The sequence below is a fragment of the Xenia sp. Carnegie-2017 genome, unplaced genomic scaffold, assembly GCF_021976095.1.
Source record: "Xenia sp. Carnegie-2017 unplaced genomic scaffold, XeniaSp_v1 HiC_scaffold_24, whole genome shotgun sequence".
In the NCBI taxonomy this organism is placed as follows: domain Eukaryota; kingdom Metazoa; phylum Cnidaria; class Anthozoa; order Malacalcyonacea; family Xeniidae; genus Xenia; species Xenia sp. Carnegie-2017.
The window spans coordinates 9,210,347-9,282,435 of record NW_025813487.1 but is presented as its reverse complement, the minus strand read 5'-3'; the positions used below and the strand labels follow the sequence as shown (position 1 = coordinate 9,282,435).

The window sequence follows — 72,089 nt, the reverse complement described above, 5'->3', positions numbered from 1 at the left end:
GCGCAATCGCCACCCAAGTGTGAGCTCCTAAGCCACTGCATACTATATCGCCTATCTCCTAAACTACTGGTGCTACGGCGATGATCTTTAGCTCATATGAAAGCTCTCGACAAGCTTTTTGAATGAGCTATTTAAAATCGCCGTAACTCCAATATTTTGCAAGATAGGTTCTGCGAATGCGCGAGCGTATTTCTGCGCAGTGCCATCGCCTTAATTAGGGAGCTTTAGCAAAGCCTTACGAGTACGACTAGGAGTACGATTTACGTCATTTTAGTGCGAAAACATTGTTGTGACAAGAACAACATGTAGCCGTCATCAATCTGAGTACGATGTTTTTTAAAAAATTCGTAGTCGCGACTACGATGTCTTTTTAAGCAAAGAAAGTAGGTATATTTCTTCATTCTGTAAGAAATTAGTTTACAGTACTATTTTCGAGCATCCAGGCTTTAATTTAGAATCTTCTCTGAGCGCAGATATACATTAAAAAGGAAAATATGACCTGCAAAACTTTCATGTATTTCTAACGCAAAGTGAAAGGTAAACAAACAATAAAAAAGTGCAAATATATCGTACATAAGTCTTAAAATAGTGAAAATTTTTCAGTCTAAAGAGTCTACATTCTCGCAAAACCAGTATTACCGATTTATTGATATCACTATTGACAAATAGAGCCGTAGCTGCTTCGGCGATTTCCACAATGAAAAGGCTCGTTCTGTTGTTTACAACTAAAGCAAAATTTTGACGAAGTGAAAACGACAACAAACTTCCTCGTGCCATTCTCTTACACGGTCGAACTTCGTACTCGTTGTCGTAGTCGTACTCTTGCTAAAGCTCCGTACTACTGGTGCAACGGCGATGATCTTTAGCTCATCTAAAAGCTCTCGATGAGCTCTTTCGAATAAGCTATTAAAAATCGCCGTAAGTGCAATATTTTTGCGAGACAGGTTCTGCGCACGTGCAGTGCTAACTCCTACATTACTGGTGCTACGGTGATGAACTTTAGCTCATCTGATAGCTCTCAACGAGCTTTTTCGAATGAGCTATTCAAAATCACCGTAACTGCAATATTTTGCAAAATATGTTCTGCGCATGCTTGAGCTAGTTTCTGTGCATGCGAAGTGCTATCTCATAAACTAATGGTGCTATGGCGATGATCTTTAGCTCAACTAAATTCTCTCGACGAGCTCTTTCGAGTGAGCTATTCAAAATCACCGTATCTCCAATATTTTGCGAAATAGATTCTGCGAATGCACGAGCCTGTTTCTGCGCATGCGCAGTGCTATCTCCTAAATTACTGGTGCTGTGGCGATAATCTTTAGCTTATCTGAAAGCTCTCGACGAGCTCTTTGGAACGAGCTATCAAAAATGCCGTAACTTCAATATTTTGCAAGAAAGGTTCTGCGCATGCATGAGCGTATTTCTGCGCATTCGCAGTGCAATCTCTTAAACTACTGCTTAGGTCAAAATACGCTGGAGCATGCGCAGAATCTATCTCACAAAATATTGGAGTTATGGCGATTTTGAATAACTCATTCGAAACAGCTGGTCGACAGCTTTCAGTTGAGCTAAAGATTATCAACATAGAGCCAGTAATTTATGAAATAGCACTGCGCATGCACAGAAATAAGCTCAAGCATGCGCACAATCTATCTTGAAAAAAATATTGGAAGTACGGCAATATTAAATAGCTCATTCTAAAGAGCTCGTTGAGAGCTTTCAGATGAGCGAAAGATCATCGTTGTAGCATCAGTAATTTAAGAGAGTGCACTGCGCATGCGCAGAAATACGCTCGAGCATGTTCAGAATCTATTTCGTATAATATTGGAGTTACGGCGATTTTGAATAGATCCTTCGAAACAGCTCGTCAAGAGCATTTAGATGACCTAAAGATCCTAGCTGTAGCACCAGTAGTTTAAAAGATAGCACTGTGCATGCGCAGAAATAGGCTCGCGCATGAGCAGAATATATCTCGCAAAATATTGGCGTTACCGCGATTTTAAATAGCTCATTCAAAACAGCTCGTCAAGAGGTTTGAGATGAGCTAAAGATCATCGCTGTAGCACCAGCAAATTAAGAGATTGCACTGCGCATGCGCAGAGATAGAATTGCTCATGCGCTGAATCTATTTAGCAAAATATTGGAGTTAGGGCGATTTTGAATAACTCATTCGAAACAGCTCGTTGAGAGAGTTCAATTTAACTAAAGATCATCGTCGTAGCACAAGTAGTTTAGGTGATAGCACTGCGCATGTGCAGAGATTCGCTCGCGTATGCGCAGAAATTTGCTCGCACAAGCGCAGAATTTATCTACTAAAAGATTGGAATTATGGTGATTTTGATTAGCTCATTTGAAACAGCTCGTCGAGGGCCTTAATTTGAGCTAAAGATCATCGCCGTGGCACCAGTAATTTAGGAGATAAGACTGCGCATGCGCAAATATTCTCTCGAGCATGCACAGAATTTATTCTGCAACATATTGAGTTATGGTGATTTTGAATAACTTGTTCGAAACAGCATGTCTAGAACTTTTAGTTGAGCTAAAGATCATCGCCGTAGCACCAGTAGTTTAGGAGATAACACTGCGCATGCACAGAAAGAGGCTCGCGCATGAGCAGAATCTATCTCCTAAAATATTGGAGTTACAGTGATTTTGAATAGCTCCTTCGAAACAAATTTTCGAGAGCTTTCAGATGAGCTAAAGATTATCGCAATTGAGCCAGTAGTTTATGAGATAGCACTGAAATATGCTCGTGCATGCGCTGAACCTATCTCGCATAATATTGGAGTTACAGTGATTTTGAATAGCTCATTCGAACAAGCTCGTTGAGATCTTTCAGATGAGCTATAGCTCATCGCCGTAGCACCAGTAGTTTAGGAGATAGCACTGCGCATGCGCAGAAATACGCTAGCGAATGAGCAGAATCTATCTCGCAAAATATTGGAATTACGGTGATTTCAAATAGCTACTTCGAAACAGCTCGTCGAGAGTATTAAATGAGGTAAAGATCATCGCCGTAGCACCAGTATTTTGTTTGATATCACTACGCTTGCGCATGCGTAGAACCTATCTTGCAAAATATAGGAATTAGTGCGATTTTGAAGAACTCTTTCAAAATAGCTTGTCGAGAGCTTTTAGGTGAGCTAAAGATCATTGCCGTAGCACCAGTGGTATAGGAGATACGACTGCGCATGCGCAGAATCTATCTCGCGAAATATTGGAATATGGCGATGAGCTTCATCTTAAAGATCTTGACAAGCTCTTTCGAATGAGCTAGTCAAAATCGCCATAACTGCAATATTTTGCGAGATAGATTAAGCGAATGCGCGAGCCTGTTTCTGCGCATGCGCAGTTTTATCTCTTAAACTACTGCTTAGGTCGAAATACGCTCGATCATGCGCAGAATCTATCTTGCAAAATATTGGGGTTATGGCGATTTTGAATAACTCATTCAAAACAGCTCGTCGAGAGCTTTCAGTTGAGCTAAAGAGTATCGCCATAGAAGCAATAACTTATAAAATAGCATTGCGCATGTGCAGAAATAGGCTGAAGTATGCGCAGAATCTATCTCGCAATTATTAGAGTTACAGAGATATGAAATAAGTCATTCCAAAGAGGTCGTCGAGAGCTTTCATATGAGTGAAAGATCATCGTTGTAGCACCAGTAATTTAAGAGATTGCTTTGCGCATATGCAGAAATACACTCGAGCATGCCCAGAATCTATCTCGCAAAATATTGGAGTTACGGCGATTTTGAATAACTCATTGGAAACAGCTCGTCGAGAGCTTTCAGATGTGCTAAAGATCATCGCCGTAGCACCAGTAGTTTAGGAGACATTACTGCGCATGCGCAGAAATACCCTCAGGAATGCGCATAACCTATCTCGAAAATATTGGATTTAAGGTGATTTTGATTAGCTCATTCGAAACAGCTCGTCGAGAGCTTTCAGATGAGCTAAAGATCATCGCCGTAGCACCAGTAGCTGATGAGAAAGAATTGCGCATATGCAGAAATACGCTCGCGCATGCGCAGATCTATCTCGCAAAATATTGGAGTTACGGTGATTTTGAATATCTCATTCAAAAGAGCTTGTTGAGAGCTTTCAGATGAGCTATAGATCATCGCCGTAGCACCAGTAGTTTACGACATAGCCCTGCACATGCGCAGGAATACGCTCGCGCATGCGCAGAGTCAATCTCGCAAAATATTTGAGTTAGGGCGATTTTGAATATCTCATTCCAAAAAAGCTCTTCGAGAGCTTTCAGATGTGCTAAAGATCATTTTTTGAAATTAGTTTTGCGCATACGTGAGCTGGTTTCTGCGCATGCGCAATGCTATCTCATAGAATACTGGTGCTATGGCGATGATCTTTAGCTCAACTAAAAGCTCTCGACGAGCTCTTCCGAATGAGCTATTCAAAATCACCGTAACTCCAATATTTTGCGAGATAGATTCAGCGAATGCGCGAGCCTGTTTCTTCGCATGCGCAGTGCTATCTCCTAAGCTACTGGTGCTGTGGCGATAATCTTTAGCTTATCTGAATGCCCTTTGATGAGCTCTTTGGAATGAGCTTTAAAAAATCGCCATAATTTCAATATTTTGCGAGAAAGGTTCTGCCCATGCATGAGCGTATTTCTGCGCATTCGCAGTGCTATCTCTTCAACTACTGCTTAGGTGGAAATACGCTCAAGCATGCGCAGAATCTATCTCACAAAATATTGGAGTTATGGCGATTTTTAATAACTCATTTGAACATATGACGCGCCAAGCATTTCTTTATTGCGTTAAAAGGAATATTCGCTTGTATAAATTACGTCGTGCAAACTTTGATTACATATATTGGCAAATATTTAAAAAAGCTTGCTCTATTTACATTTATTCTCATCCTCGATTTACATTTATTCCATATAGCTGCATTTACATTTATTCCAATGCTGGAGACCATTATTCTGTTGTTGAATTTAAAATATTCTAATCTGATTTTAAAATGTCCTAATTAAATGATAAGGACTTGTAGTACGTATTCCATATATGGATATATATTGCACAATCCATAAGAGCAAATACACGACGCTAAAGCGCAAATACATGACGATAAAGAGCAAATACACGACGTTAGCAACAACAAAAAGTCAAAATGGCTGCTCGAAGGAGTCATTCGATTTCTGAGCGACATCCATCTGTGTACTGTGATAATGAAACTTGTAGTCCTCTTATTGTACGTTGTGGTCGAAATGACTGTGGCGCTGAAAAATGCAGTGGAGAGAAGTATCATTGTCCTTTGTGTCCTCCTGAAAAATTTTCAAAAGAAATTCCATCAAGAGTAAAAGAACACTTTAAAAGCGTCCACTGGGAAAACAGGATTCATGAATTTGAAGGTAAAATGTGCTTATTTCTGCGTAGGTTTAATACATAACCCACGTCAATGAGCGAAACGCACAAAGAACTTTGGATTAAATCACAAGTATTGATTAAATCATGAAGAATTTAGGTAATTTTAATAAATAATTTGAGAAATTGGGTTTAAACTTATAAAATATTTAGTTTTCTAAACTGCATCATCACAGCTGAAGATAGGTACTCTCAATTATAAATGAAAACCACATGCTTTTAACAGAAACTAACTTTGTGCTGTGCTATTTCCCTAAAATAGAAAAGCATTATTAACCTATCTTATATTTATTGAATATCATTTGATTGTATGCTCATCTAGTTAATATTGTATTTGTCTCACTATATATCCATAATATCCTATCATTTCCATATTCTTTCTTTACTATTTCTTGTTTTTTATGTAAGGTTTTGACATTCTGAGGTGTAAGCTGTCATGTACTTTTGCATCCAAACGACATGGCTCAGATGTCAAGCATTTCAAAGATGTTTCAGCACTATCACTGTTTTGGATGTAATTCTGGATTCAAGCGTCGCAATGAAGCAATTCGACATATAAGAAGTGCACATGATTTACAGCTTTCTGTTGTAGAGTTTGGTTCGGGGAAACAACAACAATGTTCTCAAAGTCAACTTTCTCCACATAAAGTAGCCCAACAGCAAGTACCTCAAAACCTACCATTTGAGCAGCAAATGCATCAAACTCAGTTCCTCAAGTTCAGCAGCATCAGCTGGAGCACCAAGTGACCACTCAGCATCTCACACAGCTGCAAACACAGCAACAACAAGAGCAATTTCTACATATGCGGCTATCTGAGGAAACACACCAACAAAGCAGCACAAACATAGAAATGTCTGAGGTTCAACAATATCAGGAGTTTTCTTACATGCCTGCTCAGTCTCGTTCAATGCGACAACAACCACCCAGAGTTAAATGTCCTTTCCGGACTGTAAACGAGAATTTCATCCAAATTCCCTTTCAAGCCACATAAAGACCAAACATGCTGCTGATAAAAGAAAGAAAATATCTTCAATGAGGTACTTGAATGGAATATGTGTTGACTCGACAAATGGGGTTTATCTTGTCAGGAAACAACTTAGTGGAACAGATCATCCCATTCATTGTCAATTTAAAACCACAAACTCTCCTTCTATTGCATGTAGTGTTGATACATGTCGTCAACTTAGCGAAACTGCTTCAAGAAGTGGTCAAGCAAATTTTCTTTGTGATCATGTGCAGTCTACATATTTTATTGGGACGTCAACTGTTGTTGATCATTTAAGAGAAGATTCTCTTGATTATATAGTGAACACTTTGAAATGGTTGAAATTTGAATGGAGGTCTGAATGTCTGCAGTGGCAGAAACAAGCTAATGACAAGAATACCCCAGTTGTTGTTCAGATGCCTGTCACACCTGATTCCTCCAATCGTTTCTTTCATTTTTCTGTGTTTGCAAATGTTAAACGGGATCATTACTGGTCATTTTGCAAACGAGTAATTGTATCATATGACAATGAAACTTCATCATTTCATTGCAAATGCTGCCCATCTCGTCGTTCCTGCATGCATAAATGCATTGTTAAGTGGGCAATTGGACAGTGGCATCCCTCTGTTGTTGGCACCACCCCACCAATTGATGATGAAATTGGTGAAGATTTAAGTTTACCAGAACCAGAAGATAATGCTGTTGAAGACTTTCTACTTGAAAATCAAAATCAAATTTCCCTATCTGGCAGCTTTTTTTATCCTCCTTCTGGAGATGTGGCTGCAAAGTTTGTTGAATACCTGTTTGCTGAAAAGAAAATCCCTTCACACCTTCCTTTGACATTAACTGTGGAAAAGGAACAATTTGCTAAAAGGTAACTGTTTATTTAAATCGAACAAAGCAACCTTTTATTATTGCATTGTCTTCACTCCAACGAAAATATTCTCCAACGGTTTAGTTCCTTATTGAAAATGACATTCTTTCCATTAACTAAAACAGCAAAAAGATTTATTGTTTGTATTGACATTGTCTTGTCTCCTAGTTACCTTCCTGTAGAAACCATCTGTTTTATTGTAAATCACCACTAACTGAGCCACACTGTGTAACAAGAAATGCAAAGTTGGTAACTATGAAAGGGATTATTGAAGGTTTGTCATTAATATGAAACAGCGTGTATATATCATCGATTTAAATCTCGAACTTTAGATAAGACATTGAGTTGAAGATAAACCCAAAATGTACAGTTACACATTTTATGGATTGTTTTGTATAGTTACCAGAGTGCTCAAACCTATAACGGTGAGCTTTGCATAGGGCGAAAGCGTTGACGTGTCATATGGACTCTCTACGTAGTCTGTGGAAAATGCTCAAACTATGCATGAGCAGAAAGCGTATTATACAATGTATACATATATGTGTGTGTATCTTTTCTTTGTTCTTCCAGGAATTTCGCTGTTTGCAAAGTTTTGTGTCGAGTGCAAGATACCGTACAGATACCAGGAGTATTCAGCTGGTGTTCACAATTTTAATGACAACTGGCTTTTAAGTTTGGGAATATGTGATATGATCAGAAAACATCTTCAGGTATGTTATTTTAAAGCATTTAAGAACCACTTGTCACTATTCCTTCCTCTCTTTTTCTCTTGATGTAAATTTTTTTAACTGGGTGATGGCCTTAACCAAACTGTGCATCATCCATATTGTACCATCCCACTCCCAATTTTTCATGTTGATAGTTAAGAAAAACAAGGAAGGGATATTAATAACCAGGTATGCATGCTTTAAATGAGCATGTATTGTATGAAAATATAGGTTCACAACGCTGTCAGTCGCACTGTTGAGGCAATTGAAAACTGGCTGCAGTTGCGACCATTTCAGTTACCACGTGGTCAAATGATGAACGCGTATCTTCACTTTGAAGCTCTCTCAGATCATGACTATGGGTTTTCTTGTGTTTTGTGTGGACACTTTCCTCCCTGTTAACTCTAGATGTAGACAAGAAAGGAATCTTTGAACTAGCGGGTAAATTTGACTGATAATTTGGCAAACTTTTTTTATGAGTGGTTTTTGTTACATACTTTTACATTGTCATTTTTTAGGTTTGTTGACTTGAATTTTGATTTTGTTAACTTGTATTCATTTGCATTGTAGTTAGTGAACTTCAGTTGCCAGACCCCGAATCCGATGCTCCTGAAGATGAAGTGGACGCTGAAAAGTACTGGCAACAAGTGAACTGTGGGATCTTATACAGAGGAGTATTGAGAGGTACGTACGTGCTACAATGTTGATGTACTCACTGCACGTGAAAGTTTAACGTTTTTTCTTACATAATTTATTTTTTGGTTTATTTTTGCTTACAAATCCGGTTTATTTTTGTTTACAAATCCTTATGATTGATTTGTTTGATGTGCACGTAGCGTATACACCATCTGGTGTGTTTGAATTATGATAATGCTTGTAGTTTTTCAATTGTTTGTAGGTACTGAAAAAAACCCTTTAGAAATCAAGCCTTCATATAAGTTTTGGGCCCCATATATTGGCCCAAAATGCAGAAGAGGAAGGAAACTTTTTAATACCGAATACATGAAAGCGTATCATAAACAAAACCTAACATCAGCTGGGGCTACATCTGATGAATGTTCAATTGAAAAGCTCATGGATTTGTTCTGTGAAGGAAAAGTGCGTATTGCTATTAATTATTAGGCTGTGTAGAAACTTTTGGGATGAGTTGGTTTACATAAAAGTCATTCTCTGTGTACTTTTTAGGTACCTGTTATAAGAGAAATGGCCAGAAGTTTAAATGTGAGCGACAAGGGTCGAAACTTGATATAATTAACCGTATAAAATCTGTTTTGAATATCGAAGAAACGTTTCTTAAACTTTTCTCAAAGATGTGGGGTGGTTCAGGTAAGGTTAACTTGAAATTGTTTCACAAAGACGACGATTTTCGTAAAGCATTATGTATTGTGCTTCTTACCTTTATTCCTACCTACATACGTTTTATACATTAATCTTTTGTGGATATTGGTGTGTTAGCTTACAAAAAATTCATCAAATGGTTTCCTTTTTCGGGCAAAAGGTTCAGGTTCAAGTCCTGTCTGATGACGTATGTGAGTTAGATATAACAAAAACATAGTTTTGTACTTTTATGTGTTAAATTTGTTGATATATTGAGTGCACATTGTGTGAGAAGACAGCAAACTTAGCAAATTCATTATTATAATTTCAAATGGATAAATAATTTTTATTTTTGGCACAGGCGGTTGGTTGGGAATGACGTGTCCACATGGAGTATGCTATGGTCTGAAATGGCTATTGCGACAAGAAGGACCACGAGATCATGTGGACATGCTTATGAATCTCGCTGCTGTTCCGAATGTTACCATATTGGATATGGCAAACATGATTGTAGCTCATGCAAGGAACAGAGGATACGACGTTTTCATCCATTCCAAGGTCGTGTTGCTGAATATAGCCTGGAAAATATCAGACGAGCTAATAGTGGTGAGCTAGAGATAGACTGGCCTTGGTTTCCAAACGGAGAAAGATGCGACTTGTCAACTGTCGTACAAAGGTCGGATGGTGAGCAGCTTCTGTGTAATCCCTCAACTAGATCTTCTGATCATTACTGCCTGTTTGATCAATTTCACGAGAAAAATTCCACGAACCCAGCCGATTGCTTGCGAAGAGTGTCTTGCGTTAACCAACTTGCCGGGAAGATCAATTCAGAAACTGCTGAACAACTCAACAACAGACGAAACCGTGATAATTACTTCACAACATCTTTGACAGCTCACAATTCCGTCTTCATGGAGCGATTGGCAACTCATTTTAGTAATGAGAAATTAAACCAACGTATCATAAATACTCATCGCAAGCAGGTAAGTGAGTGTTTTATTCTTTATTTTTAATGGAGTCTAAGTGATGTTGCCTTTCCAGTTGCCGGAATAATCTTTTAAAATGTATGAAATCTTCTGTCTCTTCACAGTTTGGAATGGCTATGAGTTTTAACTCCTTCGGTCAACTTATAAGTAGAAATGAAGATGATGGGACCGAGCAGGCATCACAACCAAAACGCGTCCGTTTGTCGACTGAAAGTCTTTCAACAGCTAACAGACCTGCCACAAGTAGCACTGGAACACTAAATGATGCTTGTGATGAGTTGACACACGTTGCTGAGAAAATGAATCCTCAGCTACAAGCAGCTACGACCTTGTTATAGACTAGTTGTGACCTCGTCAGTCGTCATCGAAGCTTAAGTGATATTTGACATAAAGGAAGCTCAATTTCTGTTTGGTTGTTCACAGCTTGGCAAAGAACATTGTAACAAGTCGAATTCCAAAGTCGAATTCCATTACAATCTGTAGATCTAATTCCAATATATATACTTATTCATATAGAACTGATGTCCAATGCCTGAACACTAAATTCAAATTTCTTTCAAGCATTTCATCAAATTTTCTCAAATTCTTATATAATTCATAAAACATCTAATTATACCTAATGTGAAAATTTTATGTAAAATAAAGACGTCCTTCGATGTGAACTGATATATCATTATCATTATCATAATATGCCTGGATTACCAATTTTCAAATATACTATATATAGTATACATACGTATAGATAGCCAATGCCTAAATAGAATCTTAAGTTCTTTGAAGCATTTCATCAAATTTTCTCAAATTCTTATATAATTCATAAAACTTCTAATCATACCTAATGTGAAAATTTCATGTAAAATAAAGACGTCCTTCGATGTGAACTGATATCCTTATACTATATTATATACTATATATAGTATATATACATACGTATAGATAGCCAATGCCTAAATAGAATCTTAAGTTCTTTGAAGCATTTCATCAAATATTCTCAAATTCTTATATAATTCATAAAACTTCTAATCATACCTAATGTGAAAATTTTATATAAAATAAAGACGTCCTTCGATGTGAACTGATATCCTTATACTATATTATATACTATATATAGTATACATACGTATAGATAGCCAATGCCTAAATAGAATCTTAAGTTCTTTGAAGCATTTCATCAAATATTCTCAAATTCTTATATAATTCATAAAACTTCTAATCATACCTAGTGTGAAAATTTTATGTAAAATAAAGACGTCCTTCGATGTGAACTGATATCCTTATACTATATTATATACTATATATAGTATACATACGTATAGATAGCCAATGCCTATATAGAATCTTAAGTTCTTTGAAGCATTTCATCAAATATTCTCAAATTCTTATATAATTCATAAAACTTCTAATCATACCTAGTGTGAAAATTTTATAAAATAAAGACGTCCTTCGATGTGAACTGATATCCTTATACTATATTATATACTATATATAGTATACATACGTATAGATAGCCAATGCCTAAATAGAATCTTAAGTTCTTTGAAGCATTTCATCAAATTTTCTCAAATTCTTATATAATTCATAAAACTTCTAATTATGCCTAATGTGAAAATTTTATGTAAAATAAAGACGTCCTTCGATGTGAACTGATATCCTTATACTATATTATATACTATATATAGTATACATATGTATAGATAGCCAATGCCTATATAGAATCTTAAGTTCTTTGAAGCATTTCATTAAATTTTCTCAAATTCTTATATATTTCATAAAACTTCTAATCATACCTAATGTGAAAATTTCATGTAAAATAAAGACGTCCTTCGATGTGAACTGATATCCTTATACTATATTATATACTATATATAGTATATATACATACGTATAGATAGCCAATGCCTAAATAGAATCTTAAGTTCTTTGAAGCATTTCATCAAATATTCTCAAATTCTTATATAATTCATAAAACTTCTAATCATACCTAGTGTGAAAATTTTATGTAAAATAAAGACGTCCTTCGATGTGAACTGATATCCTTATACTATATTATATACTATATATAGTATACATACCTATAGATAGCCAATGCCTAAATAGAATCTTAAGTTCTTTGAAGCATTTCATCAAATTTTCTCAAATTCTTATATAATCCATAAAACTTCTAATTATGCCTAATGTGAAAATTTTATGTAAAATAAAGACGTCCTTCGATGTGAACTGATATCCTTATACTATATTATATACTATATATAGTATACATATGTATAGATAGCCAATGCCTAAATAGAATCTTAAGTTCTTTGAAGCATTTCATCAAATTTTCTCAAATTCTTATATAATTCATAAAACTTCTAATTATACCTAATGTGAAAATTTTATGTAAAATAAAGACGTCCTTCGATGCGAAATGATATCTTTATACTATACGTTATACTATATATATAGTGTGTACATAAACAATTTTTTGCGCATTGCTGTAACCTTTTAAAATGAGCACTACAGGAATCGAACCCATATACTAGAAACAGCTAGCAAACCATTATGCTCGTTTAAAGGACAACAACAAACTTTTTCTGTTTTTCCATCAAATTTTATCACGTTATTGATTGTTCTTAGTCTCCTTGATTGATCACAAACGCAAACTACTGCTAAATACAAATGGCTGATATTAATGTTCGAGGCATATAAGAATATTATCACAATTTTAACGCAACCTGGGCACATTCACTTCTTCATTCAGGCCATGCAGTAAAACTTATTTTAAATGACAACTTTTCCCAGAACTGTTTCACCCCCCGAATGATAGGTCCCAAAGAAATTATGGATTTATCCACACTTGTTTTGAAAGGGATACGTTGCTCTAGTTTGGGTGAGATGTCAGTGAGCACTTGTTGCTGTAGAATCTCAAGTTTTTCTGTTGAATTCTGTTACCTTTTCATGGTGATTGGGAGAATACTGGAAGAGTGCTCCATCAAACACTCAACGATATTAGTAGAACATCTAAAACATTCAGATGCATTAGACGATAAACGTTCAACACAAAGAATAGCACAATTCGTTGCACGTTTGGCTCTGGTTCGTCCAGACCATTTGTTGTTTGTTACAAATCGTTGTAAAATAAGCAAATCAAACATATGATAATTAAATGGATTCAATAGACTCTTGAATGCTTTGCCGAACTACTTAAGAGGCAATATTATTATCCAATAATATAATTAGAAAATAGTTTATGACGTTAATGATAGAAGAACATGGAAATCTACATGTATGTCTTATGTCTAATAGGAAATCTCTATAGAACTGTCCATTGAAAATCTTGTTGTTTTTAATGTTTTTCATATTACGTTTAAAGGACTGCTGTAATTGGAGAAAGTTCCTAGCCAATTGGTAGTAATCTATGTTACTTTCTGGTGAATATGTTGGGAGATTGGTGTCATACTTTATGGACATAGTAACGTTTTTTTACAAAACATTGAAATTTCTGGTGCAATCTTATATCATGTTTGGATCAATTGTTTCCTTTGGACAATTAATGAGTCGTGACATTCTACAATTTTTAAAAACTGCTGAAAAAGTGCTAATTCAACTTACTTTTCAGTTTTCTGCGTTTTTTTGCGATGCTCATTTTCTAACGGCTTATTACGATTCCTGGACTAATCGCAATAAAACGTTAATGAACAAAAAATACAAAATTGAGTCAACTAAATGCAGTAAATTCTTTCTGAACCGTATTGAACATACTTGTAACTTATTTACGGCACTCTAAGGAAACAGTGTGTTTTGTGGTTGAGAAACGCTGATGTATATTGCTCAGGAAAAAAGCTAAGGCAACAACAGCCAATGGTTTTGAGGCGAAAACGTAAGAGCACACAGGATTTTACCGTTAAAAGAATCATTAAATTAGTTAGTGCTGCATTCAATGTAGTAATCAGAAATTTTTATCTACCACAAATGTCACTAAATCAACGTCAGTTTTGCAAGCAAATCTTCACACTTGGCTTGGACAAATAACTGGAAACAGTGGCGGATCCAGTGTACCTCAAAATAAATTATAGCTCCTCAATTTGATATTCAAATTACATTTAGAAAAAACTATTGGTTTTGAATTTATAAAGAATATAATTTTGCCAATGAATTTGCCTCTAAGATATATTGGATAAATGAACTTAACGTTGCGGTTTAACGATAAAATGGATCTATTAGCTGCTTTCGTTGAAAAGAACAGTTTCTCTCACTTCTTTCTACATATCACGTTGACACGTCATGGAAGTGCCAAATATTTTGTATTACTTTATCTCAAAATTTCTTTTAAATAAGATTCAATATGTACTAGTACGAAACCCTATGTAATGTACTTTTTAAAGTTATGGAACAATTATCTTTATAATATTGCCTTATGTTTTCTAAATTGCAGTACATCACATTGTATTTTTATCTCAATTTCAAAAAGTTGCCCGACTAGACGAACGACGGATGTCACTCCCCTGCCATACCCCCTCCCCCTTCCCAAGAAGTTTAAACCGTGTAGGACGATTAGATTACAAAATTGTATCTTTGAGTTGCTATATCATTGAAATTATAAGATAATATCTTCAGAAACAGGCATGCACATGCAGCCAACAACTTCAACAGTTTTAGAGGACACTAAAAGGTTATGCACCAGAGTTTATGAGTTTTAGAGGTTATGCACCCTCTCCGACAACACAGACATGAGACAATAATGCCTGTCTTATATCATTTTACATGAGTCAAATGCATTCAAAACAAAAGATAATGAGGAATTTCATCTCATTTTCTTTTATCTTTAATGCATTTAACGATGTAAAATACAACAAAGTCATTAAACAATACATTCAACAATAAAGTCATTAAACAATACATTCATTGAACAATATAGTCATTAAACAATACAGTCATTAAACAATACAGTAATTAAACAATACAGTCATTGAACAATACAGTCATGAAACAAGAAAGTCATTAAACAATACAGTCATTAAACAATACAGTCATGAAACAATACAGTCATTAAACAATACAGTCATTAAACAATACAGTCATTAAACAATACAGTCATTAAACAAAACAAACATTAAACAATACAGTCATTAAACAATACAGTCATTGAACAATATAGTCATGAAACAATACAGTCATTAAACAATACAGTCATCAAACAATACATTCATTGAACAATATAGTCATGAAACAATACAGTCATTAAACAATACAGTTATTGAACAATACAGTAATTAAACAATACAGTTATGAAACATTACAGTCATTAAACAATACAGTCATTGAACAATACAGTAATTAAACAATACAGTCATGAAACATTACAGTCATTAAACAATACAGTCATTGAACAATACAGTCATTAAACAATACAGTCATTGAACAATAAAGTTATTAAACAATAAAGTCGTTGAACAATACAGTCATTAAACAATACAGTCATTAAACAATACAGTTATTGAACAATACAGTAATTAAACAATACAGTCATGAAACAATACAGTCATTAAACAATACAGTCATTGAACAATACAGTCATTAAACAATACAGTCATTGAACAAAGTTATTAAACAATAAAGTCATTGAACAATACAGTCATTAAACAATACAATCATTAAACAATACAGTCATTGAACAATAAAGTTATTAAACAATAAAGTCATTGAACAATACAGTCATTAAACAATACAGTCATTAAACAATACAGTCATTAAACAATACAGTCATTAAACAATACAGTCATTAAACAATATAGTCATTAAACAATACAGTCATTAAACAATACAGTCATTAAACAACACAGTCATTAAACAATACAGTCATTAAACAATACAGTCATTGAACAATATAGTCATGAAACAATACAGTCATTAAACAATACAGTCATCAAACAATACATTCATTGAACAATATAGTCATGAAACAATACAGTCATTAAACAATACAGTCATTGAACAATATAGTCATTAAACAATACAATCATGAAACAATACAGTCATTAAACAATACAGTCATTGAACAATACAGTCATTAAACAATACAGTCATGAAACAATACAGTCATTAAACAATACAGTCATTGAACAATACAGTCATTAAACAATACAGTCATTGAACAATAAAGTTATTAAACAATAAAGTCGTTGAACAATACAGTCATGAAACATTACAGTCATTAAACAATACAGTCATTGAACAATACAGTCATTAAACAATACAGTCATTGAACAATAAAGTTATTAAACAATAAAGTCGTTGAACAATACAGTCATTAAACAATACAATCATTAAACAATACAGTCATTGAACAATAAAGTTATTAAACAATAAAGTCATTGAACAATACAGTCATTAAACAATACAGTCATTAAACAATACAGTCATTAAACAATACAGTCATTAAACAATACAGTCATTAAACAATATAGTCATTAAACAATACAGTCATTAAACAATACAGTCATTAAACAATACAGTCATTAAACAATACAGTCATTAAACAATACAGTCATTGAACAATATAGTCATGAAACAATACAGTCATTAAACAATACAGTCATCAAACAATACATTCATTGAACAATATAGTCATGAAACAATACAGTCATTAAACAATACAGTCATTGAACAATATAGTTATTAAACAATACAATCATGAAACAATACAGTCATTAAACAATACAGTTATTGAACAATACAGTAATTAAACAATACAGTCATGAAACATTACAGTCATTAAACAATACAGTCATTGAACAATACAGTCATTAAACAATACAGTCATTGAACAATAAAGTTATTAAACAATAAAGTCGTTGAACAATACAGTCATGAAACATTACAGTCATTAAACAATACAGTCATTGAACAATACAGTCATTAAACAATACAGTCATTGAACAATAAAGTTATTAAACAATAAAGTCATTGAACAATACAGTCATTAAACAATACAATCATTAAACAATACAGTCATTGAACAATAAAGTTATTAAACAATAAAGTCATTGAACAATACAGTCATTAAACAATACAGTCATTAAACAATACAGTCATTAAACAATACAGTCATGAAACAATACAGTCATTGAACAATACAGTCATTAAACAATACAGTCATTAAACAATACAGCCATTAAACAATACAGTCATTAAACAATACAGTCATTAAACAATACAGTCATGAAACAATACAGTCATTGAACAATACAGTCATTAAACAATACAGTCATTAAACAATACAGTCATTAAACAATACAGTCATGAAACAATACAGTCATTAGATAATAATGTCATCAAACAATATAATCATCAGCCAATAGGGTCATTAAATAATACAGTCATTAGACAATACAGTCATTTAAAAATGCAGTCATTAGACTATGTAATCATTAGACAATACGATCATCAAACAATAAAGTCATAAAAAAATCATCAGAAAATGTCATCAGACAATAAAATCATAAAACGATACAATCATCAGAAAATATAGTAATCATACAATAATGTAATGAAACATAATAATCATAAGACAATGAGGTCATCGAACATCACAGTTAACAAACAACATAATCAAGAGACAACCCATACTTCAGAGAACACAGACAGTTATTAGACCACAAATCTAATAGAGACACAAACATACAAACTAGAAAGTTATCTGATTAGAAATACCATAAAAACAAGGCGACTAGAAATGTAATTTAAGAAACAAAAGATTTAATCACTTTGGAGCCAAAACATAAACAAAGTTTGTCCATCTACTGCTGCAGCAACTAGTTTGAGTAAATTTCGTGAGTTGATAAGATAAAATACAAAGGATTAATAGTTATAGTACCTTCTTCATTACATCGAGATGGGACTGCTTTTATCAATAGAGTACAATCTTTTTTCCATTAAAGACCAAAGCCTGTCTCACTTGCCGCCTTTAGTGAGGCTGTATTCATAGAAAGTAAAACCCACTGTTGACAACCAACCACGTCGTGTATTTGCTCTTTATCGTCATGTATTTGCGCTTTAGCGTCGTGTATTTGCTCTTATGGATTGTGCAATATATATCCATATATGGAATACGTACTGTATGTACATATGAATTAAATTCATAATACTGCGCGCGCGCGTCGAACCAAAACATCATGGCCGACAAACGACAAAGTCTTGCAGCTGCTTGTGAACAGGCTGCTATTGCTCTCCGTTCAATTCAAAGTATAACCAGCGAAGATGTTCAACGGATTGCTGCAACTACGTCTAATACTTCAGATGCAGAAGCAGAGAATCTAACGTCTATCCGAGCTGAATTGGCGCAAAGGTTTCCAAGCTATCGCCCATCGCCATCGGCATCCGGATCTGGAATTTCTGTTCAAGGCAAACATAGCGATTCAAATAGACAAAACAAGAAAAGAACGTGGACTACTAGAACAACAACCAAAAGAGGAAGACCTAGTACATCTAATATTGTCTATAGAGATTTAGTGATCATTCCCAATCCTGAAACGACAAAGGTCCCCACACATAAGGCTCGTGTAGCACTTGAAAAATAGACTTATCGTGTCAGGTTTTCCTTTGACCGATCTTGGGATGCTGCCACCTTAAAATGCAACATTGAGCTACAACTACCAAAACGTCATGTGCTTTTGAGTATATGAAGGTAAGGTTGTTTGGAATCCAGCATATCTTGACTCAATAGCCAGGAGTTGTCCTGTATCCACTTAGTAACTAACTTATTTAAACTTGTTCAAATTTTAAACATCCCTCTTCTTGTTTGTACACAATGGTAGTTTTTTTCTTCAAGTTTGCTAATTTAATAGTCTTAAACCTCGGGTGAAAGTCAGCATTTATTTTTAAAACCAATGTTCATTTGATACTAAGCTCTCTGATTTCTGTAATCTTAGCTAGTATGTATAAATTATTGACCTGCATAACTTTTAAAATATGTGAAAATTGTGTTTTTATTTAGGAAACCAAAATTAGATTGCTCTTTGTACATAATAGCAGATTAACACCCCCTTCCTATTATATATGCAAATGTAAGCATTTATCATGCACCCCCCCACATGCTTTTATTACATACGTATGAAATGGGCAAACCCCTGCATGACCAGTCTGTATCTCCAATGTTGTGAAAGTTTTACACACCAAAATCTTAAAATTTTATTTATGGGATCATGGCTCATTTTGTCAACACCTTGTATGATCCTGCCAAGATCATGATTCATCTTGACAAGACTTAGGAAAGATGTTTCAAGGTCTTGGCAAGGTGCTTAAGCTGTGAATGCTAATTGGTGATTGATTCTTATGTTACACAATAATTGTTATCAAAACTTTTATTTCACCCATACTTTTTACAGGCATGTTATGGAGAACTTGTCAAACCCAAGTTTGCTAATGGATGTTCAATAAATGCAGATGCTTTGCTGAAAGTCTCTGGACAAGGTGCTGTGTATGTTCGTTTATTGGAAAAGCATGCTGTGTTTGAGTTAGATTGTAGTTCTTCTGACTCTGATGGTGAAAGCCTTATTCAAACTACAATGAATGTCTGTAAGTTAAAACTCACGCTATTATTTATTTCATTACTATGGTGCTAAAATTTGGGTGCACATATAAAAAATATATTTTCTTTAAAAATTAGATACAAGTCGTGCTAATGACAACAATTATCAGGAGGAATTGTCAACACCAGTCACAACACCAACTATTAAGAGCTCTTCCTCTGAGAATTATCAAACACCATTTGAAGGTAGCATACATATTTAGGTATGCCTAGGTACTACTATATTCTATTTTTGACTATATGTTTTCCCAATTTCAGAATTTTTGGTGAGTGATGGTGAGTTTGTTGCATCTGTTGATATTCAGTCTATACATCACCACAAGTACTTGCTACTCCTGAAGTCATTTCTACATCCAACCTTCCTGTGTCATATGCAGCACAAGAATCGACAGATGCTATACAAGAATCGACAACCATCACACTTCACAGATCCAATCTTAGAAAGGAGTTTATGTTGATATTTCTTGATGAGGGCATCTTGAATAAGTTTGTAGTTGTAAAGATGGTCAATGATCATGGTAATGAAGAGAAAGGTGATGGTGATGGAGTTTTTCGTGATGCTCTTTCCCTTTTCTGGCAGGACGCACACATTAGCTTGATGTTAGGAGAAGATGAAAGAGTTCCGTGCATACGACATGATATGAATAGAAGCCTTTGGGAAGCTGTTGCTCGCATTTTTCTCAAAGGATATCTTCAAGCGAATTATTTTCCTGTCTAAATATCTCAAGTATTTATTGTGTCTCTTTTTTTTGGCGAAAATGCTATTTGTAGAGAGATGTATTTGGAATCCTTTAAAAGGTACATCTCAAGGGAAGAGGCTGAAGTTATTGAGAAAGCACTTTCGCAAGGATTATCCTTGGATGATGATGATTTTAAAGATTTCCTTACAGCCTTTGACTGCTGAAAGGTTGTCAAAGAAGTGAATCTATCTGATATTTTGATTGAATTGGCACATAAAGAGCTTGTTCAGAAGCCAAAATATGTTGCAGATTGTTGGGAAACTATCCTTTCAAAGATTAAGATGTTTTTTCCAACAGTTGATACTTTGGAAATGCATTTCTCAAAGTTGAAACCTACATCAGCAAAGATTTTTAGAATGTTTATTGCAAATCCAGAAAGCTCAGCAGAATCAGAAAGTATGTCGCATTTGAAGAGATATGTTAAAGGATTAGATGATTCTTTGTTACGTAAATTTCTCAGACTTTGTACTGGTTCTGATGTTGTCATTGTTGAAGGTATTAAAGTCACATTTACATCACTCGCTGGAGCAGGGAGAAGGCCTTTTTTTCATGCATGTGGCTGTGTAATTGAACTACCTTCAACGTATGAAGACTTCTGCGATTTTAGGCAGGAATTTACTAACATCTTGAACCAGGTGGATATAGAAATGGACCTGGTATAGACGAGAATGTTTATTAATTCTTTAGACATATTATTTAATGTTAAGGACTAACTCGTATGTATACATACAATGATACAACTACATGCACATATGGAGTTATTGTTCAATTGTTTATTTTGAGCGTAATTTTGTTTTACAACTTAGTTTGCTATATTCATATATCAACCAATATTTGTTTGAAAATTGTTGCCAATGTACTGCCTGTTACCTAGTATTTCTTCAATAAGATTTACCGTTTGTAAATATGCCATAACACCGTCTCCTGATTCAGCATTAATGTTTTCTTTTACAAAGGAAGTGCCATCATTGTTCAAACCAGTATCAATCACAGGAACTGTCACTTGGTAATCTGCACAATCAACATCAAGTTGACCTTCATTGTCAACACCATAAGCTTGCATCTCTGCTTCATTTGAAAAGCTATCAACACCAGTGTAACCTGAATTTAAACTTTTCAGTACACCTTGAGTAAATAACTGAATTGGCGAACGATTGTGCTCTGATGAGAGTGGGTGGTGTTGCCATTGCTCAACAAACTCTTCAAGTGATTTGTTTATTCTTCTTTTAAATATGAAATGAAGTGCAAACATGTGCACTTCGTTTAATGGATCTAAGAGTCCTGAATTCTCCAAATCATTGAAAACAGATGCATAAAAGCACAACACTCCAGCATACACATCTCTGTGTATTCTTTCAACTCTGCAGTTATGAACAGAGCTACCAGTAATGATACTACCCCGATTTAAACCTCTTTGTTCCAGCATATAAGTAGCAACTCCGAAATTCTCCATGCCATGGTCACTACGAACTCTTGACGGCAGTCCATAAGTTCTCACTCCTTCCTTAATTTTTTTAGGACTGTGTTGCTTCTATTGTTATCTGCACAGTGCACATAAACAAGTAATCGCGAGTAACCATCAATGCAGCAGTGCACAACAAACCGATATCTTATTAACTTATGATTGCCGTCTATGTGCCATAAGGCGTTTGGGCAAGGAACTGAGTATGTTTGTCGATAGATAACTGGTCTCCATCTTAATGTAATACCAATTGGATCTACTCGCCTTAAACTGTCTCGTACTTTTCTTCGTTGGACACGTATGTGTCTACCTCGCAAGGCTCCCATCAGCCTACGCTCACCAATATTTGGAGTTAGTTTTTGTATATCTTTAACGACACTATCTAAATCTTCACTGGATATTTGAGACCATTGTAAGTCATAGTCTACATTTAGACCAAACTCTTCTCGCTTTCTTGTTATTGTAGTTATACTAACACCTAAAATCTTGGCAATGGTTCTCCAATTAAAGTGTAAAGATCTTAAAAATTCCAGTTGTTCTTTACTGACTTCAATTTTAGGACGACCAGGACCATTACCTAACTTTTTTTTTCGGCATGAAAACCCAAATACGTTGTACTTGGCCGTTGGCGACATAGAATTCCGCATATTTCATCAACATTTTGCATAAGTAAGATTAGACGAGTCTTTAGTGAGTTAAATTCCCCCTCGTGTGTTCTCGTTATTTCTGAGATGTGATCAGTCAACATGCGTAACGTTGCTGATGCCTCTACCAGTCGCCTAGTTAAAGCCTCCAAGATCTCCTCGTCTGCACTTTCTAAACTTTCGTCAAGATGGTAGACTTGACTAAATATAGATTTAAGTTCGTGAAAGAAAATATGCAATCCTCGCTCATTGCGCTCTCTCGGATGATTTACACTACCACTTGTCGCCATTTTGTTTTATCTTAATGAGCGCGCGCAGCATTATGAATTTAATTAGGACATTTTAAAATCATATAGAATATTTTAAATCCATATTAGGCCGTATTCTATGGTGGATTATTGTTCAGGTTGAGATGCAGAAATTCATGACTAAGTAAAAACAACATAGATGTACTGATATGTACTCACTTAATATAAATCTGCCTGTTTACATCCCGAAAACTTGCAATCAAGAGAGCTAGAGCCATCAAAATTCGACATTTATGTTCTATATCCGCCATATTGTTTTGTGTGAAATTCGCTAAATTTGCTGGCTCATATTCAAAAGAACGGTGCTAAATAATGATTAAGGATCAATCTTTCTAAGTTAATTTGAAATGATATGTTTAGCTATTAATCTTCCATAGCTGTTTGATGGACAAAAGACTAAAAATGAAAAACAATTCTTGAAATTTAATTGCAAAGGAGTCCTTCATCTTTTTGTGTAAATAATATAACGATAATAAATTGGCACATGACATTGCGTACTCAGAATCCTTTGGTCGCCATCTAGCTCCTGCTGTTCACACTGCTGAGCAGTGCATTCTTAATAGAACATTTCATTGAAATCGTTTATGAAGTTTTCATGTGTATCGTCGGTATCATCGTAATCGCTATCATCGCACTCATCCGGCTCTTTTATTGGGCCGTCATCTTCAGAGGCGTAGTTATTGCAGTCAGTACAACCGCAATTGTCAGTACATTGCAAACCAGACTTCACGCACGAGCATCGAAGATTCTTGCAACCAGCTTTACACTTGCATGTCACGCACTCAATAAGTGTATCTGGAGCAGATGGTCCAGTCATCCAAAGAATCTCTGACCATTTTCATGTGCCATCCATGGCTCACAGGAGGTTGAACATTAATGTGCGATTGCAAACTATTCTTCCAGATGGCTGCTTGGTAGTTGGCTCTCTTAATGTGCAAAAGCATGCTATCTGCATTCGGGGGAAGGCATTCGTCCGAACACTTGCCAGATGCAAAGAGAGTGTATCTAGGACCGAAAGAAATACAAAGCAAATGCAAAAAGACAATAGTAGCAAAATATATTTTATATTTACCTTGAAGCATTAACACGCGCTAAACTCTTATCGCCACAAAGAAGACATACAAATTTATTTAAAGAAAGCACAACTTCCTCAGGAAGATCAGATGTCGAACCAAGTAATTTAAATGTTTCGACAAACTCAGGGTTATCATGAAGTACCTTCCACGGTTTCCCTTTACCCGTAAAGACACTCGTATAATCGCAGCCTATGCCGAAAAAGAAATTATACCAATTGTAGATTATTTGAGGCTTTTTACTTTTCATTTTATGGTGATGAAGCCTTGTTTTTTTTTCAATTATGCAAAGAAAAAATTACAAGGTTTTATGGATGTTTGCTGGACATATAAATTGTACTCACCTGTGAATGCATGAAATGACGGTAAGCATTGGCACAAATCCTCTCCGAGTCCATCTGATATTGATGTGATATTTATGGCTCGAAATTTTTTACCAGTTCCCGTCAATAAATAAAGATCTTTACCAAATTGTAGAAAAATTGTAATTGGACATTTTTCACCATCAGTAAGATAACAAAAGTAAAATTATATTGTAGGTAGATTAAGTACAGAACATTACTATGTTACAAAACAGGAATACCTGTAAAATATTGGTTTATTTGTTACATTATTTACCGATTGAGTGACGAAGGACTTTTCTTGCTTGGATATTATGCATATTGATGGCAAAACTGCTTTAGTTCTTATCGGAGGTATAGAACTGTCATGACAAAACGAGGATGATCGTAGCAGTTTCGTGTGAGGCTCATTTACATCTGTCGACTTATTTTTTTGTATATAGTTTTCATTGACAGTGGCTGCTGAAGCTTCAAACTTTTGATCATTCTTTTTCAGGCTGTCTAATCAAGCCGACATTGGTGAACTTTGCATAGCAATTTCTATGGTACTTTAACTCTCCACGGTACTCAGCCAAAGACTTTTCATGGACTGAATTTTTTTCATCAAATTTTCTTTCTTTTCAGCGATGTCTTTCTGCTCACCATTGTATAGTAACCAAAGCTCGTGACAATGTAAAACTTTTTCAAAGATGTCTCGGTAATATCAGTCAATGGCCCATTTTCACCTTTAAAATGGATTACACATCCCGGCAAGCTCGCCTTTTTGTTGTTTTGATCAATGTGCATGTTACGTGCGTGGTCCCGAAAGAATAACTATTAATTTTGGTTCTATTTCCACACGCAACAAAGATAGTGTGAACCAGTTATGTTTCTCAAACAATTTGTTAACCAACGCGTAAATATTAAAGTGGATAAGTGTCTTAATTATAATATCAATAAGTATGAATCAAACTTATCTCCTCTGTCTTAGTACAACCGATATCTTTATTCTTGAGCGTTCATGAGTCCAACAATGACTCACAATAGTTTTCCAAATAGATTAAAGGCACAAAAGCCAAAAGATAGTTATGGCATAAATGCCAAGATAGTTGTCTGGTAGATTGTAGTTTGTCAAACTACTTCGGTAGTCTATGCCTCCTAAGTTTATCTCCTCGTAGCTTGTGCTCGTAGGTTGTTCTCGTAGGTTGTACTCAGTGGTGTAAACTACTCATATATATAAAATACCTAATGGGAAGTATTGTGGTTTTGTGACCTACATCCCATACGCAATACAGTATGTTACAGCACTAAATAGTTAACCACAATAACAACAAATGCGGTTGCGGTTTCAAAATATGTTTACGCATGTAAGCAAGCTTCTAGCGCATGCAAGCAAACTTCTAGATTATGTCCTAATTAGTAATGACATTTCAAAATAGATTTTTAAAGTTAAAATATAAAAATATGGAATGCTTAGTTATATAATATAATATAATAGTAGTTTATAAATGATATTACATGATAGTAGTTGTTAACATGTAACCGTGCACGCGCAATTTTTGCTACATTGTCATCAGTTTCACAAATAAAACAAGATGGCGACAGGTAAAACTTTAAACGAATATTATGAAACTTTGGAGTACTATGGAATATTTTTAAATCATATGGAATATTTTTAAATCATATGGAATATTTTTCAATCCATATGGAATATTTTTAAATCCATATGGAATATTTTAAATCCAATATAGAATATTTTTAATTGAAGATTCAGATATATTAAATAAATCGAATAAAGATATGTTCGGCGCTCCATATGAACAGCTCGTCGAGAGCTTTAATTTGAGCTAAAGATCATCGCCGTAGCACCAGTAGTTTAGGACTTAAGACTGCGCATGAACAGAAATACGCTTGCGCATGCGCAAAACCCATCTCGCAAAATAAAGAAGTAACGGCGATTTTGAATAGCTCAATCGAAACAGCTCTTCAAGAGCCTTGATATGAGCAAGAGATCATCGCCGTAGCACCAGTAGCTTATGAGAAAGCACTGCGCATGTGCAGAACCCATCTTGCAAAATATAGAAGTAACGGTGATTTTGAATAGCTCAATCAAAACAGCTCTTCAAGAGCTTTGATATGAGCTAGAGATCATCGCAAAAGCACCAGTAGTTTGGGAGATAGCACTGCCTCTTCGTAGAAGTACGCTCGGGCACGTGCAGCACTTATTTCGCAAAATATTGTAATTATTGCGATTCGAATAGCTCATTTCAAAGAGCTTGTCAAGAGCTTTCAGATGAGCCAAACATCATCGCTGTGGCAACAGTACTTCAGGAAATAGCACTGCGTATGAGGAGAAAAACGCTCGCGCATGTGCAGAATCTATCCTACAAATTATCGGAGTTACGGCGATTTTAAATAGCTCATTCCAAACAGCTTGTCGAGAGCTTTCAGATGAGATAAAGATCATCGCCATATTATATGTAGTTTAGGAGATAGCACTGTGCATGCGCAGAAATACGCTCGCGCATGCGTAGAACCCATCTCGAAAAATATTGGAGTTACGGCCATTTTGAATAGTTCATTCGAAACAGCCTGCCGAGAGCTTTGAGATGAGCTAAAGATCATTGCCGTAGCACCAGTAATTTATGAGATAGCACTGCGCATGCGCAGAAATACGCTCAGGAATGCGCATAATCTATCTCAAAAAATATTGGATTTAAGGTGATTTTGATTAGCTCATTCGAAACAGCTCGTCGAGAGCTTTCAGATGAGCTAAAGATCATCGCCGTAGCACCAGTAGTTGATGAGAAAGAATTGTGCATATGCAGAAATACGCTCGCGCATTCGCAGAACCTATCTCGCAAAATATTGGAGTTACAGTGATTTTGAATAGCTCATTCGGAAGAGCTCGTCGAGAGCTTTTAGTTGAGCTAAAGATCATCGCCATAGCACCAGTATTCTATGAGATAGCACTGCGCATGCGCAGAAACCAGCTCACGTATGCGCAGATTAAAAAGAGCTCTTCGAGAGCTTTCAAATGAGCTAAAGATCATTGTCGTAGGACCAATAGTTTACGAGATAGCACTGTACATGCGCAGAAATTCGCTCGCACATATGCAGAAATTAGCTCGCGCATGCGCAGATAAGCCCTAGCGCATGCACAGAACTTATCTCAGAAGATTTTGGAGTTACGGCGATTTTGAATAGCTCATTCCAAAGAGCTCGTCCTGAGGTTTCAGATGAGCTAAAGATCATCGCAGTGGCATCAGTAGTTTAAGAGATAGAATTGGGCATGCGCGAAAATTTGCTCACGCATGTGCAAGACTTATCTCGCAAAATATTGGAGTTACGGAGATTTTGAATAGGTCATTCGAAAGAGCTCATCGAGAGCTTTCAGATGAGATAAAGATCATCGTCGTAGTACCAGCAGTGTAGGAGTTAGCACTGCGCATGAGCAGAACCTATCTCGCAAAATATTTGAGTTACCGTGATTTTGAATAGCTTGTTCGAAAGAGCTCCTCGAGACCATTCAGATGAGCTAGAGATCATCGCCATAGCATTAGTTATTTAGGAGATAGCACTGCACATCCGCAGAAATACACTCACGCATGCACAGAGCCTATATCGAAAAATATTGTAGTTACAACGATTTAGAATAACTCATTCAAAAGAGCTCGTCGAAAGCTTTCAGATAAGCTGAAGATCATTGCTGTAGCACCAGTAGATTAGGAGATAGCACTGCTCATGCGCAGAAGTTCGCTCGCACATGCGCAGAAGTTTGCTCGCACATGCGCAGAACCTATCTCGCGAAATATTGGAGTTACGGCGGTTTTTGAATAGCTCATTCGAAAGAGCTCGTCGAGAGCTTTTAGATGAGCTAAAAATCATGGGATAGCTCTTCGCATGCGTAGAAATTCACTAGTGTATTCGCAGAACCCATCTCGCAATATATTGGTGTTTTGGCGATTTTGGTATGGAAAGCCGATACTGCCAAAAGTCTATCGAATTACGTAGATGGGTCTCAGTTGTGCAATAATATAGTTCAATCGACTTTTAATACTGTTGAGATAAAAAATACTATAATTGAAAATTAAATTTACATGTTCGAGATTCTCGCAGGCGAGTTTTCAATTCTCGCAGGCGAGTTTTTTAATTCTCGCAGGCGAGTTTTTCAATTCTCGCAGGCGAGTTTTTCAATTCTCGCAGGCGAGTTTTGTTTGTCACGCGCGTGATCTCGCGTGAGTGGGTTCCACGTTAGCAAACAGTTTCACTTCACATAACATTACATGTATAAAATAGCAAATGTGTTGGTATGATTGTATGTTATAGCTTAGAAAACGCCTCGTAGAGTTTTTTTCTCTTAATTTAGTTTATTTCGTATATGTTATATTAGACAAGATAGGCAACTCTCAACACAAAATGACTGACCGTCAACCTAAACAGTTTTAGGATTTTTCACCATTTTTCTTCACTCGAGGAACATTCCCAAGTGTTTGGATCGGGCCAACTAAGCACTTGAAATCATTTAGTATTTATTTTATGCAATTAGCACCAGAGGATAGTGCTGCAAGTTTTTTTAAATAACCGGAAATACGAAAGTTAAATTCTCCCACGCGAACGAAGACGTAAAATTTAGTAAACAACGAAGCAACAACAACGAAAACGTGGAATTACTGTGATGATATCACCTTTAAAAGTTTGGGAAAATCACCGATTTTTAGTTAGGATTTACACCGCCAGAATGTAACTTTCTGCAAAAAATCCTATTTGTTTTTAACGACATGGCCTGATCTATGCATGGCATCGACCAATCAGAACACGCGTTATTATTATGTTGTATTCAATAATTACACCGTCACAAGGTTGCACGTGCACCATAGTGATAACAGAAAAGACATGAATGCAATAATAGAACAGATTTTGGCAAATATAAACCGACTGGGCCGTGAACTACAAAACAATGGACAAAGCTCTGTTCCGTTTAATACTACCACTCAAAATCAGGTACGCTCTGTGTTTCAATTTTTCTACATACATATATTTAGGTATCAGTTTTGGCTGCTTGTACTCATTATATGACTTCATATCTCTACCTAGTGCATTTAAAAAACAATCTGTTTGCCTTGAATAACTATCGAGGGAGGGTGTATCTTAATATTAAGATATCAGAGCTATATCAGTGTATTGACATATCAGAGCTATATCAATTATCGTTCTAATGGAGCTGCCGTACATATCACATAAATTAGTCTTGATAATTGCCAAAAATAAATGACTGATGAAGTTCATGATATCAATGTCATTGACTGAAACCTACCTCCACATCATCTGTGCTGTGTGATATTCTCAGTGTTTATCTTTTATTTTGTTTTCAGGCTAGTACGAGCACCAGTACTAACAGTGAAGTTTCAAGAATATTCAGGGGATCAAGCCCTTCCATTACCAGTCCCTTATCTGCTGCTAGCCAAACGCAACAATCTATTGCAACTGCTACTATGAGCACTCCACGCTTTAGACTCAGGCACAATTTTCCTCAGACAACATCTAGAGGCAGGAAAAAAGATAAAGGAGTTGCAGGTCCATTCACAAAAGATGTCATCTTGCTGAGTGGTCCAGAAGATGACACAGTATCTCGTCAAGGTTCTAGGGTGTGGTTAATGGAGAATCAACTTAAGACACACCATCAAAACACAAAACATGCCTTAAGTCCATGACAAACGTAGGATGTAGTACACAGATCTTGCAAAATTAGAAGAAAAAACAATCTGCATCTTTAAGCAAAACAAAGTATAGATTTTCCAGTACAATACTTCATATGAAATAAACTTGGAGTAAAATGGAAAACGCTTATGCTGGTTGAAGCATCTGATGTAGTAGTTTCTTTTCAAGCAAGATGTAAATTGTTAGAAGTGAGAACTGTCGATATAAGTTAATGTTTTATGTAATGGAATGAAATGGAGTGAAATAAAAAAGTTTCTCTCCTTCAGCTAAAAGCCAATCAATCTTCCCCTTATCTTTTGCAAAAAAAATGAATAACTTTTTGAATATCCAACTCTATGTCATTGTGAATGTAAAGCAACGCCAAACCATTTAAACGAGTCTCAATCATCGTACTTCGACTCAGGGGCGGATCTAGGGTATGACAAATCAGTCACGCGACTGATGTTTATAGTTCAAAAGTTATTCATCAAATTTAATGATTACAATTTTTTGTGATCGTTGAATTCCCGATGTATGATCGTATGAACTTTATTGTCGAAATTCAGTTTTATATCTTAAATTTTACGTAAATATCACGTTAGCAAACAAATCAGTACATTTTAGCATATCTGCAATTATATTAAATAACTGTATTATATAAATGAATTATATTATATAATTATATAACTGACTGACTGATAAGCGGGTGGCTCAACTGGTTCGACCGAGAACGGAGTTCAAGAACACTAATTTAAGCCATTCCATTGGTCAATAGCCAGACCAGTGGACGATCTGGAATAATTTCGACTAATAAGCGGGGTGGCCGATAAGGGAGTCGACCGATAACGGAGTCAAATTGCTCTCGTGTAATTGGTTCGCTTAAATTTTTGTTTTACTGTGATTGGTTTGACTGATTTCGACTGATAGCAACTGAGCTAACACAGTCATGCTTACTGTCTGAATTGAATGTTTGATCGTTTTACAGTCAGAGCCACCAGAGAAATTGAGGAAAATCTTTACAAATTCATATATTGACATGAATGCTGCTGTCCAGACTGTGAATTTTTCAACAGGGTGAAAAATTTATGGATGAATTGTAAATGTTCGTGAAGACGATCTCGCCTCGCGACGCGAGAGATGGGTGGCCGGACCTATAAGGAGTCCAATTGCTATCGTGTAATTGGTTTGTTTAAATTTTGTCTTACTGTGATTGGTTTGACCGACAATAGCCCTATGGAATTTATTGCAAACAATCTGGTATGAGCTGTAGATCAACACACCTTGGCATCTCTACATGAGGTGTTCAGTTAGAAAAGGGGACAATATGTGACATGGGAAAACATTTCATGTATGTGAATTGTGAAATACTCAGGTTTAATACCATTCCATCAAATTGTCAAAATAAAGAGATTCATGGATCAAAATACTCAAAATCACAAGTTATAGTAAACAGTGTCTCATGTAATCAATGTTAGTTTTCTCAAATCCTAAACAATGTGTAATATAACAGTCCAATGATTGAATGATCAATGATCATAAACTGAGAAGCCCAAACATTTGTGTACGATAAAATAATTAATAGTATGGCGCCTTATGGTTACAGATTTTTTGTCTGTTGAAATATATTTGCAGGAATGTAGGATTTCGCTGCCATATAACGGCCACGATTCTCCAAGCACTAAACAAATCATAGCTAAAAGTCCTTCGGCAAGAAAAATTTTAGAAGCATCAATCTGCTCACCATACGCCATATTGACATAAATCGCATCACATACTCGCATAAATTGACTTCGATATTTTACATTCATGCATACACTTCAGTTGTCCTTTACTTACGATTTTGGATGTAAATTTCTGCTGATAAAACTCAAAACAATGTTGGCTTTCTTTTGAACATCAATGACTGAAATGTTGCTCGCGAGATCGTCTTTGCCAAGCATTTACAATTTATCCATAAATTTTTCACCCTCTTGAAAAAATTCACAGTTTGGACAGCAGCATTCATGTCAATATATGAATTTGTAAAAGATTTCCATAAATTGCATCTGATTGTAGTTTAGTTTCTATCATGCTTTAGAAAATTACTATGAAACGATCAAACATTCAACTCAGACAGTGATCTCGACTATGTTAGTTCAGTTGGCTTTCAGTCGAAATCGGTCAAACCAATCACAGTAAGACAAAAATTTAAACAAACCAATTACACGATAGCAATTGAACTCCCTTATAGGTCCGGCCACCCCGCTTATCGGTCGAGATTATTCTAGATCGTCCACTGATCTGGTTATTGACCAATGGAATGGCTTAAATAAGCGTTCTTGAAATCCGTTATCGGTCGAGCCATCCCGCTTATCAGTCAGCCAGTTATATAATTCTAGATATGTTTTATCTACTGATCTGTTTACTAAATCTGGTATTTGTACAAGTTTTCATACATAAAACTGAATTTTGATGATGAAATCCAAACGATTACAGAACAAAAATTTAATGATCAAAAAATTGTAATCATTAAATTTGATAAATAATTTGAGATAGCCTAGATCCGCCACTGGGATATAGTAACATGGCACTTTATGGCTACAGATTTTTGTCTAATGAAATACATTTGAAAGAATGTAGGATTTCGCTGCCATATTACGGCCAAGATTCCCAAGCACCAAAGAAACCATAGCTAAAAGTCCTTCGGCAACAACGATTATAGAAGGACAATCTGCATGCCATACGCCACATTTACATAAATCACATCACATACTCGCATAAATTGACTTTGATATTTTACAGTCATGCATACCCTTCAGTTATCCTTTACTTACGATTTTGGGTGAAAATTTCTGCTGAGCAATCTCTAAACAATGATGGCTTGCTTTTCAAAATCAGTGACTGGAATATCTCTCGCGTCGCGAGGCGAGATCGTCTTCACGAACATTTACAATTCATCCATAAATTTTTCACCCTGTTGAAAAAATTCACAGTCTGGACAGCAGCATTCATGTCAATATATGAATTTGTAAAAGATTTTCCTCAATTTCTCTGGTGGCTCTGACTGTAAAACGATCAAACATTCAATTCAGACAGTAAGCATGACTGTGTTAGCTCAGTTGCTATCAGTCGAAATCAGTCAAACCAATCACAGTAAGACAAAAATTTAAGCGAACCAATTACACGAGAGCAATTTGACTCCGTTATCGGTCGACTCCCTTATCGGCCACCCCGCTTATTAGTCGAAATTATTCCAGATCGTCCACTGGTCTGGCTATTGACCAATGGAATGGCTTAAATTAGTGTTCTTGAACTCCGTTCTCGGTCGAACCAGTTGAGCCACCCCGCTTATCAGTCAGTCAGTTATATAATTATATAATATAATTCATTTATATAATACAGTTATTTAATATAATTGCAGATATGCTAAAATGTACTGATTTGTTTGCTAACGTAATATTTACGTAAGATTTTAGATATAAAACTGAATTTTGACAATAACATTCATACGATCATACATCGGGAATTCAATGATCACAAAAAATTGTAATCATTAAATTTGATGAATAACTTTTGAACTATAAACATCAGTCGCGTGACTGATTTGACATACCCTAGATCCGCCCCTGAGTCGAAGTACGATGGTTGAGACTCGTTTAAATGGTTTGGCGTTGCTTTACATTCACAATGACATAGAGTTGGATATTCATAAAGTTATTCATTTTTTTTTGCAAAAGATAAGGGGAAGATTGAATTGGCTTTTAGCTGAAAGAGAGAAACTTTTTTATTTCACTCCATTTCATTCCATTACATAAAACATTAACTTATATCGACAGTTCTCACTTCTAACAATTTACATCTTGCTTGAAAAGAAATTACCACATCAGATGCTTCAACCAGCATAAGCGTTTTTTATTTTACTCCAAGTTTATTTGATATGATGTATTGTACTGGAAAACCTGTACTTTGTTTTGCTTAAAGATGCAGATTGTTTTTTCTTCTAATTTTGCAGGATCTGTGTACTACATTCCACGTTTGTCATGGACTTAAGGCATGTTTTGTGTTTTGATGGTGTGATTTCAGTAATAATCAGCATGCTCACAACTGCTTATTATCGTGGCTCATCGTAAAGAATTTTTTAAGGTTGGGTTTGCAAAGACCTGGCCGTCCATGTCGGATGCTACAGTAAATAGAAAGTGCATTTATCAACTCCATCGTATGCATGCTGATGAGCTCTGATATTGAGCGAAACGGCTTAAATTCCAAAGCCTTAAGCTATTTTTTGAAAAGCTCCATTTCAGGGGGTTCATGCCTCCGGATGCCCCATAGGCAGCGAACGCCTCCGGCCATTTTGACTAACAAGAAAAAAATCCTGGATCCGCCCTGTGCCCGACTGGCATTCTAATTATGTCAAAGTCTGTCGAAGTTGGAAAAGGAATGGAATGCAGAGTTACTCATGAAAACTCTATCGTATTTATTGGTACGTATTTAATTTGAAAGATTTATGAATTTGATTTGCAAAAGAAACTTACCAACCATATTTAAATAAATTGACAGCCTCCCCCCTGGAAGTTAACTATCATATGTTCCTACTTACATGACGCTCTTCAAAAAAATGGCAGAAAATTGTACAAAGGTGAGATGTTTAATGACAGAGAGTGTGAGAATTACTCCTAAATATTTATGTTTTATACATACGAGATATTTGCTCTTTCCTATGAAGATAGTGATTATCATTTTCAAAGTTTGACGCTTTTACCAAGGTATTTTAATAAACTCTTGTACTAAATGTTTCGAAATATGTAAACTTTTAATTTTAGAATGACACCTTTCAAGTTGACAAAATTTGTAATGTTTGTTACGCTTGAAATACAATGGAGGATTCTTGTAGTAAAAAAAGGTTTTCATGTTTCTACTGTGTGAAGAACTCAAGACTGACTGTTTAAAATTGTTCATATTCAACCACATTTTTATTTTGTTGATACAAGTTATTTTGTTATTCCTATGAACCTCATTTAAATAAATGTAACTTAAAAAAGACCCTACATGACCATGTCCGTGCACACTAATTTGGCACACTAGCAGATCTTTGGTTATATTTCATGAAACTTTGCTTTTATATAATAGTTTAAATTGTGTGGACAGAAAACTGTTTTTGTTGTAAAGACTATGGTTTAGAATTCATGATGCAGGCCAAAATTTTCAACTTTTTTATGTTGCTGCATTTTCAACACGATTACCATGTTTTGGAATAAATGATATAATAAGGAAAATGTCTGCAATATTTCATAACTTTCTCTCATTACCAGGACATCATTGATGGATTTTACACCATTCCTGGAGCAGGTCATGGTGGTCCATCCCTGCAACAACTTCATTTGTTTTATTGTGTCTGGTTTTATGTGCTCAAATTGAATCTCTGCATTTTTAAATAAAACATTGAAAGTACTATTATAAAAATAGAAGTTAAAGAGTCAAATAAACTTTCCACAAACTCACCAAAACAAAATTCTTTGAGTAACTTAAATAGACTTTCATAGGTTGATTTCGCTTTTTACCAAGCAATGTCTTATGTTTGAGACATAATTTATGCCAATCCAATACTTTATTATATTTCTGCAAATTCAAGCAGCTTGTAACAAAATCATCTCATTGTCTTTCTATGTAAGAAATATTGAAGTTTTATGGCACCAACAACCTTCCCAAAGCCCAGGGGCGGACCAATGGTCACTTGACAGGACTGGTTCAGATATGTCAACAGGGGCTTTGTTGTCCAAGCTAAAGTGGCCTTGGGCTATTTCGGGCTATTGTAGATTTTTATGCTTACAGATGGTGAATCTTGCATAAAGAATGTGTTATTAGCTTTTTAGAAAAATTTACGTTATTTGTTAATGAATGCATAGATATTTATTTCAATTTTGATATTTCAATAAAAACACACATGATACGTAGTGACTCAACTGCAAATAGGGATGGTATAGAATATGTAATTTCCTTTGAGATGATAAGTTCGACTTTTCACTCTGTCGTAATGTCCAATTTCCTAAACTCCGATACTATTGTAATAATGATCTGCACTATTATACCATTTTAGAATTTTTCTTTGGGTGAGGCTAGAGAATTTGGGTGTGTGCACCCCAGGAAAATCTGTCCCTGCCAAAGCCATCACCATAATGCTCTAACTATCAAACTTTGCATGGCACTTTTTCATTGTTAGGGAATAAAAGCATCTAAAATCACTATACCATGATACTCATTTGTATAATTTCACTATCATAAAAATTATAGTTTATCATATAGCAATAAAAACATAATGCATTATAACAGTATAGATATTAAATTTGTTATTATTAGTATTACACTATTATTTTCATTACCGTGTTATAGTTTGATAATGAACTATTATCAAGATGGGATCATGCCATGTTGTTGGGATGTTTCAAGTACAACCTGGAGTCAGTTGAAAGGCGAATTATTGCTTGAAAATATAACTTTGTTGCTCAGGTAATGATAATCTTAACATATAGTTTGTTCTCAACAGTGGCACTGCAAGGATTATATATTTTTGGGCAACAAAAGTTTTTCATAATGTCACATACATATGTTATACATTGTTTAATTTTTCTGGCGTTTTTCAAGTTATTCATATAAATACCTTGCTATGGGAAATATTGTGTAGTGGTGACTATGTACCTTTGTGTCTTTTTCAGGTGCACAGCTTTCCATTGACCACTATTATAAGTAATGTTGCTTGATGTTTGCTAAAGCTGATGAAATTTTGGTATTCATGAAGGCAAATTGAATTGTATAGTGAAATTTTGAATAAATTAACTCAAAAGATTCAGAGAAAACAGAGAACCTTTTCGCTATTTTTCAAACCCACGTATTATGCAAATTGGTTTTACTTTCCACTAGGAAATCTACAGGCCCGTATTAAAATATTTTAACTGCTGGGCGTGAGTTCCAAGTGTGAAAAATTGAGGTCACTCGAGTAGGGTCTGGGGCAAGCGACCTTTGGAATTTTTCCATGTGGTAAACCTGCAAATCAAACGGCAAACTACAAACTGCTGTTTAGCCAAGGAATGTATATTTAGAGGACTCTGGAATTTCTTTTTAGTGCAGCTCAAAGGTGCCGTCGTTGAGTAAGGGGCTGTTTACACGAGCCCTATAAGGAGGGATAATCCTAAAAAAGCAAGATCTTTAGAGGAGGGCTAGCCCCACCAGCTGAGATCTCGCTGTTGTTTACCCGAGACCTCGCCAAGTAGTGCTGGAAATTCTCCATGTAAACGAAAGAGGCAGGGCTAGCCCTCCCTGTAGGGCTCAAAATTTAACGAATTTGCTTATGACAAGGCATTGCTTTTTAGCAATAGCGGCAAGAAATGGCATCAACGAGAGCTTACACACAAAGAAAGCGTAAATAAGTAAAAAAGCAATAACTAGTTTGGTTTGTTTTCATCCATTTTGTATTTTAGCGCCCAAACTCGCTGCTCAAGTTGAGCTCTTGATGTAGGGCTAGAATTTGCACCGAAAACAAAGGTAAAATATACAGGAGGGCTAGCCCTTCCTGAAAAGGTCATGTAAACAGCCCCTTGCTCAGCATCTTTAACCTCTTCTAGCGAAAGAACTTCACATCGGACCACATGAAAGATCAACTAGATAATTAGCTAGAGTTTATTTAGCCATTTTGCCTTGACCATGAAGTCTGTGGGCACATATAATAGTAAATGGCGTGAAAATGCAAATCAACAACAACACTGATGAAAGGACTCCTTTATTATTTTTATTTTTTAGTTTAACGAGAAAAGATTTACTCAGAGACGTCCTCCTCAAAATATATCCAGTCTAAACCAACCATACAATGCTGACCAGTTTAACTTTACCAAAGTACCAAAAAGAGGTTTGTGATCATTTTATTTATGTGAGAAATTTCTATTGGGTAGGGGATCTATTTGCTTGTCATTTTTATTTCAACGGAGAAACACGACTCCCTTTCATTAGATTAGTTTGCTGATTGCATAGCATCTGTAAATGGAAATATGATTGGAGATTAAACCAGACTTACCTGTAAGTTGAAGTTTGATGAAATTCTACCAAGTCATTTGCCGCAAGGAGGAGATCACGTGAGAAGCACGCCTTTTGGCTTCGAGTTCAGTGTTTAAAGCCGAGTAAAATCTTTTACTCTGTAGTGTGGGACAGGAACAGCAGATGAGCATACGGGAGGGATGTGATCTCGTCCTTGCGTCAAATGCTGTGGTAGAATTTTCATCAAACTTCAACTTACAGGGTAGTGCATCTACCATTTGGCGTGTGAGTAGAATTCCAACGACAGCACCCCAGCCTTTAAGTGAACTGTCACACTTTAAGGTAATTACACTTGGTGGGAAAACTATGGTCCTTGTCAACATGAAAAAGCCACCAGTGAATGTCAACTTATGCCTTGAGAGGCGATAACCATTATTTTATCAAAGTTTTCCCCCATCACTTTTAAGCATGTCAGTTTTTTTATTTTCAAGTGTTCTGTAATACAAAGGCCCATATCTAACTCCTGAAAAACTGTAAAGCATTAGGCCAACCACTAATACATCTCAAACTTTTGGCTGGTCCTGATGAACTAAAATTAGAATGGCTGATTTTACTTTGTTGGCATTTGCATCCTTCATATTTACAATCATGGCCACAATATCGAGCATAAATCCGAGGAAGACAGCCCTTTGATTGGGTATTAGCATAGACTTATCAGTATGTATTGTAAAACCCAAAGACTTCAATAATCCAGTAGACTTATGGATGTGATCTAGGAGGGTTGTACGGCTGTCAGCTATTAAGATGATATCATCTATATAGCCAAATAGCAGAATGCCTTCACCTCTTATTTTTTAAAAAACAGGTTTTAAAATTTAGTAAATACTATTGGAGCACTTGATTGGCCATTTGGAAGGGTTAAAACTCATATAACTTGCCATTGTGTTGGAATCGCAAGTATTTCCTGTGCTTTTTACAAACGGACACAGAATAATAGGCATGCTTAAGATCATTTACAGCTAGCCAAGAGTTAGGCTTGTTTAAATAAAGGACATTCTATAAGGTTTCCATTTTAAAGTGGTGATAAGCAATGTGTTTATTTAGGTTTTTTAAATTTAGGGCCAGCATGTGTGCACCATCTCTTTCGGACGAGCAAAATGTTAGATATAAATTGCCCTGGGCAACAAGTTGTTTCAACAACAACTCTCTTATTCAAAAGTTTCATTATTTCATTATAAATATTTTTTAGCTCTTCACAAACGAAATTTGTTAGTTTGGGTTTCAAGGTTTCTAGATGGTTAGATATATTGCCTGCTATAAATTGCACACTATCTGTAGAGGACAGGGGTATACTTAACACTTCATTTTCTATTGATGAAGACATTATGTTTCAAATTGGTTCGGTTTTTCTCTTCCCTGTTCGTTTTTCCAATGTTTGTTGGCACTAATGCCTTAAAATTTATTTACTGTCTGCTCCAGATCTGCCGAAAACGCGAGCTGTATTTACTGTGTAATGAGCTTGCTGCTCTTCCATCAGACAGATTGAGGGAGATAGTTGCATCAATCTTGAAATTCAAGAAAAACAAAACAGCAAGTATTGCTTTTAAGGTGAATGTTTTAAAAGTTAGGCCGCGTAAGAAGGCTTTTCTGGAACGAGAGTAACGAAGCAAGAAAAAGTTAAATGGTACATTAAAGAAATATTTTTTAAATGGTCTGTCCTTTCTGACCCATAGTGAGACATAGTAGCATGGGGAGCTTCATGTAAGTTCTTGTTGTGGGCATCTTGGGAACATGGTCAAATGTTTTCAAATAATCCAAAACTACCTTGACGTCCCAAATTTTGGAATACCTGGACAAAGACGGTTTCAGCTCAAAAACACCTTTCATGCATCGTCACACCAATGAATGTTTACCGACTTTAAACTGTCTATACAGGCCAGTACTGTAGTTCCGAGTGGGCAGTTTTTACGTTACTATAGTCATTTCCTGCAGCATACATTGAGCCAAAAAATTCAATAGAGTGTTTGAGTCCCCGTTGAAAAACGTGGCGTAGGAATACACCCAAGATATATGGTCTTGTTTCGTAATAAACTTTTGTTATTATTTCTTTCCTTAGTTGTTTTTTCACTTCCTCTTCTAAAATGGGGAACTCGTGTGTATGAAATTTTTGAAGAAGCAACTTTTGCTGGGCTGGTGGCTCTATGCATTCGATGTCTATACCTCGAACATTTTAAAGAATTTCCTTGTCGCGCGGTTACTGATGCTAGTATTTGTGCTTATATTGATACTGGTATTTGTTCTAAGGCAATAATGGCGATGAATCATAGTAGTTGTTGATGGAACTGTTTACTTTGCAGAGCGCTATTGGTATGATAACATGACAGAATATGCTTGTGAAAAATTCAAAACTGTTGCATTAGAATCAAGGCATTACGACCAATTAAGAAAAGACATAATTTTATTACTTTCACCATAAATTTTTTGCTCAGATGGTTGTTGATGATAGAGGTATCTGTGGCTGGAAAGTTCAGTCATTCACAATCTTTTCAATACATAACATCTCTGTTCTTGTTAGTGAGCTCAATACACTGACATCAGGGGAAATAAATTCCATGAGTTATGTTAAATACGACATGCTTTGACGAAATTTCACGAGTTTTTTGTTTTTGTTTGGATCAACTTCGGGTATGAAAATCTGACTCTAGAGAGAAACAATGTCACTCTCTGTTGCTCCGCTAGTCGTTGCCTTGCAGATAACATACACTATACATGCTATTCTAAGAACTTCCTCTTTCTAGGGTTGGAGGACTACTTAGTGAATATTAAGGTTGAAATTGGTGTACAATAGTTTAATGCCAAATTTATTTATACTGTTGTAATAAAGTAGACACTTTGTCTGGGTCAACATCAAATTCCTCATATAACAACGTCGCTATATGAAAATTTGAAACTTTTAAAACAGTTCTTTTAGAACTACTGGTTTTAGAGTTCTGGTTTTAAATGGTTCTTTTATGGGCTATTTGGTTATTGTTTTGTTATTTAACCTACTATTTGCGATTTTTTAACTTTTCATTAATACTTCACGTACTGTGTGTATTTCGACAAAGATTTCAAAACGTAGTAGTTATCATTCTGCATTCTTCATTTAATCATTGATACTAAATTGCTCTATTCTTACATTTAATTATAAAGTATGTCACTATGTATGTGTTTCACTATAATAAATAGCTGTATAATTACCATTGACGGATTTACTATGAGGAAGGTGCAGGGGGCTCCACCCCAAACAGCAGATTGACTTATAATATATACCAACAAACTTTCCCCATTTTTGCCAAACAAGTCACTAGTACGGTTGAACTTCTTGTTTTTGTACTGAAAATTTCAAGTTTCTACACAACCTTTGATAATTGCACCACCTGACCGCCATCGATTCTACACTCTTACAACGTCTTTCGTCAATTATTTACCAGGTCACCCTCCCCGCCCCAAATCAAAACTTTTATGTTTTCCCCTGTAAAAAATATACAAATCCGTCCGTGATAACTACAATACATATGCACTTCATGGCAAAGTTCTTTACAAAGACTTGACAGTTATAGTACAAATCGTTCTACATTTTAATTGAATTATATGAAAATATTTATATTATATTTCAAAAAATATAGGATAAAACACACGTCTTTGAATAAAGATATCTTTTAAACCATCTCTAAATATCGTTGTCAAGACCAGACTTTCGTTTTGACTATGATTATGAAAAAGGGTCGAAAACCCAACATGTCACCAATGGAAAAGTTAAATCTTGTTATTGTTTTTTTTCCATTTAACTCATATATTAAGTGTGCAAGATGTCTTTTATTCATCGGAGTATGTTTAATTTACATTATTTTATTCTCAACTATGTTATCGCAAAGCAAAAAGAGAACTAATATTTTTCCAATTGCGGTCGCTTCAACCTTTCCTCGTGTCAATCTTTCCTTGGCATGCCCTTACCAGGGGCGTAAAGCACGATGATGATGGTGGCGATTCTTTAGGACCTTATTTATTACGTGATGATTTTCTCAATCCATCGTTGAACCTTTCTTACATTGGTGTACAAGCCGTATTTGTGTGGCTGTGCGCATGACTGACGCCAACTGACTATGCCAGCCAATCCCCAAGCGCCGCCCTTCATTGGACATGTCAGCGGTCCTCCCGTGTCGAAATGACAAGCATCAATTCCACCCTCCTTAAATCCAGCACATACAAAGCGATCGTTGATGGTACCATTATATGATCTAGGTCAAAAATTACTTTTTGTGAGTTAAAAAGATCGTGGTTCCTCTCAGATTTTTTATGTCTAGTTAAAGCATGGGTTTCTATTTATTTCTGCAAACGATGTATTTATTTTTTGCTTTTTCCCTTTTGTTTAGGTTTTCAGCAAACATATTTACAATGAACAACATGAAAATATAAAAAACGAAGCTATTGGCTACTACGTAGTGGGAACGGCCTGCAGATTTTTGCCCGAAACAAGGTATCGTACTCCGTCACTCAGTCTGAACGCGCTATTATAGAAACACAAGAGAAAGTTTGGAAGATACGAAAAACTGCTTTGCAAGCACGATTTCGTAGTGCTAGTGTTTCCAAGAATTTTCGAGTTTCTCCTCAACTTTTACAAGTGTTGCTATAACCTAATAAAAAAAGTAAATATGTTTTCTATCATTTGTAAAATAGACTTCAAAAAACAATATTTAAAAGATAAATTTATTGATTTTAATGGCATGTTGTTTATATTTTCGCCATTAAAATTTCCTGCAAAAACCACGCAACCAGCGAGATTCCTGCGCGACTAAAGTTCTCGTTTATCGTAGAGTAATACAACACTGTTTTTTTGACGCCTGTGTTTTTAAAGGTCATCTTGTCAATTAATATGGTAGGCACTCTTTCTGTGTCTACTTCACCAATGTGTCTACTTAAAGTACTTATGACACGATTTCTACATTATTTTTATATCAAATAAAACTCCCTTGAAACGAAAATGATCTTTCTTTTCAACATTAATGCCCATTTTATGAGCACATGAATTACGATGAAACTTGCTTACTTTTCTCCATTACACTTATCCAGAGGTACAAGATCGACGTAGGCTTCACGTAAGACTTTTGATAAGGAACCACTATTGGAAGTACGTCCCCAACCAGTGATGGAGCATCTTTGTATAAAACCTTTTTCCGGTAGACAGAGTGGCATAATATCTCTGGGTATTCTAGCCGAACTTGACATTTGCAGTATAGCTGAAAGAAAGAAAATCTCCAATTTCTAAGTTTAATCGTATACTATACTGTCTATTATCTTTATGAGAGATATTCTCTTGAAACGTAAATCCTCCACTCTACTGTCTTCATCAAGAATGGCCTGATGTTAAACTTGAGTTCTTATATACTCCAGTCTAGTGTCTTTCTCAAGAGGGATTTGATGTTGAAACTTGAGTGCTTATATACTCCAGTCTAGTGTCTTCATCAGGAGTGATGTGATGTTGAAACTTGAGTTCTTATATACTCCAGTCTAGTGTTTTCATCAGGAGTGATCTGATGTTAAGACTTGAGTCTTTATATACTCCAGTCTAGTGTCTTCATCAGGAGTGATCTGATGTGAAGGTTTGAGTCCTTTATACTTGAGTCTAGTGTCTTTATCAGGAGTGATGTGATGTTGAAAATTGAGTTCTTATATACTCCAGTCTAGTGTCTTCATCAGAAGTGATCTAATGTTAAGACTTGAGTCTTTGTATACTCCAGTCTAGTGTCTTCATCAGGAGTGAACTGATGTTGAAACTTGAGTTCTTATATACTCCAGTGTAGTTTCTTCATCAGGAGTGATCTAATGTTGAGACTTGAGTCTTTATATACTCCAGTCTAGTGTCTTCATCAGGAATGATTTGATGTGAAGGTTTGAGTCCTTATATACTCCAGTCTAGTGTCTTCATCAGGAGTGATCTGATGTTGAAACTTGAGTTATTATGTACTCCAGTTTAGTGTCTTCATCAGAAATGCTATTTTCTAGTTTTAAAGTCATTTCATAAAACCATGCATCTATTTTCATCATTTACCGATATCGTAATCTCCAGGATGTGTTTCTTTTCCTGGTTGATACTTCGGATGAATGTGTATTGCTTCAATTCCTATCTTGGTGTTGCTGCTGGAGTTTAGTTCATGTGCTCCCAGTATTACCGTCCATTCCTTGATGCACTTTGTGTAGTTGTCTGCATAAACAGAGAATTGCATTTTTGAAGCATATCTATTTGTAGCTAATTTATTAAACATGCTTCAGATTGATTCGAAATCAAAATCAATATGCAGTGGTCGTTAAACGTTTAGCAATATTCTGGCCTGCTCTTTGCTAGTCTAACATTGCATGCCCAACAAATAGTTTTGATACGATAAGAGCAATGTGGAAGACGACTTCATTCATACATCGTTATAAAGAGGGCATGTCACATTGCATTAGGCAAAAAAATGTATCTATACTCGCTCACTGCAAAAAATGGATTTCTACAAAGAAATGAGTATCGATAATGCTCGAAAAGCAAGACTAAACCCAGAAAGCCTTCTGCGTTGTTGCTTTATACTTTTCCTGATTAGATTTTGTGGTTTTTTTAAACTCGACCATTAAAATATACAGTTAATTTGAGTAATTTACTGTAATAACTTTATCCTTAGCTCTTCATGAGAGTTTTATTTTAAGTCTTGTTCCTTACCAAAGCAGCTAGCTGCCGTGACGAGCCAGTTTTTTTGCACTAACGTTGCACCGCATATGTGACCTCGGTGTTTGGAGCGAATCATTGCCTGCCATGGCCATGTACCTGGGCTCGACTCTCGTCCGCCGACGATGCGACGCATACGTGACGGTCCCTTCCTGAATCTTTTCCCACAAGTGTCTACAAAGCAAACGTGGATTAATATAATTAAAAATTAACGTAAATAATTAACTTAATTTTTTTCCTGGGATTTTTCTGATTTTTTCGAAGTGATAAGTATTAAAGAACAAGATGTTTATGTTTATCGCTATTGTCTGAATGACGCAGTCGGAAACCATACATGTGAGGTACTTTGTGCATTTTGATTGGTTGTGAACGTGTTGTAGTTTTCAACGCAGGTTGATATTAAAATTGTTTTTTGTTGTGTCGGAGACTCAGAGGTGGACTTAATTTGGCTATATTATGTTAAGAAAATTCCGTATTAAACCCTGCGATGTATGTAACAATTACACGCGTCAAGTAATCATCACATTCGTTTTTGCTCTACGTTTCTTATTTTTACTTTGGTATTAAATAAGAATCGCACTGCCTCTATACCACTGATCTCGAAATAAGACCGGATCAAGCATCTAGCACAAAAATTGAAAACAAAAATTAAGGAACGCTGCCATTACTAAGGGACCAACTCGCGAAAATAAGGAGCAAATGTATTGTGGATTTGTACGTGAATAATCCTGAAAGTTCAACATGTAACTACATGAAGATAACTAAGAGATAAATCAGTTTATAGAAAAGCTAAAAATATGATGAAATATGATGAATTATATTTAAAATGCCGCGATTTTTGTCGTCGGTAACTCTACTGTGGTATGGAAAAACTATGGAAAATAGCTCACAACTGCATGGAAATACCTGGAATTGTTGGAATCATATTTCAGAAGTACAAACTGATTAAATAATCTCATTTACGATCATAATCTGATCAATCCTTTAAAATTACAAGCCTTTTTTACGAGTGATTCAGAATGAAACCTACATGCATTTTCCTTTTATACGGCTTATTATTCCTTCTGAATCGCTTTACTATCGCCACAAAGGTTGTTTTTCACTTTCTGCATTATTTCAAAGCATAATTTGGCCATATGTTGCTATGTTGTCCATAGTTTTGTCAAAAAGCTTTGGATGTGTTGGTCTATTAGTAAAGGGGGCGGTGGCTTTAAAATATATTTACTACAAAAATACAGTTGCTTTGTCCAGTTTTTTTGAGATCAGTGCTTTATACCAATCAGAATTGAGAAATTATTCATGTATTTATTATTTGACTGTCAATTAAAAAATTGGTGGAGAGCCCAGATCCGAAGTCATGTTAGAACATGCTAAACACTATATTTTTCTTGTAATATCTCAAAAGCGTGTGTACCACAGCTTCTTCGAAGGAATTTGCATCTGTCTCATGCATATCAAATTTCTCCGTACGAAAAATTGAGTGAACAGTCAATCTACTCCGTACAAACTGAGCATTTCTCCAAGGAAAACGACTTGCTCCACATAAATGTCAAGCTTCTGCATGTTCAAATGTAATATCTTCTAAGGTTGCTACGAGCACACAGCAAACCTCTTCTACATGCTAAAATTATATTCCCCTGTATAAACGAAGTTGCGGGACGCTCTTGCCCCACAAAAACTAATACACGTACACACAATCATTGTCAGGGCCTAACTGCTTTTAATTTGTCTACTGTAGTTTGCCGATCACGGTAACCGGCTTAAAAGGACTATATCACCATCAGGAGAATAATCTATTTAGATAGTTTATTATTTTAAATATATTTGCAATATATTTTATGAGACGAAAATTTGATCCTCCTTGACTTTAATAACGTCAAAGTTCGTTTCTTTCGTGTTTGACAGTGTGGTGCTGTGACTGGGTCTAGTTCATCAAACGTGAGGTACATTGGGAGCACGCTGCTTTTACGCAGTAAAATCACAGAGTGATTCATTAACAAAGTGCGCAATATAACTTAAGTTCAGGAAAATATATTTCTTGACTTTTCTACAAATTTCAATATGAATATGTTAAAAAGCGGGTTGTCCAATGTTCGTCATGTCCGGTAAACTAGACCCAGTCACAACACCTTAGGGTAAAGACGAAAAAAGCCAATTTTGACGCCCGAAAAGTCAAGGACGATCAAAAATATATTGTAAATGTTCTGAAAATGGTCAACTCTATCAAAATAGATTTTTTCTCTGAGGGTAATATAGGCACTTTAAGTAAACTGCTAAAATGATCAATTGCGAAAATCATACTGTCTATATACAATTGATCATTACTATCTCCTTGATCACGGAAAGAAACATAAAATTTTGACATTAAATACTTTTTTTTCAAAGTTCGGACAAAAGTTGCTAATCATGGTGTTGTAGTTGTTTTGCGTTCAGTTACCCCCTTCTTAGAGTCCTGTATTAGGAGAGTTGAGACAACGTCTAAGTAAAATTGCTTAGCGTCCGCCATTTTTGTTCTAAACGCCAGCAAATATAAAGCATTTAATGGTGGAAAGACAAATTTTCTGTTGTGTTTTCCTATTCATGAATAGACAGTGACCTCTACCTTTAAAACTCGGTTGTTTATAGATGTCATAATGATAGAAAAGCATTTATTTAATGCAGTGGATGTAATTGTACGCCTTTAACACTGTTTTTTGCCACAAGGGAGGGCGTGTGTTTCTCTTCATCATCGCTATGATTGGAACTATTATAACACAACATAAAATCATTGAAAACATTTTTTATAATTTATCTCCTATGTAAAAAAGTTAGCATGGCGGCTAAACAAAAATGGCGGCTAGATGCCCAATTGACCATATCTACCCAATCACCTTGATCATAATGCAAAATGCATAGAATAATACGTGTTCCAACTCTTACAAATACAGGGCTTTGTCCCTTCCCGTGACCACGACTCTGCACTGGTGTTAGTTTTGTCGAGTGGAGGTGTGTTTATATAGAGAAAGATAATTTTAGCAGAGAAGACACTGGCATTTCAACACGCCGAAGGTTAACATTTTGTGGAGCATGTCGTTTTCCATTGAGCAACGTAATGTTTGTACAATGGTTTGTACAGAGAACAGTCAGATTTGTTTGGAGAAACTTGATCTGCATGAAGTACATGCAAATTTCTACCGAGAAGCTGTGGCATATACGGGCCAACTTAATTACAAAAGCACAATGTTTCGTCGCATTACACATGTAAATAGTCTATGTATAAAAAATCTATTTATTAAAAAATTATACAAGACAACTTCTATGATGTGAATTTACAAACAACATTAGTTTCCAGCTTTTTATGCCGGGCAGCAAATAATACTGTCAATCTGTGTTAAGCGACACATAATTAAGCAGTCACTTTAATTTATTTCATTGTGTAAGCAATGCGTAAGCTAAAGTTAAAGACAAAAGAAAATGTGATGAAATTCCATGTTATATTTTGTTTTAAATGCAGATTATTCAGATTTTCCTATGAATTCCATGTTATATTTTGTTTTAAATGCCTGAAATTCAGATTTTCCTATGTTGTCACGAGATACATAAAGCACACGTAACTAACACAAAGTCCTTTAACCAATCAAAATGTTTCTTAAAGCGTTGCACGCGTGACATGATTTACTTACATAATACATTGCTGAATGTGAAATTGCATTATGCGAATTTCATTGTGCTTTTTGCCAACTATTTTATACTGCACAAATACAGCCAAGCAGTATTCACGAGTAGACTGAGTGAAGGCCTGATGGGCGTTTGATTTTATAACAAATTTGAGTAGCATAAACTCACCTAAATAGCACTCCGGAAGTTTGTTGCGAACTTTAGTCCCAGGAATTTTCTTTCCATTCATTCCAACGCACCAACATTTCGTTTTGTATACATTACATTGTTCGAGTTGAAAATCCCCATCTCTGGTGCAGTTCGGAATCATCATTGGAGGACGGACCTGACGAAGTCTTCTTTCTCGTAATTTCTCGCATTTTGTCAAATACTTTACGGCTGTTCGAAAAAATGCTATTAGGCTAAGTTTGCATTTTACAGTTACGCCAAGCAGGGGTGCATTTTCCTCTTCCTGACTCAAAGAAAAAAACATGGAAAGAGGGGCTGTTGCAGCCAGTGGCTATTTGTAGTCAGTTGCTTTTAAAAGTGGTGGTTTGCCGCTATCTTAAGTATTAATTATTAAAGGTTACCAAGTTACAGAGAAAACTCAAAAAATAGATGACTAACAAAACAATAAATAATTATTATTCTGTCCAAACCGTTTATTGAGAACTGCACCATATTCCAAACAATTTTTCCCGTGACTTTATAGGCCTGTCTGCCTCTGTGGCTAAAGTCATATGACAGCTGAATTTGGGTATTTTGCATTTAAGACTCCCTTGCGGGTAACCATCGATTGAACCTGCTGTTTCTTGCGAAGAGAAAGTCAACAAGACATCGGTGTTTATTGCAAAAAATCGAAAAAGTCGACATTTGATCATATTGACCGGTAAAACCAATTGCTTCCTTCTTTGCACTTCACTTGACTCCAATTCGACAATCTTACTTTTGATGATCATATTCAGTCAGGTTTACTTATAAATGTCGTCTTTATGACGTTATTACAGTTCAAAGAAGGAAGCAAATTGTTTTACCGATCAATGTTGATGAAATTTCAACACAAATATGCAACGTCAAGCGAAAGAAAATATCTTTTTCGATTTTTTTCAATAAACACCGAGTTCAATCAATTGTCAACCCGTCAGAGAAAATTGAAAACTACACTCACGTGTCTACGATAAAATCTCGACTTCTATTAGGCTTTTCTAATGCAATTAGCTTTTTTACTTTAGTTTTAGCCGCCTTTCAAGATGGCAGCTTGCCTGAGTCGTTGTTACTAGCATTTTGACGGAGTTATGCTTCTACTAGATTGGGTTGTAAAGTCAGTTTTCTGGTCCGCTCTTTCCCGAATTTTTCGAATTCAAAAATGCGCTGATACTCAACGACGTCACCTAGCATGGCGAGGAAATTTGAAAGCTGTTCAGCAAGACGAAAATTTGAGTTCGAATGATTTCCACTTTTTCGCTGCAAAAATTTGCTAGCTAATCAGATTTAAGTAAGTCTGATTTGTTGACGTTTTTTATCCTATTTAGTTTTCGAGGTATTTGCTTGTAAAAAGAATTTTCATACCATCTGACCACTCTATATACACCACTGCGAACCGACCATTTTGACTAAGAAGTTTCTTAGACCAATTAGAAAACAAACCATGCATATGAAAACATTTCCCCGGTCATAAAAATTAAGCTCTCTCAAGAGAAGACGGAAATTCTTCTTTCAGAGCCCGTTCCACATATAAACAACGTATGGTGAACCGTTCCTTGTACTAGCTTCTTTGTTCTGGTCGTCGTTACAGTAACAATAGTTATAACATGCCATTTTGAAGCAGTAGCAGTTGTCTAGCTAGTGTTTGATACAGACATTTTGTATTAGTTTGTTCGTGATTTTCATGTTTATTATTACATGTGGAAGACAAATACTCATTTTCACGAATATTTTCATATCAAAATTTATCGCTTTGCGAGAAAAGTTCTCTAATTGAAGTCAGGCTTAAGTCATTTGTTGACCTTGTTGTTTTAATTAGGTTATTCTCTTTCCAAAAGCAACAATTGCTATGCAGGATGTTTACTTGAGAAAAAATATACAGTGAGAAAGAGCCCTTACTGATATTGGCATTTCCTGTCTTTACCATCAACGGGTTTGTTTCGACGATTTCTTTATTTGACGCCCTTATTTTATATCGAATTGTTCTCTTTGTATTGTTTGTCATTTGCTGTTGTGTTAGCGTCATTGACTTTTTTCTCGTGCTGCTATACGTGCTGATTACGTGGGTGTATCTGTTTTTACCAATAGGCTTGCCGTTCTTGTCTACGTACCAACAAGTTACTGTGGTGGGCTGGTAGCGACACTGTTTTCTAGCAAACGTTCCGTCTAGGTCACATGTTGGAATGTAAATAGTTTTATCCGAGTTGGGTCGTCTTACGATCTCATCCCGAATGATTTCACATTTCCACGAGCTTGGCCTGTTTTAATGGAAATAAGTTGAATCGTACTAGTATTCTTATTCTTATTAATTAGACAGCGAACGGCAAAAACATGGCTTCCGTTTGTGTTGTAATCAGGTTTCAGAACTTTATTGTTTATTTCAGAAAACAATTCTAGAGAAGACAAAAGATACCATTAAATACAACTTTAATATATTTAAAGGTGAATAAACCAAAATTATATTAAAATAACCAAATCTTGTGGGAGAGTCATTCACTTTTTATTGTAAACACTGTCAACAACAGTAATTGCATAAAACAACGAATTAAGGAAAACTATTAATATCGACTCCATTCTTTTGAATGCTAGCATGATTACTAAAACATTTTCCTACTTTAACTGCTTCATGCATCAAATTCAAGCATAATAATATACATGATAAAATTATTAATTCTGAATGGTTTTGAACGGTGTAAATTTTAGTAAAATGCTCCTGACTGGTTAGTCAAAGAAGGAAGTAATCATAAGTGCCAATCAAATTTCAAAGTGGAATTCTTGTGAAGAAAAACAGCTACAATGGTTGGCAGAAATTAGCATATGCAAAACATTTCCAGCCAAGAAAACAATTAACGCTAACACTCCTTGCCGTCTTCAAAACTGTGGCTGGTGTTTTATCCATAATTGCTCTCAAAAGCTATAGCTACTATACCTTATCTAATTTTGAGCTTAATGAGTCTGATTAAGTGATTGATTTTTTAATTTATTTTATGTAGCGCAATGATTTGCAATAACGGCTTAAGACTGTTTGCAAGTTTTTTTTTAAAATCATACCAGAAATTGGTCGAAAACTGAGGTTTGTGAAGCCATGGGTGTCTGTGAGTCTGGACGCTGACAATTTTTGAATGTGGTGTCCTTTTTAAGAAAGTGCAACCTCAAATTTGTGTTCTTGCATAAACTTTTATGATATGCATGCTTTGTTTGGTCTCATATTTCCTCAGTAGCAACAAGTTGAAACAACATGAAATAAAAACGAAAATTTTATTGAGAGTGACCCTGTTTTATGAAAATTATTGTATCAAAAGTTTTGCGTCATATTACTTAACCCTTTCTACTTTATATTATAAAACAAAAACAATTAAACGCCTGCGCTGATTGATCACTGAGCTTTCATCACAAACCGATCTGAACTCGATCAACTAAATCAAATCTAAAGAATTTGCAAATATATTACAAATACATATTGAAGAAAATTAAAACAAGTGTTTCGAATTGCTGTTATTTTTATAAAACAAATAAAAGATCTTATTCGTGTTTACACTTGCTTATGCAAACATCGTAGACGTTTGTGAGAGCTCTTGAGCAGATCAATGGTCTCCCTGTTTGCGTAAGACCCAGTGCAAACAGTGTAAGCATCTCTTATTTCTTAACTGAAGATGGCATTTTCTCATAATCACAACATTTAGCTCTCAAAGATGAAGTATATTTAAACGAATATTAAGATAAATAATTTTACCATATTTCACAGAAGCAAATATGCATAAAACGAAAAGAGGATGAAAAATTCTTTCCAGCTAAAATTTTGTTTTTTTTTATGAAAAATAAACACCTAAAAGTCGGTACGAAAATCCAAGACAAAGAACACAGTCACAATTTTTTGGTACATGCGCCACTAATCCTATACTCCGGATCATTTATACATAATTGCATTTCATTCTTCTTTATCCTCTGCCGTTAGCTCGGACACGTCTGGCATCATTTGGTTGGAGGGTTAAGGTATAATATAAGGTTATGCAATTGTGCTCGATGAACAAAGACGGCAGTTAACAGCTGTTAAGTGGTTGCGAGCAACGGTCGATTGTTTTTTGTATTGTACTATTTTTAACTATTATGGGGCAGTTGCTGGAAACACTTCAGCAGGGTAACCAGGACTATAGATTTATAGTACATCAACCGCCTGGGAGTCGTCGTGCGCGACGAGGCTTACGACATTCTTGTACAATAGGGGTATCAGCACACGTAGGGTTTTCATATTGATCAACAACCAAGCCGTCAAGTGGTGGTTTGGCCACTATTTCTTCTTTTGTACTAGGTCATGTGTAAGTGGAGAGTTAGGAGCATTTTCATGGACAGATCAGTTCCCAGTACTGGTGTTGTATCCTGAGAAGAGGTGTTGTCTCTATTTGAATAGTTGAGGACTTGCTCACTATCTTGGCACATTCTTCCTTCATTCGTTCTGTTTTAGATGTGATCTGTAGTGGTGGCTGTCGTAAATTTTGCGTTACTTCCGGTCATTAAGGAATTTTGTGGTGTTCATCTGCAGGTAAATAGTTGCAAGGATGAAGTACATAAATTGTGGGTTAAGACTCGCATGTTTCTTCCGTTAAACACACGAAGAGGAAGCTGTACGACTAGTTCGACTTTCGGATAAAACTACAATTGAGAAGATCTTCTATGTAAGCCTTCACTTCGGATAAAAGGGGACGAAGCACAGGAACGTACTTCTTTTGGATGGGTGTCTTGTCATTCAATTTAATCTTCATTTTAAGGCTAGGGATGACCCAAATATCATCGTTGTTCCGCGAGAATTTATCTGCTTCTTCTAATAACAGTTGTGACGCAAGTTTTCTTTGTTCAGGTTTCAAATCGCCTAAATCTACAGCTTTCAAATGATCTGACAACTCTATGGGCAGTGGTTTTCTGTAACCGAGTTGATTTTTAAATGGGGTGACTTTGTTTGAGGGGGATGGATGATTTAACTTATCTTTTAGATCCAACTCTTCTGGACAAAGAGATTGAACTATCTTAAGAAGACCAGGGATAGTATGCCCTTTTAGTCTGATATCATGACCTGTCGTATTTCTCACTTCTATGACTATCTTTCTGATGTTCCACCTTTAGCCATCACTAAGATATTTACTACTTCTAAACGATGGGGTAATTCATCCTCCTCAGATCCAAACGAAACAGGAGCAGCTTTCGTAAGGGACGCAACATTCGCCCTACAACTAGTTTTAATGGACTGTCAATGCGGACAAAATTTTCTATTGTTTTCCCTTTTTCTGTTCGTTTACACCCACACTGTTCACATCACACGCACTGATTTTAGCAGAACTCATTTTGCTTAAAACTTTATTCTGGCGTTCATATTAGTGGGAATCCAATCCATTCACGTGATGTATTAGCTCTTCGTCTGATAGTGCAGACAAACGCTAAATGGTCTTAAATTAGCGGCTAAATTATCACCATGCCAGCCAGCCTCAAAAGATTTCATGAAGGTTTATTTAATTAAATAAGTGGCTCAACGAACTATGCTTCACAATGGGAATCTACACGCAAAAATGACCTTATTACGCAAATCTAGAGAGCGTAAGGAGAATTGTTGCGGCGTTTCTTTTGCTTCTGGAAAATAGTGGAAGATTTTTCACGGTAATGTACGCGTAATATTTTTTTAGTCTTTGCAAAGACAAATCTTACAGCGTTTCGACATAGCTTCGTAAACTTCTATGTAAAGAAATGGCTCAAATTAGGGTATCGACTATCTCTTTCTCTTCATAATTGCGTTTTATACCTGAGTGGATTTGGCGGGACAACGAAACGAATGTTGATTTGTCTGCTTGGCACGGCTCGCCAATTTGACCAGAGATTTTGAACTAGCGCCGCAACATGTTGATTTATGACATCAACGCATATCTCGTTGCAATATCATTCACACGTCATTGTCTTTTTGAATTGACTTGAGAATAGCAATCTTACTCATGTTAGATGCATCCTTAATCCTTTACTATTTTAATTAACTCAGTGAAATCCTTAAGTTCCGCTTTGCTTTTTGTGTAAACCAATACGCTTTCAGTTGAAATTGGAGAGTCTCGATCTCTTCCATATTTTTAACAATTTATAGCTAGTAGTCACAATGATAATAATATCTTTTATGTTAAGTCTTTTTTTTACTAGAGCGCCTTTTTTTTACCTCAAACCTAACAGAATTGTTCATAACTTCCGAAAATTCTTCAAATACAATGAAACAAGTTGAACGATCAAAGCTAGAGATGGTGGTCTGTTGATTCGTTTACCTTTACAGCTTATTAACTGCATATACCTCGGGACAAACTCGATCAGGGACAAAATAATCATGATGCTGGCATCCTGCTGTGGTTGCTAAAATGCTACCTACGTTTCTTCGTCGTGCCAACTGGTGTTCATTATAAGGAACTGTTATAGCCACGTTTCACTCAAACATCCTTTGTTGTGGTTAAAAAACTTCTAGTTTTACTGAGGTGGTATGTACATTACATGTTTGTAAATGTAGATCGTCCAGGTTGGTATAGTCCTGAGAAGTACTGTTTTTGTTGTTGTTGACTAACGTTTCGACGGCCTTAGCGGTAGTCATCTTCATCGTATGTACATATTGATCTAACTTAGTTAACATTTTCTCTTTTCTTAGTAATATAACACCTCAATCGTATCTCCTTTACTGCTGTATAAAAACATGTGTATTGTAATTAAATACGTCACATTTTACACTATGACGTATGCACAATGTAACATTTTCACGTGAGTACGCATGAAAAATAAGTTGGACGATAAATCTTATATTTGATTACTTTTGTATCGAGTTCTCTACATTCTACTATGCGTTCAAATAAACCACAGTTTCATAAAAGTCCTAGCTACCTGAGCACAAAGAGCAGTCAAAAGAAAAATACAAGTAACGATAGCCGTTTGCATTCTTTTCCAAGACTATGGCCTACTCCTAATGCAGTTCTTTACATATTGGAAAAGCTTGTGAAAATTATGAAAACCATCTACTTGCTCACAAGTTGCACAATTGAGAAAGATAGCATGATAGCAGTTTTGAATATGTTCAATCCAATCAAACTGCAAGCTCGAGTTAAAAGTTCATCGAAATTGGATAGCTTATAATTTTTGCGAAAACGGCTTTGACTTTGGAAACATTTGAAATTAAATGCAAATGTCACAAGTTGATGATAATTTGAATAATTCGGACAATTGTTTGTCGTCTATGCGTGGAAAGGGATTAATTAGCTAGAAACAATCATCGAACACTGTCGAATATTTCGAAAGAAAACCATGACCAGCCGACAATTTAAAGAAGAATAGAAGACATCTTGAGATGAACAAGTTGACTGTTTTTCCTTTATTTAAAAGTCCTCCTCAGACAGAATCAGTCTGAGGATGACTTTGAAATAAAGTCGAAAATTTACAGTTTACTTCTCGTCTTGTTTTGATTCATATTTTGCAATCTCAAGATGTCTTGTTTCTTCGGAATTTGTTTTATATTATATTTCGAAAGAAATTTTGTGAACTTTCCAGCTGTTGCATTGGCATTACTGCTAGTGAGCTCTGCGTGTAAAAATGAGTGTGATATTGACTTTGTGTTTGCTTTTGGCGCTGCGATATCATTTCCCCCAATATTGAGAACTTAATTTTTAAGGACCCTTGCTAATTTGAATGTAATGAAAGACAACATACATTAGCTCCTTGTTTTGTAAGAAAGTGTCGGATTAGTGAAATTTCCCCCCTAGATTTATACATTTCCTATTCACATTTCATATAAATATATATATCACAAAGTGTTTTCTGCGCGCTATCTTTACTTATATAGGTAACTATTAAAATTTGGATCTGTAGATATTGTACAAAAGACTTTGCCAAATGACGAACGAGTTACAAATGCTTTTCATTTTTGGCATTTTGTTGTTGAAAAGTGTGTGAGAAACTTATCAATCAAGAAATTAGTAGGTTTCAGTGTTAAAGACATGTGTATAGTTTTGCAACATTTCGCAACTCTTTGTTCACCTCCAAGTTTGTGTTTAATATACCGTAAAATTGTTCTCATGATGTACGAAAAACATTTGCCATCTATTTTCGTTCTAAACGGTGAGAGGCAATGGGTATTCCCTGCCATTTATGAATGCTGCTGTTTCCTTTGTATCTACCATGTTATTGGCAGTGATAAGAAACAAATAAATAAATAAACAAACGCAATAACGCCGGTAAAAACACCTGCCCGTATATTTCGCGCTTCTGTGATGCGACGTCTTGAAGATGAAAGCGATTATTTCACTATTTAAGCTAATATAAAAGCTTAATGGAAAAACCCGTCTTACCTCTTCTTGCGCTTGAAAAGGTGCACGACTGAAATAGAAATAGAAGCAAGTATTAGGAGGATTTGTGCCAACGAAAATTAGACTTAGTGAAATTCTGTCAATACTCACTGTCACGAAGATTAGCACTGACACATAAAAGACTGTCTTCCACATTGTCTGTTTTCAGTTTTTCGTCTTTTTTCATGTATTATGTATTTGTGTCCGTGTAAGATTGCAGACAACCGGTTCGTTTTTGCGTCGTTGAACCCTGAGAGCCTTTTTATATACTGAGCCCTTACCACTGTGAGGCTAGCTATGAATAAATTTGAAGCTTTTAAAATATTTAATGACGACACGAGAGCACGATTGGCCAATCCGAAAGTTCTATTACGACATACTTAGAACAGCTGTGCTTCGAAAGCCTTTGCTATCAACTTTTTTCGGTGCTTTTTGACATTTTCTGATTTTATTTCCTGAGGAGTCTCAAAAATTGTTGGCAACGTTAAATAAAGCTAGTAATCCTTCTCGCTGAAAATATAAGAGCTCTATTGAGCAAAAAATCGTGTTTCCCGTTAATTGTTTCAACTTCTTTTACCTTGCAATGGAAAAAACCTACCACTGCGTTATCAATTACGCTTAGCTAAATATTTTTCTTAGATATGTAGCTTCCATGCAGCAATTTTGGAATCTAGTAAATAACAAATAACAGTGTTTCGAGTCAAGCAAAAGCGGGGAGGGGGATCATTTCCTAAAAAACCGTGTTATAATTGCGGATGGAATTTTAAGTGTTTTGATTCAGTATGTGCCCTTGACTGTATTGGCATTTTTTACTAATGGCCGACAGCGAGAAAAGAGATGGGTTCTTTGACAGACAAAGTGACGCATTGATTTACAGCCAGTTAGAATTTTGATGTTTTTGATAAAATCTAAATTAGCACCATGTTAAAAAATTAAAAATGTGATGTATTCGGTTACCAATTTTAAGTTTTGTTAATGTCATGATATTGCTCGTCTGTGTTATTTGAATGCATCGATATTCGAGAGAAAGCTCTCTTTAAATCATCATGTAAATTTACACAATACCATTGACTTCAAGAGAATTTGATCATTGCGAGATTTCTATAGTCAAAAAGACGATTTTAGGAAATTTTGTATTTCAATCTTTATTCTATCATTTTACATCCAATATATGACCTAAAAGGAGGGCGCTAGTTTAAAATAAAATTCTTTTTATAAGTTTTTGTAGCATTGCCGAATTGCTTTGTGGTCTAATTGGAACAGCATTAGAACTGTGCAGTGCCCAATTGCAATGTGCAGTTTAAGCTACTTGAATTACGTTTGCGTTTGCGTTGCTAATTTAATGAAAAATACAGTAAGCTTGTTTTCTCGTTTTACATGGTCTTTTCCTTTGCACTCTTTCTCATCTTCACTTGCTTTTCGCTTTTGAGCCCTTTTTAGCTCAGTTGAGTTGAATTTGTTTCTGCATAACTAATGGCAGGAAGCTATATTTTGGATTAAAGAACTTTTAAACCCTAAATCATCATCCAGTTTTTTAGGATGAAATTTATAAGTAATCTCATCTAGATTTTGGAATGACTTAATGCCTTTAGCTTAAAATTTGTATCCTGCTCCGACATAACTTATTTTGTAATTTACAGGACATTAGAGACGCTCGTTTCTCTTAAACTTCTTAATACAGAGAGTTTCCAATTTACAGATTGTAGTGACTGAGGATTAGCCATACAACAACCTCTAAAGTATATAAAAAAGTTAAGAAAATACGAGTCTCTGCTGTGACAGTTAGTATGCCATAAAATATCATAGCTTATTGAAAGGTAGTTAGAGAAAATAAGGGATAAAATATGTTTAACGAGTATCAAGATCGATTCCGGTGAATTAAGAATTGACCAATTTTGATAAAAAAATGTTTATTTTACCGACATTTCATAAAGATAATAGATGAAAGGAAAGAAAAGAAATGACCACATGCAGAAATGTACCATTGAAAATAAGTACATGTAACGAGAGCCCTGTATTGAGAGAAATGAAACATGTATTGTTCTCTGTATTCTGCAAGATGTTTGAGTGAATATGGTTAAATAGGTCGCTCGCCGGCATGTTTGTTCCTTGAGCGCAATACAAAACTATAGTTTAACTGAATTAAATTAAAAAAAGTTCGGTTTTATGCTGTGCTCATTATACCTACTGAAGGAACAAAGGGTGTAAAACGTACTTGGTCCCGAGTGGCAAAAACAGTATCGACAAGAGTCAAAAATGGCTCTGTGCAATTAAGAAGAAAGATTTCAATTCACTCACTCAGCCAGACTGCATTTTACAGTCGTGTATGTCGAAGTATTTGGCGGGGACTTTTGATTTTGTACTATATTTTAAATAAAAAATATCGACGTAACGTCTACTATAATACATATAGGACACTCAGCTTTTCAGGCATGCTATATAAATGCTGTTCTATTTTCACATTTTGAAAATAAAATTTAATTTTACTCAATAGAATTATTGATTGATTACTTTTTTCAATTTATTTGTATCAAATAACTTATTTAATACATGTAAAGTGTATAGGGTGATCTGAAACAGACACAACATAAAATGTAAATTATCTATGTTAACTCTTATTTGCAGTTTGCATTCATATAATTTCATACAGGTAGTAGCTTACTTCTTCCATGAAAACTCTTGTGATGATAATAATTAAGATTAAGAAAATCAACATGATAAAACTGGCACATGAACAGTCTTAAGGATGAAAATGTCACAATGGATATATAAAGTGGTACTCAAGCAGTTTTACATGAGTTTGTTGTATCTTGCAAATTTTCAAAAAAATGTACAAATGCTGTTATCCAATTAAAATGCAAAAAAAATGCAAAAAAATGTTATCCAAAAAAATGTACAAATGCTGTTATCCAATTGAAATCTAAATCATGCTAGATGTTGCACATTTGCCCAAGAATTGTTGAACCACTTGACCCAGAAAAAATTTATTTGCCTCACGAATAATGGGTTTTGTGATAACAAGCTAACCAGGGATGCTGTCGAAAAGAGCTGGTGGACCATGATACTATTTATGTCCTGACAGTAGGGCAACACCAGCATTTCAAAGCAATAAAATCTAATATGCCTTTCAACAAATAATGTAACCATTGCTATTTATAATAATAAAATCAATACCTGTTTTGGCGTGTCTGCTCCATTAAATTCTACTCTTCTCACACGCATTTGCTCAATGTTAAACATCATGGGAAAATTCCATTCTGAAATTCCGATTACACAGTGGCGATTAAGTGTTTCACTAATAAACACTTGAAATTGAGCAAAATATGTAATGAACAGGCTTAATAAACAAGCAGATATTTGACTCTACGTTATTTTGACAGGTGAGGAGAAATAAATTATTTGAGTGTTCTTCAAAATGTAAAGAATAACAGCATGAAATGTATTTGAAAGCAAAACGCTTCACTCTCTTCTTTAATTGACGATACGGATTTTCATTTTAAAATTGGATCATTTCACGCCAGGAAAGTTTTTGCAAAGATTGCCAAGCGCCTGATAGAGAGACTAGAAATTTATATTGCACTTTAGCAGGGATTACTTTTAATTGGACAATTTAAGACAAATTGACAGCTTAATTATGTACAAATAATATCGAATTTGTTTTAAATAGCTCCCCTTAGTGCATAAATATTACTGTATTGTTTTGTTTGCCTTATTAAATCCACCAGGATTTGCAAAAAATCGCACTACTAATGCACTCTCAACAGATGTGGAACTGCTGTTTTATGGTGTGGTGTAGTTTTGACAACAAACTGAACAAGTCCAACGATAGCAGTTTAACTACCCGGTAAGAAAAATAATAAGTTTTGCTGTCGTCCTGTTAGAAAATGAACGTAGGGCAATTTATAGTGAAGTGTATCTCGTTCATTCGGGGTAATTATATGATAAACTTGCAAGTAAATTAAAATTAAAGTGAAGAAGCAAACTTTGTCCATTGTAGCTGATTGAGTTCATGATACCCAAATTATCTAAAGTATGTGTGAACGTATGTGTTCAGCATTTCTGTACAAAAATCAGCTAAAGAAGAAACGATATAATGCTTAATATAAGAACCGAAGAAGCAAGTCTAAGTCAGGATCGGAGTTAACACGCTAATTGTGGGTGGCGGTGGTGTGTGTATTTATAATTAGTTGTGCTCGACTGACGTCTACAGAAAGCCAGTTCACTTTCAGAAGAAATCAGTCGAGCACAACTTAATATGTGAATATACACAACACCACCCTTTATAATCAGCGTGCTAGTGTAGGCCCTAATCTTAGTTCAAGTGCATTTTAACTCTAGGTAGAACTAACAAAGCACTTCAAAGTAGAAAGGACTTATATTAAGCGCAAGGTAGCACCCCCAACAAGCTCCTGATAAAGTCTAGTTACTTCTTTAAAAACTTACTTTGATTTTCAGCTCCCGTAGTACTGATCATATAGATGAATTATGAATTGTTTGTTAAAGCCATCCTACACTGCCGTTTATGACTCATTATGACTCCAATCTCTTCATGAGTGGTGATCTGATGTTGAGTCTTAAGGCCTCGTATGCTTCAGTCAAGTGCCTACATCAAAAGTGATTTGATGTTGAAACCTGAGTCCTTATATACTCTAGTTCAGTGTCTTCATCAGAAATTATCTAAAGTTAAAACTCCTGTCCTTATATAGTTCTATCTAGTTCATTCATTACAATTGTCTATATGTCATATGTCATAATTCTATCGTTGTAAAAGAAAATACCGGAGTCGTCCCTATGTCAGCAATCAGGTCGTCATTTAATGGTTCTCATATTGTATTGGAACTGCTGCTTCACGAAGCAGCAGCAAATGGTGACGATAGACGAATTGAAGAGCTTCAATCTTTCATAAAACGTGGAACGATTTTGATCAACGTAACTGACGAAGGATGGGGAAATAGAACTCCATTGCATTGTGCTGCTGAAAGAGGTGAGTACCTTAGTTAAATTTAAATTCTCCTCCTGAATTAACCCTTTAACTTCTCTTTCCTCCTTCTCTTCTATTAGTGCATATTTTTTCATAAGGAAACTCGAGGTGTGTAAAGCTACTGTTGGAATCGGGAGCAAATCCTTACTCACGAATGACTGGAGGCTGGACACCAGCCCATTGTGCGGCTGAAGCTGGAAAATTTGACATATTAAAAACTCTAATACACCATGGCACTGAGATCGGCATTGAGGATGATTTCGGGGATAGCCCTCGAAACATTGCAGAAATTTATGGCCATGAAGAATGTGCTCAACTATTACAAAGGTGTGCAATGTTTACAAAAAGAGCAAGGAAATGACTAAAAACATAAGTGTTGTCTTTGTTTTCAACTTTCACTTCTAAAAGAATGCTTAAATCTAGTAGTATTTTTTGTAGAGCACAAGTGAGCAAAGGACTACACTGGCTCTCATTCTTACAATTCAGTATTTTTCATATGCATTTAGTACAGTGGATAGCAGCCAACCTGCTTTATTTATCCTGCTAAACAGTTTTTTCGTTCACTAACCGAGAAAACGTAAAAAACAAGTAGTGAATTGTATATAGAAACATGTAATAATAATGTCCTGAAATTTTCATCAAAAGAAAACATTCGCAGATAGCTACCACACTGGTTGAGTATTGAAATTGGGAAAAGCGATCAGGATGTAACATAATTCTTATTGTATAGTTTTAAGAAATTTGTGTCGTTATGAAAAGCGCTAAATTTGATTAAAATCAGTTATACTTTTTCAATCAAGTGTTGTTTGGTGTTTTCATCTTGAAATTGTTACGAATGTTAATTATTTTAACAGAGCCGAAGCCGATATGTTTAAAAGCAAACAACTATCAAACACTTTACAAGTCGACTTTGTCGAAGATAAACACCAAGGAATTTCGTCAACAAAGACCTGAGTGTTATTGTTTCACTGAAAATTTTAAAACAAGAGGCAATGAAGAGCTAAAATGTTTCAACACAAAATTTGGATGACCAAGGGCCTTCCAACCCGTTTATTTAGTCTTGCTTTGCAAACTATGCGATGTACACATCATAACAGTAGTTTTAAAATGAAGTGCACGAAACTCTATTTTGGCGGTGTTTGCTCAGGTATTGAGAGTAACTTTTGTCAATAATAGAAATTTTAATATCATTTAAAATATTTACAATATTTTCCACCTCATGTTACAAACTCATCTTCATACTTGTCAATATTAGTTCTTCCTGTACAGGGTGTACAAAAAGGAACCTGAATAAATATGTTGATCGCTCGTTTTTTCTTATTTTAAACGTTTAGTAAATGAAATTAAGCGAGGGTGTTGTTTAGGTTTCTATTCTTGACGACGTGGGGATGGCCGTACAAACGAGATGAGATTTCAAGCGTGACGTCACTAAAACTATATCTGAAGATATAGAAAGAATTATCGACGAAACTTTGGGACATTAACAATAATTTAAATGAAACGTGACAAGAAAAATAAACGCAAAATTGGAAGAAAAATGAAAATTCGAAACCTAAGGCGAAGTTGAAAAAACTTTTGTTGAAGTAGTTACGCCAATGATTCAAAAACCGAAGGAATATCGATGCATCTGTTTCCCAATGAAGAAAGAAAGCCGCAAAGACGAAGAAAATTGGTATATTTTGTACGAAAACATCGACCAGCTTTGAGGCTTCCTCTATTTCGTGTCTCTGTTCTGCACATTTTGAGGATTCTTGTTTTGACCTTAAGTTGAGCGTGCAAGTAAAACCCAAAAGAAGATTGAAGAAAGATGCTATCTTAACCGTTGATGTGGCCGGGATTCCTGAACCATCTAAGAAAGAGACGACGGATCGAAAACGAAGACATATTTTATCGGTATGGACGACAAATATATCTGTTTTTTGAAGTTTTTTAGCAGTTAGAGTTAAAGAAGAAAAAGGTCTTTTCAAGCAATGATTTATCCTCATTCTGTCTGAGGATGACTTTGAAATAAAGTCGAAAATTTACAGTTCACTTCTCGTCTTGTTTTGATGGATATTTTGCAATCTCAAGATGTCTTGCTTTTTCGGAATTTGCTTTATACTATATGTAGCCATAACACATTAAGCAAATTTCAAACGTGTATTACCTTTAGGGAAATTTATCGATCACTCTTTCTATGTCAGGATTAATCGCATTTAAAACTTTCCTCTACCATAGTGCTCCTTTGGTAGGATCATAGATTTCTCAATGCTGAAATTGATCTCTCACATTCACATGAGGTAATTGGTAGTGTACCAAAGTGCGAAGAACACATAAATATTTTCAAATCCTGGAAATGCATTAGTGTTTTGACGATTTTGTCTAGCAAAGGCCCATTGATCGTTTCCCAGTATGAACGCCATTGCTTTAATTAAGCATTTTAACCAAGGGGATTGGGTAAGTCAACATGATAGAATTTTGCAACACTCTCAAACTGTTCTTTCCAATCAATGCCTTTGTCAGACAGAGTCATCATTTTGACGGGAAAAACGATAGATAATCCTCGGTACACATTAACACTATCCAAGTTAAACCTAGTGCTCAAAGATGTTTGAAGTTGGTCTAATAAAGGAGTAGTGATGGTTAGTTTATAATGTTCTTTGAATGATTGACTGGGGGGATTAGATGGCATAGTTTGTCTTCTAACAACTCGCTTTTTTGTTTCTTGAACATTGACCTCTTCATACCAACTGTTATAATAAAAATCAATGGTTTTCCTCATGTTGGCTATATCAATCTTCAAAGTGGTTATCAAATGAAAACCATCCATAAAATCAATAGATTTTCCTGCAACAATTGCGTGACTTGAAGAGTAGCATCAAGAACGTTTCTCGTTATAACTAGGACAACAATAAAATGAAATTGAGTGACTAATGAAAGTAACTGAGAAGCATCAACAGGATAGAAAGGCTTCACCTCTTCGCTTAAACTGTTTATTATGTCCTGAAGAGTGTCGATTAAATGAATCAACAACTGTTCGAGCGCATCAAGACAGTCAACTCGCTCAGCCCATCTGGTTTACAAAGACTTGCCAGTTTTGCCTTCTTGGTCTGAACATCCGACTTTTTTTAACGTGCTCAGCAAAGGGCATGTTGCGTGTCTGTAATATGTTGATATAATTAGTTGCTTGAGAAACAACAGATAACATGTCATTAATTTCAACGTTAGAAAGAGTGTCACAGACAGACAAATTTAGTTGATAACTGTAACAGTGAGTGTAAAGAGCTTTAGGATGATTGTTCCTAAAATGTTGGCTGCTAAACCATTTATATGACTTGAAACAGCCCTGCATATCATAACCCTGTAACCCATAGTTGGTAAAGCAAATTTCTGTAGAGTTTCTAAAATAAGCTTTGAAAGTTGTTGACCACTCAACCCCATTTGCAATGTAGGAAACGCATGAACTCTACTCTAACATTCATTAAAGAGTCAAAAATCAGTAGAACAAGGGGCAATTGCTCTTAGTGAGTAGAATCAGTAGCTTCATTTGCAATGATAGAATAATATCTATTTTTTATCTCGTTTATCACATCTTCTGATATTACCTTACCAAGGCAATTGATGATTTTGTTTTGGCTAGTCTTGGAAATATAACTTTTAGTCCCGCCACATTTTAGCAAATGATCTTCAAAATTTTGATCACCAGCTCTAACACTAAAAGTTAAAGATTCAACAAAATTACCAACATTGCCATTGACTGAATAACAACCAGCCTTTGGTGAAATTTAGCACCATCACCATGACCTCGTAATCCAATGGCAAGCATTCCACAAAAAGAACTGTATCGACAATTTGTTTAAGCTCAATTTCAAGTTTCATGTTGGTATCTAAGATATTTTCAATGAGTTGAGCTAAACCTGACATTTGAGATCATTTCCCCCCATTACAAGTTCCAGCATGTCGCTTTAAATGTACCATAAAATATACACCCAGAAGATGAAGGCCAATGCTATATTAGATACAAGCTGACCGGACACTGGTGCAAAAGTTATTGTTCTACCAAAATCCCAATACAATAGTATTAGTTGACACAAAAGCCAAGATTAAAGCTCAAGAAAGTAAATTCAATCGCATATATTGCAACTGATATTCTCGTTGTTGGAAGATGTATTTCGCAACTGACCTACAAGAAAACGTGCGATGTACACGTCCTGTTTATTGTCGCGGAGACAACGACACTTCCACTATTAGGACTTCTTACTTGTGACAACTTGAATCTAATCAAGCATGTGATGGTAGTATTCGCTAATGGCAAATTAAATTAGATGAGAAGAGCTCAAAGCTTTTGTGCTTTAATAGTCCGTTTGGACGTTATTTAAGTAGAATACATTTTGGTGTCTCACATGAATCTGAAATTTTTGAAAAGGATATTTCTTAGCTAAGTCCTTGAAGAAGTCAATGGAGACATGAACGCTCAAGATTGTATTATAATTTAGGCTGCCTTAAAGTTCACTGGGATAAAGGAACGCCAGAACCAGGAGCTAGGTGCTAAAGTCCCCACCTCCTTTTTTCCACACCAAAACAATAAAGATATTTAAACTGAGCTGAGGTTATTGTTTAGAAGTGTTTTTAAGAACAGTGGTACAAGAAAGAAATCAAAAATCAACGTTTCTATGTCTAAAATAAAATAGGAAATAAGTGCCAATTTCGCGCCACTCAAATAACATTTCTTGGACATGTTGATCTTATGCACCTCAAAGAAATATTTTGGTGACGTGCCTGTTCCTCAGAATAAAACTGAATTGCAGAGGTTTCTTGAAATGTGCAACTATTTGAGATAAAAAAATGTAAGGGTAGAGCAAGATCATCACTTTATTGGCCAGATCATCTTAAAAACATTATGTCTTAGACAGCAGATGTATCTTTGTTACAATCTAATGAGTGGTAAACCGTAGGCCGAGAGAGATGTGGAAGTCGGTCCTGTATCGTGTGAGTTAGTAGCTTCTTTGGAAAGGTCAGATTTCTTAAGTAGGAAATTGCAGATTAATTTATTTGAGGATATTTATGTGGCAAGATGGTGCATTGTTCATGGAATCAAATACTGCAAGAAACGTCTGGTAATCACGGGAAAGTCAGAAGACTCGATGCCCATTTTCAGCAGATTATGTACGTCATCGTTACTGAGGAAACTAGCGTAAAACTGGTCACAGAAGAATGGCAAACCGTTACATTTGACCGACACACTCATTCTTATGCCATTCCGCAACACTCTGCCCCGTCATGGTCTGTTGTTGCGGTAGAGGACTTGCACGATTACTATCCATACCATGCAGCAAAATCATACAAAGATGGTGACCCGCTGAGGAACGTAGTGCTGCACCATAAAGTTCTCATTAGCATCAATTGTTTTTTCTGTGAATAAAACATAAAAAAGTGTCTCCAAAAACTGGTAATCTTTGCAACACACCTGCCAACAATTAAAATTAGCATGTTCAGCAGTAATTAATCCCCAAGGAGCCGTATTGAAATTGCTTCCAATGACGTATACGACTCCTTAGAGATAAATTACAGCTAAATCATGCAAATTGTAAATGTTACAAGGTTTGTTTCAAAGATGACCAGTTTTTTGAGACATGCTGTTGGTGTTCATTCTGTCAATGGTTCTGGGAATGTTTTGCCACAACAAGATCCTTCAGGCATGACAAAATCCAAGCAGCAAATAGTTTCATTTATCACGATAATCTTTTTAGTTACTAGATTCTTATGACAAATATGATAAATTTCCTGTAATCTAGACATTCTGATAAAGAAGTGAAAGTCCATTCCATGAACTTGAGAAAATTGGTATAGATAAGCTATTACTCATCCTGCTTCAGGCCGTTATATAGAAAACTTACAAAATTACCCTTGGAAAAACACAATTTAAAATGCCTCAAGTGTTGCTTTACTGCTTATTCCAGGAATCTGTATTTCTGAAACTCAGACGAGTGCTGGCTTCTCAAACTCTAGCACCACGTCAACATCCTATTTAGAGCAAACTGCAAATTCTCCTACTACAAGAACCTTAGAAATCTGCGAAAGTTGAAAGAAAACCAAATGTACCTCATCATATGTGAGTCACAAAAGTAAACTTTGGATAAAATTATGAAATTATAAGAATATCGTATATGTAATAATAGGTTATTTATAGTAGATGCTAATGAAGAATGTTATAAAAATAGAATTCCGCTTATATTTCGTTTATATTTAGAGTGTCAGGTCAATTATGGAGAAAAATTCTAACAGGAAAAGAAATTCTAAACGAGCTAGATCGTGGTATCCTTCACCGTAAAAGCGAATAAGAATAGTGCAAATTCTTGTGACATACATTATAGAGCATTTTGGAAATAGGTTTGTGCCATTAAATTGGTTTTACCCTTAATATCAAAGTTCGTTAAAACCACTAAATGCACTAATAAATCAAACACTTGTTTGAAACTTCAGACCATCTACAGATGTAAAATTGAAGATGGCCTGTTGCGTTATTGAAGAGTTTCCTTTCTTGAAGGATCATGAAGGACTTGGATATGTACGTCTATTACTAACCTATTGATATAAACGATTGTTTTTTTTTATGTTCTAATTGTATAGCTATGAGCAATCTAGTCATTGGAATGAATGATGAGTGGCGAAGCTAGCCCGATCTTTTATCACAGTATAGGCACAGTATAGGGAATATACAGTAGGTTCACTTCGTGTGCAACTGACTGCTGTATATTTAATTTGATTGCTGGCTGCCGTTAGGCATTTTATCATTCCTATTGATCAAAAAAAGGAATTGACTGGCTGCCACTATGGTAATCACATCCGTAATAAGATATGGCACGAAAAAATTCAATGGGGTGGCTCTGCAATATATTCACTATACTGTGGTTTTACTCCTAAATCGCAAAATTTTTAGCAAAATTATTCATTTCTTTAGAAAATTATTTCGATTGATTGTATTTCCAGTGATTGAACACATAACTACTGGCATGGTTGGAGTAAAAAAACGGGCTGGCTTTGCTATACTGTGTGATGTGATGTAATGTAATGTGTGATACCCTAGCCATAGTGATAATATTTTGAAGTCTGTCCACAAACTAACAGGAACGAAAACGGCTGGTTTGGCTAAAATTTAAGCTATCAAAAGTTATACACCAAAATATTCAGTTTCAAAATGTAAAGCATTTTACTTAGCATTGGAAGACAGTATTTGTGAAATACTGCATACACAAAATGTTTGCATATTTAGGAAGCTTGGTTTACCCCAGGAAAAGGGCCCATTGTGCTACTGGTTGGCTGGAGGAAAGACTAAGAAACTTCCGAAAGAGGAACGAAGTTCGTAATCCATTTGCAGGAATAAAGGACACTGCCACAGTTACAACATCTAAAGTGGCGAAGTACTATAGTATTATTTGAATGCCATACTCAAAAATTTGGTGAGTCCAAAATTGTTTATTGAGCTAATGGTTAGAATGTGAAACAGAAGAGTTTGATCATCATGGCATGAAGGAATAGCTAAAGCACCACAATGAGCTTGCCACTACAGTTAAGAATTTTATGGAGAAGACTAACATAAATAGAGCAAAATGGATAAGAGACAACAAAGACTTCCCTATAAGAGTAATGATGGATGAATACCCTAGATTGTTTGATAAACCTGCAATGGTGAGTAAAACCCTTATGGTGTTTTTTCAGCATTTTTAACAACTTCTACATTAAGCTACAGATATTAGTCCAAATTAAGAAGTATAGCATTTAACCACTTTTTTTTTATTTTGACAAGGTTGAAGTCAGGGGCTGATCTAGGATTTTTCAAACATCAGTCATAAACGTCGGAGGCGCTCCGCACCTGGGGGTCTGAGGCATTCTCCCTGAGAAATTTTGAATTTCAGAGTCTTGAAAATGCCATTTTCAGCGTTTTAGAGCAATATAAAATGTATTTTGTGGGCATCGGTTTGCGTAAATACAACACATTTTGCTTATACGTTTTTTTTCAAAAAAAAAATAAAGTGAACAATACTTGAATGTTTTGCCAAATATTTAGGCTCATTATCATGCCAAATATATGGCTCATTAGCATGTCTAGGAACGTAAATTTATTTTACAATAATGCTATTCAAAAACAGATATATTCTTTAAAATTTCCTCAAGTTGTCAGGCATAGACCCCCCTAGAGACCCCCATTCAAACCTCTATGTAATAAGTTAAGTTAGAAATTTGGTACTACAAGTGACAGTTCATAGATATAGAAAAGCTCAGACTTCAAACCATGCAAGTTTATTGTAACTCTTTACTCATCTCCACATCAGTGACAGCAAATTCACCCTTTGAGAAAAACTCAAAATTTTTTTCTGCCAAAGATTAAGCAAAAATTATCAGAGTGAAAATTTGCAGTTAAGGTTAGCTTAATGCCATAAATGTTTATTAGGCATTTCACTAGACTATTATCTTCTGCAAGGTGTGCTATATAGCAATCACTAGTAGCATTGTATTATCAAATACAAACAGAATGTAACCAACATGTCTTTAATTATATAATTACATGAATGTTAAAATGGTTTATGTGTCATGCTTACTGGTTATGATAAATATCTTTTCATATGATCAAAGCTTGTTTAAATGTAAAACTAAAATAATTTAGTTTAGAAATTATAATGATCATCAGAAAAATTACCTAGTGATCATTAAAAATACTTTGCTGTTTTGCCAAATTTCAAGGTTTATCTGTACATAGGAAGACATTTTTACTTTATAGAAAATGCTTTTCATACATCAATAGCCCTTTGGAATTTATGGCAACAATCTGGTATGAGCCGTAGATTAACACACCTTTACATCTCTACGTGAGGTGTTCAGTTAGAAAAGGGGACAATATGTGACATGGGACAACATTTCATGTATGTAATACCATTTCAGTCAAATTGTCAAAATAAAAAGCTTCATGGATCAGAAGACTAAAAATCACAGATTATAGTAAACAGCTTCTCATGTAATCAATGTTAGTCTTCTCAAATCTTAAACAATATGTAGTATAACTGTCCAATGATTGAATGATCAATGATCATAAACTGAAAAGCCCCAAACATTTGTTTATGATAAAGTAAATAATAGTATGGCACCTTATGGCTACAGATTTTTGTCCATTGAAATATATTTGCAGAAATGTAGGATTTCTGCCATATAACGGCCACGATTCACCATGCATTAAAGAAATCATAGCTAAAAGTCCTTCGGCAACAACAATTTTAGAAGCATCAATCTGCTTACCATACGCCATATTAACATAAATCGCATCACACACTCGCATAAATTGACTTTGATATATTGCATTCATTCATACACTTCACTTGTCCTTTACTTACGATTTTCGATGTAAATTTCTGCTGATAAAACTCAAAACAATGTTGGCTTTTTGAACATCAATGACTGAAATGTCGCTCGCGAGATCGTCTTTGCCAAGCATTTACAATTCATCCATAAATTTTTCACCCTCTTGAAAAATTCCCAGTTTGGAAAGCAGCATTCATGTCAACATATGAATTTGTAAAAGATTTCCATAAATTCCATCTGATTGTAGTTTAGTTTCTATCATGCTTCAGAAAATTACTATGAACGATCAAACATTCAATTCAGACATTGAGCTTGACTCAGTTGGCTATCAGTCGAAATCGGTCAAACCAATCACAGTAAGACAAAATTCAAATGAACCAATTGTAAGATAGCAATTGGACTCCCTTATAGGTCCGGCCACACCCTATTATCGGTCGAGATTATTCCAGACTGTCCACTGATCTGGCCATTGACCAATAAAATAGCGTTTCTGGCGTTCATAGACTCCTTTATAAGTCGAACCAGTCAAGCCACCCCGCTTATCAGTCGGTTATTCCAGGTCAATTAAAATTCAACAGATCTGGTTACCAAGGAGATATTCATTGCATTAGTCATTAGTTTTCAATAATAAATAAAGCTGGATTTTTATCACGAAGTAAATGCGATAATAAAGTAAGAATAATTAATGATTTTTAATTAATATGAATAGGTAATTTTTGAATTTCAAACATCAGTCGCGCGACGGATTTGACATACTCTAGATCCGCCCC

The 72,089-nt window shown here is 35.3% G+C and overlaps 4 protein-coding genes and 3 long non-coding RNA genes across 7 annotated transcripts; 6 read left to right on the top strand and 1 right to left on the bottom strand.

Annotated features, from left to right (window-relative positions):
- Positions 1–5,022: 5,022 nt before the first annotated feature.
- LOC124450759 lies at positions 5,023–6,095 on the top strand. The gene is made up of 2 exons (XM_047001400.1): positions 5,023–5,376; positions 5,798–6,095. Exons 1-2 carry the CDS (start codon positions 5,136–5,138, stop codon positions 5,905–5,907), a joined length of 351 nt encoding a protein of 116 aa, XP_046857356.1. The 5' UTR covers positions 5,023–5,135; the 3' UTR covers positions 5,908–6,095.
- A 3,099-nt stretch (positions 6,096–9,194) lies between these two features.
- On the top strand, positions 9,195–10,597 carry LOC124452092. Its single transcript, XM_047002685.1, has 3 exons — positions 9,195–9,282; positions 9,635–10,256; positions 10,364–10,597. Exons 2-3 carry the CDS (start codon positions 9,669–9,671, stop codon positions 10,595–10,597), a joined length of 822 nt encoding a protein of 273 aa, XP_046858641.1. The 5' UTR covers positions 9,195–9,282; positions 9,635–9,668.
- Positions 10,598–19,492: 8,895 nt separating this feature from the next.
- On the top strand, positions 19,493–20,133 carry LOC124450762. Its single transcript, XR_006950197.1, has 3 exons — positions 19,493–19,814; positions 19,906–20,013; positions 20,086–20,133. It is a non-coding gene; the product is annotated as an uncharacterized LOC124450762 (long non-coding RNA).
- A 7,497-nt stretch (positions 20,134–27,630) lies between these two features.
- On the top strand, positions 27,631–45,896 carry LOC124450764. Its single transcript, XR_006950199.1, has 3 exons — positions 27,631–27,642; positions 45,247–45,254; positions 45,756–45,896. It is a non-coding gene; the product is annotated as an uncharacterized LOC124450764 (long non-coding RNA).
- On the top strand, positions 34,683–37,944 carry LOC124450761. The gene is made up of 3 exons (XR_006950196.1): positions 34,683–34,816; positions 36,441–36,557; positions 37,845–37,944. It is a non-coding gene; the product is annotated as an uncharacterized LOC124450761 (long non-coding RNA).
- LOC124450753 (serine protease hepsin-like) lies at positions 41,200–57,463 on the bottom strand. The gene is made up of 9 exons (XM_047001394.1): positions 57,386–57,463; positions 57,117–57,300; positions 57,009–57,036; positions 50,560–50,918; positions 48,646–48,855; positions 44,815–44,994; positions 44,167–44,319; positions 43,165–43,354; positions 41,200–42,355 (listed from the first exon to the last, which is right to left on the bottom strand). Exons 2-9 carry the CDS (start codon positions 57,190–57,192, stop codon positions 42,124–42,126), a joined length of 1,428 nt encoding a protein of 475 aa, XP_046857350.1. The 5' UTR covers positions 57,193–57,300; positions 57,386–57,463; the 3' UTR covers positions 41,200–42,123.
- A 3,304-nt stretch (positions 57,464–60,767) lies between these two features.
- On the top strand, positions 60,768–62,347 carry LOC124452091 (ankyrin repeat domain-containing protein 66-like). The gene is made up of 3 exons (XM_047002684.1): positions 60,768–60,849; positions 61,777–61,989; positions 62,085–62,347. The coding sequence occupies exons 2-3, from the start codon at positions 61,797–61,799 to the stop codon at positions 62,345–62,347; spliced, it is 456 nt and encodes a 151-aa protein (XP_046858640.1). The 5' UTR covers positions 60,768–60,849; positions 61,777–61,796.
- Positions 62,348–72,089: the final 9,742 nt, after the last annotated feature.

Bases quoted from the DNA above. Each gene is read 5' to 3' on its own strand.
- LOC124450759 (XM_047001400.1), top strand. From the start codon at position 5,136: ATGGCTGCTCGAAGGAGTCATTCGATTTCTGAGCGACATCCATCTGTG. The intron at 5,377-5,797 runs GTAAAATGTGCT...TTTTTATGTAAG, and splicing joins CAGGATTCATGAATTTGAAG to GTTTTGACATTCTGAGGTGT.
- LOC124452092 (XM_047002685.1), top strand. From the start codon at position 9,669: ATGCTATGGTCTGAAATGGCTATTGCGACAAGAAGGACCACGAGATCA. The intron at 10,257-10,363 runs GTAAGTGAGTGT...GTCTCTTCACAG, and splicing joins TAAATACTCATCGCAAGCAG to TTTGGAATGGCTATGAGTTT.
- LOC124450753 (XM_047001394.1), bottom strand. From the start codon at position 57,192: ATGAAAAAAGACGAAAAACTGAAAACAGACAATGTGGAAGACAGTCTT. The intron at 44,995-48,645 runs GTGAGTTTATGC...TTTGCTTTGTAG, and splicing joins ACTTCCGGAGTGCTATTTAG to ACACTTGTGGGAAAAGATTC. The intron at 42,356-43,164 runs GTAAGCAAGTTT...TTTTTGACCTAG, and splicing joins GATAAGTGTAATGGAGAAAA to ATCATATAATGGTACCATCA.
- LOC124452091 (XM_047002684.1), top strand. From the start codon at position 61,797: ATGTCAGCAATCAGGTCGTCATTTAATGGTTCTCATATTGTATTGGAA. The intron at 61,990-62,084 runs GTGAGTACCTTA...TTTTTTCATAAG, and splicing joins GCATTGTGCTGCTGAAAGAG to GAAACTCGAGGTGTGTAAAG.